Below are 70,204 nucleotides of genomic sequence, written 5' to 3'. Positions count from 1 at the left end.
CGGGCTAGTCCTAGCTCAAGCTAGTCAATAAGAATCCCCTTGCATTTGCATTGGAGTTGGCTCCTTGTTGGTCTTTTGGGAAACTGAGTCACGGGCTTACAAAGATAAGCCTTAACCTTACCTTAACCCTGTACTATTTTTCTGGCCCTTAGCTACCTATGAACAATACTGTTATGTGTATTTTTTCTTTTTTTTTTTTTTAGCCCAATGATTATCTTTTATTTTTTTTTCTTTTTTGGGTCAGATCTGGCAATGCTCAGGGGCTACTTCTGGCTCTGCACTCAGGAATTACTCCTAGCGGTGCTTAGGGGACCATATGGAATGCTGGGGATCGAACCCAGGTCGGCCACATGCAAGGCAAATGCCCTAACCACTCTACTATCACTCCAGCCCCCAATTATCTTTTTTTAAGAAAGATTTTATTATTGAATCACTGTGAGATAGATAAAGCTGTTCATATCTTGGTTTCAGTCATACAGTGTTCCAACACCCATGTTGTGTCTATTTTTGAGTTCAGCATTTCCTGACTATACTGCAAGTGTAAATGATGGGCAAATGGCAAATCTATATTTAATCTTTTGAGGAACTATTGAACTGTTTCCCAAATCAGCACCATTTTACATTTCCAGTGGTAGTGTTTGAGGACTCTGAGTTCTCTGTATTCTAATCCGCACTTGTTATTATCTGTCTTATTGATCTCAGTCATTTGGTTGGTATGAAATAGCATCGCTTCATGGTTTTGATGTTTTATTTCCCAATGGTTACTGAGGTTGGACATCTCATGTGCTCACTAGTCTTTTGTGGTGTGTGTGTGTGTGTGTGTGTGTGTGTGTGTGTGTGTGTGTGTGTGTTGTAGTAGCCAATCAGATCATTTGACTGTCTTTCAGTTGGGTTATTTGTCTTCTAATTGTTGCATTTTTAGAATTCTTTATAAACTCCAGATGCCAGACTTTATATTAGGTATACGATTCCAGGCATTTTCCCCATCCTGTGTAACACTTACTTGACGGTGCCCTTTGCAAACCAAGCTGTAAGTCTTTACGGGGCCCAATTTATTAGTCCTTTTGGTTTGTCTCTGGTGCTTTGGTCTTGTCTTTTACCACTTGTGCTTTGCTGCTCTCACTCATGTCTCATTTCTTTGCCCGGGCAAATGAGTGAATTCCGTTTATGGAAACTCACTAGATTGGCGTGATTTGTGCACTTTACGACACACACATATAAACTTAAATAAAGAGTCTGTGGTGGCAGGGCAGTTAGAGTAGAAAAGGGACAAGTGTGACAATAATGGTTAGAAATGATCACTCTGGACAAGAACTGAGTACTGAGAGTAGGTGAAGGGATATACATGATATCCTCTCAGTACCCGTATTGCGAACCGTAATGCCCAAAAGGAGAGACAAAGACAGAGACACAGAGAGGGGAGAAAAAGTGAGAGACAAAAAAAGTAGGAGAGAGGAGAGAGGGAGGAGAGAGAGAGAGAGAGAGAGAGAGAGAGAGAGAGAGAGAGAGAGAGAGAGAGAGAGAGAGAGAGAGAGAAAAGTGTCTGCCATAGAGGCAGGCTGGGGTGGGGGTGGCTGGAAGGAAACTAGGGACATTGGTGGTGGGAAATGTACACTGGTGAAGGGATGGGTATTGGAACATTGTATGACTGAGCCCCAATCATGAATGAGTTTGTAACTGTGTGTCTTATGGTGATTCACGGTCACGGTCACAGTCACCCCGTTGTTCATCAATTTGCTCGAGCGGGCCCAGTAATGTCTCCATCGTGAGACTTCTTGTTACTGTGTTTGGCATATCGAATACGTCACGGGGGAGCTTGCCAGGCTTTTCCGTGCGGGCAAGATACTCTCGGTAGCTTGCCGGGCTCTCTGAGAGGGGCGGAGGAATCGAACTTGGGTCGGCCATGTTGGCTGCGTGCAAGGCAAATGCCCTACCGCTGTGCTATCGCTCCAGCCCCATGGTGATTCAATTAAAAAAATAATTTTTTTAAGAGTCTGTGTTGAGGGCTGGAGCGATAGCACAGCGGGTAGGGCGTTCGCCTTACACGCGGCCAACATGGCCGACCCGAGTTCGATTCCTCCGCCCCTCTCGGAGAGCCCGGCAAGCTACCGAGAGTATTCGATATGCCAGACACAGTAACAACAAAGTCTCCAATGGAGACGTTACTGGGCCCGCTCGAGCAAATCGACGATCAACGGGAGGGCCTTTACCTTTTACCTGTGTTGGGGGGAGTTTGGGCCACATCTGGTGGTGCTCAGGGGCTATTCCTGGCTCTGTGCTCATGGAGCGACCCCTGGCAAGATGTGGTATAGGGGAGTTAGAGCCCGTATTGGTGTCAGTCCATGCAGCTGTCCGCAAGCGAAGTCTTTGAGCTCCTGGACTGTCACTTTGGTCCAATAAAGAGTATTATAAAGGGGTGACGGTCACAAGAGCTCCTTCTGCTGCGGTGTTTTTTTAGGTGAACATATGCAAAAACCTTGAACCCTCATCTGTGGTGGCCGTGTTTGTTATAGTTGCAATGAGCTCTCCTAGTGCCGGAAAGGCAGCTCCGTGGAGAACACTTGTCTTGCCTGTTTGAGGCCCTGGGTCTTATCTTTGGCACTGTGAAAACAAATAAAAGAAAAAAATTAGCTCTGTTTCTCATTGGGTGGGAGAACTTGACGCCAAGTCCCCTGACCTGGCCAGGCCTCTCTTTCCTCATCTGTGCAATGGGTTAGTGCTGCTCACTTTTGCAGGGCCATGAGGCCCTTCCCAGAAGTCAAGACATCGCATCGGCATGCTTGAAGTCTGCCCTGAGTGGCCCTCTGAAGGGGGTGGGTGGAATAAACATGGGAGAGGAAGAGAGAAGCTGGAGTCGGGATTGCAGAGACAGCAGCCAGCCCCGAGGGGTTGGAGTGGCTGCCAGGCACTGCTTGGGGGGGGGGGGGGGGCCCTTGGAGTTGCCGCGAGCAGGACTGCTCGGCTTGGGAGGAATGAAGGGGGAGCTGGCTTCCGGGCAGAGCAGGGCTTGGCGGTGCCAGGCACCTGAGCTGAGCAGAGCTGGGACTCAGTCCAGCATTTGCCTGGCCAGGAGGGAGCCTGCCTTGTTGCACAGGGCCCTGGTCACTCCGCTCAGGGCTCTGCTCGTCCTGGTACCCACCGCCCACCCCCCGATTCTGCTCTTGTTCCTGAGATCTCCACCACCCCCAGGAAGACTTCTCTGCCCTTCCTGCCTCTGTAGCTGTCCCTCGTCCTCCCGAGTCCCCCCACTTCCTCTCTGCCCCCGTCCCTGTGGTGCCCACTATCTGGGAGCCTCATCACCAGAGGGAGATGCTGCCTCCATAGTCTCTGGTCCAAGGGCAGACCAGCATTCTGAGGGGCCCGTGTGGGGGTGGGGGTCATTAAAGTATCACTTGCAGGACCAGGATGTGGCTCGGTGGGAGAGTCACGTCTTGCATCTGGGAGGCCATCTTGGGTTTGATCCCCGCTCAGTACATTAATTGCTAGAAGTGCCCCTTTAGACCCAGTGCCAACCTGGTGATTCAGACCTTGACCAGCACCCCAGATACCTCCCTGGCACCCCCTTGCCCTGACGCCAAGCTCTCTCGACTCTTCAGGGCATCAGGGAGTTAGCCTGGCTGCCCCTTCGGTCCTCACCAGGCCCCCCGTGAACGTGTTTGCTGGAGTCCCCCACCCCCACCCCCACCCCAGTGCTCTGGGTGCAGCCAGGCTTGTTCCTCTCACTCCATCCCCTCCGAGTGTCTGAGCTGCGGTACTGCCCACTCTGCTCCCCTGGTGTTGGACTTCTCCATTGTTTTTGGCTTTGGCACACTATGGGGCAAGGCAGCTGTGAGCATTCTTGAGCGAGTCTCCTGGAGGGCTATGGGCTCACTTCCGTTGGGCGAATGTTCACGAAGAAAGCACCGCCACAGTCCTCCAGAGGGAGGGTCCTGACAGCGTTACTCTGTCTGAAACTCTCCACCTGGGGACAGCCTGAGATCCCACACGCCAAGGACTTCCCCACCACTGAGTTCAGATGCTAGCTGGGATCACCAGTGGTTCCCACCAATTAACTACGTAAGACATGCCAGGGGCACTCCCTTGGGTCTGGACAAATTATTTAGATCAGCTCACAGAACTCAGGGGAGCACTTTACTTGTCAAAGAATCTCCTGGGAGGCATGGGGGTAAAGATGCTGCGGTATGTCTACACAAGGGAATACTACGCAGCCATTAGGATGAAAATAAAGTTTGCTGATCTATGGGTGGACCTGGAGAGCATCACGCGGAATGAAATGAGTCAGTGGGAGAGGGATCGACATAGTGTCATCGCACTCAATTGAGGGATATACAGAGACATAGTAGGAAACTGATACCCAAAGACAGCAGAAACACAGGTCAGGAGGATAGCCACAATGTGGGGAGGGCGTTCGGTCAGAGAAGGGACCACCAGGACAATGATAGTGGGAAGTGACTGCTCTGGACAAGAAACGGGTGCTGAGAGGAGGTAAGGTGATGTGCACGATACCCTTTCAGAAACAGTGCTACAAACCACAAGTGCCTCAAAGGGAAAAAGCAAAAGAAACGTGTCTGCTGCAGAGGCAGTCTGTGTCAGGAGGGAAACCGGGAACACTGGTGGAGGTTAGTGGACACTGGTGAAGGGACGGGTGCTCGAACCCTGTACCACTGCAACTCAATCACGAACAACTTTCTGACTTTGTATCTCACGGTGATTCATTATAATTTGAATCTAGAAAACTGGTGAACAGTCAAATGGAAGATGAGGTTGAGGTTGGAGTTTCCAGGCCCTGCCTAGGTGTTCTTATAGTACCCCATTTCTGCACACCTGGACGCTTCCTGAACCCCTTTTGTCTGGATTTCTGTGGCGGCTGCATCACGCAGGCAGGAATGACCACAGCTTTGCTTCCAGCTGGGCCTCCTCTCAAGAGGCTGGAAGGCGCAGGCTTCTAATCACAGCTTGGTCTCCCAAGGGACAACTCCCCACTGGGAAGCCATCCAGGAACTGACCCAGAGCCCTTTTGGTAGGACAAAAGACATTCTTTTCACCTGGCACTCAGGAGAGTTTCAGGAGCTCTGAGCAAAAAACTAGGCTCAAGCCCATAGAGCAGAACAGAAACCTGTGAGCCCTTATCACCAGGTCTGATAAGGGGATCGTAAGTCCCAATTGGCAACCTCAGTGATTTATTTTCTTACTCTAATGCCACAATATCATGGGTTATAGCTAGAAGTGAATTGATAACTGTGCATACATGCGAGTGTGTTTGTGTGTGTGTGTGTGTGTGTGTGTGTTTGTGCACACGTGCGTGTATTTGGGCCACACTTGGAAATGTTGGGGTTACTTGCGCCGGGGGATCCGTGCAGTGCTGGGGATCCAACCCGGGCCTCCTGCATGCAAAACATGCTCAGCCCTTTAGCTCTCTTTTCGGCCTGAACTGTGGAGCCTTTTTGCTCTCTCCGGCTTTCATGGAATGCCAATGGGGACAGGATGGGGGTGGTTAGCTTTTCCCTGGGTGCAGAGGAACAAGTTCTCCTTCCGTGTGTGTGTGTGTGTGTGTGTGTGTGTGTGTGTTTGTAGGGGTTGGGGCCACACCTGGCGGTGCTCAGGGCTTACTCCAGGCTCTGTGCTCAGGAAACCATCTGGGGTGCCAGGGATGAAGCCTAGGCCAGCCGCATGCAAGGTACGCAACTTTCCTGCTGTACTATCACCCTGGCCCCCTCCTCCTTCTTTTCATTGTCAATGCCATAGGAGAAGAACCAGCTACTGACTCATTTCACCTTCCACTGGCTGGCAATTTTTTTTTTTTGGTTTTTGGGTCACATCTGGCGATGCACAGGGGTTACTCCTGGCTCATACACTCAGGAATTACTCCTGGAGGTGCTTGGGGGACCATATGGGATGCAGGGAATTGAACCCGGGTCGGCAGTACGCAAGGCAAATGCCCTGCCCACTGTGCTATCGCTCCAGCCCCACTGGCTGGCAACTTTGAAGGAGCTGTTTTCCACATCTGAGCCTTTGTATTCCTTCCTGGGAAACAGGGTGATGGTCTCTCTGGCTTGTTCTGTGGATTTGCTGAGATCATGGGTTCACGGTTCACTGATGGCCGATGTGCCCAGTATCATTCTCTGCATATAGAAACACCCAGCACCCAGAGGAGGCTCGACACAGCTGTTCTTTGCCTGGTGGGGCCCTGAGTGTGAGCCCTGCCCTGTACACACCATGCAAGCACCAGGCCAGGCCCTGGGGGAATCCCAGCACCCTGGGGAATAGACCTGTTTTATTTATTTATTCATCCATTTATTTATTTATTTATTTATTGGGGGCTCACACCCAGTGATGTGTTCTGTTCTCGGCGATCACTCCTGGTGGTGCTCAGGGGACCATACAGGGTACTGGGGAATCCTATGGAGGTCAGCCACATGTAAGGCAAGCACCTTCCCTGCTGCACTATCCCGCCCGCCTCGGGAGTGGACACCAACCCTGTGTCTGCCCTGGACAGTTGGTTTCACACTTTGCGAACACAAGAGACTGTCAGGCTCCAGGAATCCCCTCATGTGGCAGAAGACACAGTAAACATTTGGAGGTGAATCCCCTTCCCTCCAACTTTGGGCTTAATTTTAGAATCTGTGAATACTCCAGTTTTTGAAATTTTTAAAATCGAATGTGTAGGCAGGAGAGATGGTGCAAGAAGGGACCGGGCACATGCCTGGTATGCAGCTCAGATCCCCACGTACATTGTGGTCCCTTGAAAGCACCCCGGGAGATACTCCTGAGCACAGAGCCAGGAATGGCCCCTGAGCACCACCAGGAGTGACCCGAACTCCTTCCCCCAAATTTTGTCCTAAAATTAATTATGTTTTGCTCTGTTTGGGGGCTTGAACCCAGGATCTCATACCTGTGGGGGTCCCTGCTTGGCCCCTGAGCCACATGCCTGGTTTGGCTTTAGGTGACAGTAAAAGATACGTATAAAAAGATGGAACCAGAGAGATGGTCCAGTGGGCTGGGGACTTGCCTTGCACAATCTGACCTGGGTTCAATCCTTGGCACCCCCATGTGGTCCCTGAGCCCCCCAGGAGTGATCCTTGAGCACAGAGCCAGGGGTACGTCCTGAGAACTGCCAGGAATAAATCCTGAGCACGGCTGGGTGTGGCCTCAAACACAGAAAGGAGCTTTGTTGTACGTCTCGAGCTGACATATTTTTGTGACTGCAACCAAAGAAGTGTTTACACAGCACCAGGTGGAGACAATCAGAACGATCCCAGCCCCCAAGCCCCCCCCCCCAACGCTGCCGGCCACGCTCCCTGCCTGCGGGGAACACCCCACCCGCTGTCTAACACGGCAGGCCGCTTCCGCCTGCTCAGACTTCTGAAATCTGGGGTGTTCTGTGTCTGCTCCTCTGGCCGATTGGTGGCATGTCCCTGGCGTGTCCCTGTGGTATTGTTTCTGCCTTTCAGGGGCACCCATGGGCTCCACCGCTTGGAAGGGAAGACGGACTTCATGGGCCCCAGGTGTTTGTCTGGGTACCTGCCCAGGCCTGTCGGGAGGGCAGTGGGGAATCAGACGAACCCAGTCCTAGCCCCAAGCAGCACATGCTTCTAGAATGTTCCTGGCCTCCACCCTCAGACCCTCCTTCTTGGACACTAACACTAGTCTATTCTCTGGCCTTGGCTGGAGGCCACCTGCCGGGCGACTGCTGGGTAAATAAGAGCTGCGGGTGGAGGACAAGGCCCTTCGGGGGGACACCCCGCCCCTGGGGGCCGCTGGGGCTGGCAAGGGGACTGAGCAAGAGTGCACAGCTGGGGGGCTCCACAGCTGGGGGGCTGTGTGGGGTCCCCCCTCTCCCGCTGGAGGGGACAGTGCAGGGCTGACCGAGCTCTCACTGCAGGCCAGGCGGTTCCTGGGCGCAGGGGTAGCGGTGGGAGGCCTGTTTTGTGGAGCCCTCACCCCTTTGTGAGTAGACACCGTCTCGCCCCGTTGGGCAGGTCAGGGAACCAGGCCCACACTGGGCCAGGAGCTCCCATGCCAGGTCCAGCTGACCCTCGGCTGTGTGGGTGAGGCTGGTACGGAGCCGTCAGCTGCCCAATGTGAGGGCATCGCCCAGCATGGACTCTCAGGCCAAGTCTCTGTAAACTGGGTCCGAGAACATCAGGCCCCTTTCCTGCCTGGGGTCCTGGCTGGTGGGCTCCCAGGGCTTGGCCTGGGGGCTGGTCAGGGGAAGCCTCAGAGACTGGCTTGAAGCCTTTTAGGAGGCAGCCAGGCAGCCCAAGTTAGCAACCTTGAGTCCACAGGTGGCCCCCTTGAAGTGGGTTGCCCCAACCTCCTTTGCACCCGAGTGCCCCAACCCCAGGGACAAACTCAGGAACGGCTGCTCCAGGCCAGGCTGCTGCAGGAAAACCCCAGAGCTTGCTAGAACACCAATGGAACCAGAGGTTGAAGCAGTTGGTTCCAGTCCAGGAGGGCTTCCTAGAGGAGGCCTCCATGGAGCAGGGTTTTAAGGTCTGAGTAAGAGTTCCTTAGGCAGAGGGACCAGAGAGATAGGGTAGGGGTTAAGGACTGTGCCTTGCATGTGACTGACCCCAATTTGCTCCTGGCACTGTATGGTCCCCCGAGTCCTGCCAGAGTGACCTGAGTAATCCTTGGCATCACTGGGTTTGAGCAGCACCAATCCCCTTTGCCCACACATAGAACCCCTGAGCTGGTAGGCTCAGTGCTACAGGGAGGGCCGTGGGCCTCCTGAGCACTATTTGGGAGGCTCCAAAAGACAGAGATAAGAAATCCTTTAGGGAGGGCCGGAATGATAGCACAGCGGGGAGGGCATTTGCCTTGCACGTGGCCGACCCGGGTTCGATTCCCAGCATCCCATATAGTCCCCTGAGCACCGCCGAGAGTAATTCCTGAGAGCAGAGCCAGGAGTAATCCCTGAGCACTGCCAGATGTGTTCCCCCTCCCCAAAATCTTTAAAAAAAATCCCAGAAGCAGAGAGGATGATGAGGGTCTTAGTCAAGGCAGCAGGGGACCCCACAGGATGCCTCTCCCTTCCTCTGCAGCCTGAAAGTGCTCCTTGCAGGACCCCGGCCAGCTGGCTTCAGGTCGGCATAAGCCTAGGGTGGGGGAAGAGGAGGGAGCAAGGGAGAGGTCAGCCTGCTCCTGCCACCGCTGCCCTGGACAGCTTTGTCGGTGGCAGCAGCTCCACTGGCCGGTGTCCAGGCAGCGCCATGGGGCCCCTCTGCTCCTGGTGGGCCCCTGAGAGCGAGCGGGGCAGGCTGGTGCTGCTTCCGAGGGCTGGGCAGCGCCCTGCCTTTCCTCTGTGCTCCCTGCACTGAGAGACTTTTGGAGCCACCCTCCCCCCGGGACCCCCTCTCTCTGCGGAAGGTGGAACGTTGTCAGCTGGCTACGAATCGGTAGAACACGAGGCCATCTGCACCCGAGCGCGGCGTTCCCGGAACACACGGTCCAGTCCTCAGAAAATGTGATGTGCTTTTTATTAATTGTTTGGGTACATGTTATGTCTTCCCAAAAATTCCCTGAGTCCTGGGTCATCCACTGCACTAATAAACATGCACTAATAAACATGTGAGGGATGAGAAGAGCCTGCCAGTTTCCATGTTCCTGCACTCAGTCTAGAGCTGTACGCCTCTACACGGTAGCCTGCCACTCCCGTCTATGCGGTAGCTGGACATGGTCTCTCGGGGCCTGCAGGAATAGCTCTGTGGCTTTGTGCTCCGGGCTGGCAAGCGTCTGGTTATGAGTTCAATCCCCGGTAGTGCCACATGCAATGGTCCTGGAAACTCTGCTGTCTGTGACCTCTGGCTCTGACAATTTCTAGACACACTCTAGTTGGGTGTGTGAGCACCACAAAAGAGCAGGCTCCTGGCCAGCACCGGGACCGGAGGACGTGTGGGCACCACAGCCAGGCCTGTGAGCCCCGGTACATTGTGTATGGACGCAGCACATGGCAAGCAACACGCCCAGACCTGGTGGCTCCGCTAGGGTGAGCCCTGGGCAGGACGTGGGCGGGGACTGCAGCTATCCGGGTGAGCGCCATGGCCCAGAGGGGGAGGTGTGGCCCCAGCCGCAGCTCACTGTGTGAGCACCAGAGTCAGGCGTGGAGCGAGCCCTGGTCACCACAACACCTGCAGTAACAATGGAGGGAAAGGGGCGGAGTAGGGGATCGGAATCAAGCGGAAAAAGAAGCGGCTGTCTGCGCGAAACAGATACCCCGGTTCAGAGATTGGAAAATGAGATCATAACAACGGGGGCCAGAGAGACAGGGCGGGGGGGGGGACTTGCTTGCACACGGCCAACCCCAGTTTCAGCCCCTGCCCATCACCAGGAGGGATCCCTGAGCACAGAGTCAGGAGGAAGCCCAGAGCGCTGATGGGGTTGGACGGAAACTAAAAAAAAAAAAATTGTAAAAATATCCTAATAATTTTTATCTTGATTTTATATTGAAATAATTTTGGGGGGGGGGGGTGGAGCGATAGCACAGCAGGCAGGGCGTTTGCCTGGCATGTGGCCGACCCAGGTTCGGTTCCCAGCATCCCATATGCCCCCCCTCCCCGAGCACCACCAGGAATTCCTGAGTGCATGAGCCAGGGGTAACCCCTGAGCATCGCTGGATGTGACCCAAAAAGCAAAAAAAAAAAAAAATAATGATAATAATATTTGGGACATGGCAGGTTCAATGAAGCACATGATTAAAACATATTTCACTTTTTTCCCTCTTTCTGATGTGGCTCGTAGAGGTGTCACACATATGACCCATGTCTGCGGCTCCCATTGCTGAGAGTACCAGCCTTATCAGAACTAAGTTGAAGGGCTGGAGCAATAGCACAGCGGGTAGGGCGTTTGCCTTGCACACGGCCGACCCGGGTTGGATTCCCAGCATCCCATATGGTCCCCTGAGCACCGCCAGGAATAATTCCTGAGTGCAGAGCCAGGAGGAACCCCTGTGCATCGCAGGGTGTGACCCAAAAAGAACAATCCAGAGAGACTTTAGAGAGAACGGAGAGCAGAAGGAATATACGGGCATGGAACTAATTAATATTCCCTGGGAATATTAATTCCATGGGAAGGCTTCACGGAAGAGGTGACTTTTATGTGAAGTATTATAGGATGCATAGGAGTGCTCGAGACAGGTGAGGAAGAGAAAGGTGTACACAAGCTAAGCCACTGATACACCCGCTGGGTGTTTGGAGGGGCAGAATCCAAACGCTGTTTGAGGAAGGATCTGGAGATGCACCTGGACCGGGGGGGCTCAAACACCTGTCAAGTTTGGGCTGGTGGGAGGGGCTGAGGCTTAGGCAGAGGCCGAAACAGGCGGACCCAAAAGTGAGTGAGGTACCCCCGCCCCGCACAGACAACCCTCCTCAGAAGCCGAAAGAGAACCGGACCAGGCCTTGTTTGAATGTGAAAAATAGACTCTTTTATTTCAGTGTTTGCTCTGTGTGGCTCAAAAGCGCGTCTACTTCTGCCTGGAACCCCAAAGCGTTCTGAGGCTGGAGAGCCCCGGAGCAGCCCCCGCCGGCTCAGCCTGAGTGCATTAGCATGACTTTCCCTACATCCCTCCCTGGAACTGGCGAGGACCCGCGGGACTGGGATCCCCCCACGAGAGAGAGAGAGAGAGAGAGAGAGAGAGAGAGAGAGAGAGAGAGAGAGAGAGAGAGAGAGAAGTCTCCCTCCCTTCCCTCTTCCTTCCTGAAGGAGAACCGGTTCCGTGGAGAGAGTGAGGGATAGAATCAGGCATGAACACTCAGAGGCTCCCTAAACAATCTCAGCGTCACCCCGGGAGAGAGGGCAGCTCATTGGTTAGCGTCTGGCCGAGGCTAGGCATGGCACCAGGGCAGGTTCCTGGGGGGTGAGGGCATTGGGGACTCTGGCTGCTGCCTGGAGGAAGGCGGGACCTGAAGGAAGGTGCAAGGGTTGGGGCCGGGGCCTGGGCTGGGCTGGGCTGGGGACAGGAAGTTGGTTCGGTCAGGAACATCCCACACCTGTGGCTTGGGCTCAGAGGTGGGGGCAGGACTGCTGGGTCGGGCAGGGCCTGAGAGATAAGCTGACCCTGCCCCTCCCCTGACCACGAGGAAACCGAGGCCCAGAGCGGAGACCATGGCTGGTCAGAACCACTTGAACTTTCAATCCCTCCCCAGCCTCCTGGGCCCCCACTGTGTCCTCTGACAGTCTCCGGGCAGTGTGCTGGCGTCGTGGACAGGGGCTGGACTCGGAGTCAGAAGGCCCTGCCCCCTGCCCGCCCTTCATACGACCGGGCCTCGCCAACAGCTGTCGGTGGCCGCCTTTCTTCTCCAGAGCCCTGGTTTCCCCAATAAGTGGGCTGGTGGCTTTGTCAGCACGTGTGGGAGGGGCTTCGAGCCAGGACCACTGGGATGTGGGGGGACCCTGTTCCAGGGGCCTCTGGGCGCAGTCTGGGGGACGGGAGGGGGGGTGCAGGGCGCTCCCAGGCTCGGAGGCCCAGGTCTGCCCGTGGAGGAGATGGAGCAATGCGGCACAACTCTGCGTCTCTTCCGAGGCCCCTGTGCCCTCGTCCCCCACGTCAAGCCCAGGCTCCCGAGGTCAGAGTCCCGCTGTGGAGGTTCCAAGCTTTCCAGACACGTGAGGGGACCGGGCACAGGGTGGGGGGAAAGAGAGAGAGAGACAGAGAGACAGAGACAGACAGACAGAGAGAGCAGAAGCACATTCTATTCCAAAGAGCGCCCCCCGCAGGCCGCCCAGCCCTCCCAGGGAAGCCACAGCCAGAGAAGAGGCGGATTTTTGCTCTTTAGCTTGGGACACAGAGTGGGGTCAGTTAGAGATTCTCAGCCGGCTGCGGAGGTGCTGGCACGGGCGCCCCTTAGGGGGGGCCGATGATGACGTTCCGGAAGCCCTTCACGGACTTGAGCCTGTCACTGTCGAAGTTGACCACTAGCTTGTGGCGGCCCACGAACTGCGGGAGCAGGTCCACCCGTACCTTGACCTCCTCGCCCGCCTCCACGGGGTCCGCGCTGTGAGGACAGAGAGACGGTATGAGGAGAGGGGCCCCTCACCGGGGACCCACACAGTGCCAGAGGGGCTGCACCCCTGATGGATGCCAGGGCCGCCTGCTCTCCACGCCCCGGACACCGGGTGTGAGGGTGTGTGTGTGTGTGTGTGTGTGTGTGTGTGCAGACGTGTGTGAGAGTATACAGTGTGAGTGTTGTGAGTGTGTGACTGTGTGTGGGAGCGTGAGGGTAAGTGTGTTGAGGTATGTGTGTGTATGTGAGTATATGATGTATGAGTGTGTGCATGTGAACTAGGGGTAAGGGCAGCTCAGATAGAGAAGGGAGCACCAAATAAAGGGTTTTGGGAAGATCCACCCAGGATGGGAGAAGCATGCTGAAAGTAGACTATAGACCGAACATGATTGCCACTCAATGCCTCTTTTTCAAACCACAACACCCAAAAGAGGAGAGAGAACAAAAGGGAATGCCCTGCCACAGAGGCAGGGTGGGATGGGGGGTATGGGGGGATGGGAGGGATACTGGGATTAGTGGTGGTGGAGCATGGGCACTGGTGGAGGGATGGGTACTCGATCATTGTATAACTGAAACCCAAGCACAAAAATTTGTAAGTCACAACTGTACCTCATGGTGTTTCACTAATAAAAATTGTTTTGAAAAAAGAGTGTGCATGTGAGTGTGCGAATATATGTAAGAGTATGTGTGAGAGTGTGTGTGAGCGTGAATGTGAGTCCTGTGTAAGAGTGTTTATGTATATGTGAGTGTATGGGTATGTGAGAGTGTGTGTGACTATAAAGTATGTGTGAGTGTGTATTTGGTGTGTGTGAGAGTGTGTATGTATTTGAGAGTGTATGAATATGTGTAAGTATGTGTGAGCGAGAATGTAAGAATGTGTGTGTGAACGTATGTGAGTCATGTGTAAGAGCGTGTATGTGTGTATGTACGTGAATATATGTAAGAGACTATTGTGAATTGAAGAGTGTGTGTGAATGTGTGTGAATATTTGCCTGGGTGTGAGTGCGTGTGAGAGAGTGTGTATGTGAGTGTGAATGCATGTGAGAGAGAATGGGTGAGCACGTGTGTGTGAATGTGTGTGGGTGTGAGCGCGTGAGTGAATTGTAAGAATGTGCATGTGAATGTATGTGAGTATGTGTGTGTGTATGTGAGAGTGTGTGTATGCAGGAGTGTGTACATGAGAGTGTGTGTGTGCATGAGTGTGCACACGCGTGTCTGTGAGTGTGTATGAGACCACAGTGTGTGTGCAGGGCTGGCGGTCAGTCATGCTTGCAGTGGGAGCCTGTGAGTGTGTGAATATATGTAAGAGGGCATGTGAGTGTGTGCACATGTGTGAATGTGAGTCACGTGTGAGTGTGTATGTGTGCATGACATGCATGGGGCTGCGTGCGAAGGTCTGGGGCTCCACCGCGTCTGAACTGCACTGGGACAGAGCAGCAGAGGCGGCGTGTGTAGACACAGCCCGCAGCTCTGAGGACACTCCCACCCGGGGGGTTCGGGCAGTGGGAAACGTTTTGCGTGGATGTGGGGCGAGTGTGGAGGGTCCCTGAGTGCAGGGGCGTCTTGGCGCCTGGGTGGGCATCGGGCGGGCTATTGGGCAGCTGTGTGGGTGCGTGGGGCGTGGGAGGGGGGGCCGGGGCCTCGCGGGTGGGGGGCCTCCTCCCCGGGCCCCCCCACAGCGGCCCCACTTACACTTCCACGGACTTGTGCTCCTGAGTCAGGCCGGCGCCCTCCACGGTGAAGACGCAGCCCAAGAGGCGCACCGTGAGGGGGTTGCGCAGGGACACCTCAGCCACCAGCTTGCGGTTCTGCTTGGGCTCGCCCAGGATCTGGAAGAGGGCAGAGGGCAGAGGGCAAAGGGCAGCTGTCAGGGGCCTTGAGGAGGAACGGGGCTCAGAGCCCCTCCGGTGTCTGAGGGAAGCCAGGCCCAGCCCTGCCACCGTCACTCCCCACCCCTGCACCTCCACGTCCTCATCTTGAAAACATGGAGGTGACATCTGCCCCGGGCCCCTTCCTGGAGTGGCCTCAGGGGGGGTCCCTTCACCTCTTGGACGATGGGGGTCCTCCTAGCTCCCCCCGGGGTACCCGCACAGGAAGCCCAGGGCCCCGGGGTCACGCGGTCAGGGCTCACTTGGAGCTGATGTTCCCATCACCACCCCAGCCTTCCCGGGGGAGCCGGGCCCTAGGACTGCAAAAGTGGCCGTTATTGACAATGGGTAAAGACAGCGGTAGGGGTCTCCCCACGTGCAGACACTCTGCTCCGTGAGTGTGGGGACCCCCGTTCCCAGGCGACGCAGAGAGGAACCTGGCTCAGCCACCTGTGAGCTGTGTGCTCTGAGCAAAGGTGGCTCTTGGTTGGACATCATGAGTCTTGTGGGGCCGTCCTGTGCCTGGGCGTCTCCCGGGTCTGTCCTGTGACACTTCCACCCGTCCCTGCAGGGCCCCCGGGGCCTGGCATGCAGCCCAGAGGTGGTGTCGTGGTGCTTATTGCATGCTCTGAGGCCAGGCGGTGTCAGGGACGGAGCCCGGGGCTCTCACATGCCTGACGTTGTGGACTGCCTGGGGACTTCCACCCTGGGCTGGGCATGTTAGTAGGGACCAGCCTGGGGTCCCACCGTTGGGGTTCTGAGGGTCTTTCCCAGGCCCCTTCTTCCAGCTGCCCCCGATTTGGCTTTGATTTAAGACCCCCAAAGGCGTGAATCATGGTGGAGCCTTCGGGCCCTGCGCCTCTCCCCGCCTCACCCCTACCTCGACCTTGGGGCTCCCCGCCTCACCCGTATCTTGATCTCGGGGTTCTCCAGGTAGAGGTCCCTCTCAGCCAGCACGTAGTTGTTGCTGGCAGGTTCGATGAGGAGGGCGCGCACCTTGATGAGGTTGGACTCGGTCAGGCAGTCACAGTACTTCTCATACAGTATGCGTAGGGGCACGTTCTTCTCTGTTGAGACAGGGGCCATGCGGGCAGTGCTGGGGGGCCGGGGGGAGGCGGACACCGCCCGCCCGGGGATGCTGGGCCTCCCCCTACCCTCTGCCCTCTGCTAACGGGCTGGACGTGGGCTGCTCGCTCTGTGCCCGGAGCTTGTGCTTAATGTCTCTGGAGCCACCGAGTGCTCACTCCGTGGATGGGGAGGGGTCTTTGAGTGCCGACAGGATGGGCTGGGAGGCTGGGGAGGACGGGCTGAGTGACTGGGGAGGACGGGTGAATGGTTGGGAGGATGGATCCTGTGGCTGAGCCGGGTGGGGTAAGGGATGGACGGGCTGTGTGAACAGGGGGCAGTGGAGCATACCCAGTGAGTGGGCAGGAGGCAGGGCCTGGCATCAAAGCGTGAAGGGGGACATGGGCAGTGGACGGGGTGAGGGGTTGGGGGACAGGGCTTGCCGGCTGCTGCTTCTCCCCGGGAAGGGCCCGAGCTGCCGTGGGCTGCACCTGAAACGCCCCGCTTCCCCTTCACCGCAGCCCTAGAAGAGCTGGACTTCTGCTCCTGCCCACTTTATAGACAAGGATACGGAGGCCCATGGCCCCGGGTCACGGGGCTGTCCCTCCTGTGGGCAGCATCTCGTTACCCTACATGGTGGGGCTGGACCCATTTCACAGGTGGAGGAACCTTCTCCCACTCAGTGCTGGCATGACCTTGACCATGACCATGACCTTGACCATTGCCTGGAGCATGACTCCACCCCCACCCCATTCCCCTCAGCTTCCTCCCTGTCCGGGGCCTCAGACCCACATGGCAGAGCTCATGGCATTGGGGGGAAGGGCTGAGAGAGGAGCTGGCAGGGCCCCCCACAAGAGGAATCTGATGAAATTCTATATCATTTTTCTTCCTCTCTCTCTCTCTCTCTCTCTCTCTCTCTCTCTCTTACTTTTGGGCCACACCAGGCAATGCACAGGGGTTATTCCTGGCTCTGCACTCAGGAATCACTCCTGGCGGTGCTCAGGGGACCATATGGGATGCTGGGAATCGAACCTGGGCTGGCTGCATACAAGGCAAATGCCCTCCCTGCTGTGCTGTCTCTCCGGCCCGCTAACCAATTTTCCTGACCAGAACTCTGTGACCAGGGCACTGGCGCTGCCTGGGGAGGAGGAAGGGGCTGGGCACTGAGAACCCGGTCCCTCTCCTGCTGAGGGTCACAGAACCAGGCACACCCCACTGCTCCTCTTTCTGGCCCCCTCCCCGCACCCTTCTCCCAGAAAACGTTTCCAGAATGCAGCCATGCGTCTCCGTGGCTTTGGAGTCACACTCATTGCCACCCAGGGACAATGCGATGCTGGGGAGCGAGCCTGGGGTTCCTGCATGGAGAGCCTGCGCCCAACTCCTCTGGCCATCCACCCCCCCCCCACCCCAAGCTTGTACGTGACATTGCATAACCTGAAGCTGAGCTTCAAAAGGACAAATGGAAGTTTCCCATGAAAATAAAGTGCGTCGCAAGCCTGAGAAAGAGAAATAACGGGCAAGGTCTGGGGCCTGGATCATGGTTAGCCCGGCAGGGGTCAGGGATGCGCAGATGGACAAACGGACGGATGGACAGACAGACCCCAGTGCCGGCCAGGTGTCACCCTGGACCCAGGCCTGGCCAGCACCCAGGGCTTTGCGTCCCTGGCCATGGAAAACGCTGCCGGGCCTCTGGTCTTTCGTTCCCAGCCTGACCCCGCCCCGTCTCTGATCATATGACACGGCAGAAGCAAAAGCGAGGCTGGTGCCAGAAGGGAGGACGAGGAGGGAGCCTCGGGCCGGCCCTGGTGGAGCAGCGGAAACTGTGAGCAGCTCCCCGGACGGGAGGCGAGGACTGTCCCCCCGGAGGGGAGGACGTGGCCCCCACTGTTGACTTTTCCGGGCCGGGCCCAGGGTGGGGCTCTAGGAACCCGCGGTCTGTGGTGCATGGACCGTGGCCTTGGCCCGGGGCCCAGGAGCTGGTGGAGAGCAGGGAAAAGTGGGTCGTGGGTCCTTAGGCAATTTTTCCTGTTCTGGAAGATTCCTCAGAGATGAGGGTCACGGAGGCTACATAGTATATATTCTAGTGCCTCCCACCCCGCCCGCGCCCCGTGGGGTTGAGGGAGGAGGGCAAGCAGCGGAGGGAAGAGGAGAGCAAGCAAGGAGGCAGGGCTGCGGCCACAGGGTCCCTCTCGCCTCTGGCTTCCTGTCCACTCGCGCGTGGAAGCCCCTCAGGTTTTATCACCAAGAACAATAAGCAGCTCGAAGGGGCAGGACCTGAGCTCAACGTCTACCTGGGCCTTCCTGGGCCAGCTCTGCTTCCACCAGGGGGCGCATGCGGCACCTCCTCCCCTCCCCGCTGCCCTACAGTGCCCACGACGTGCCCAGGAGGATGAGAGACACAGCCCAGACGGACAGATGGACGGAGTCTGGGACCGAGCGGCAGAAAAGCCGAGAGATGACACTGTCCCTCTTTCAGCACCTGGTCCCCATGCTCCAACCCCTCGAAGGGCCGCAGAGATGGCTCAGTGGGCAGGGCCCCTGCTCCTGGGCTGCTGACCCCCATGCCCGGTGCTGCATACGGTCCCCCACTAAGGGTGGCCCCTCAGTATCTTCAGGACTGGCCCAGAGACAAACAAGAAACAGCCCATCAGGGCCAAGGGCGGAGGCAGAGGCTAGAAAGGAGGAGGAAGACGCCAGGGCAGAGGGGAGGCCTGCAGGTGGGCAAGAGGCCGGAACCGCCCCTTCTTCTAGAAAGTTCTCTGGGCAGCGCTGATCAAGCACCTCTTCTCTGGAAAGCTCTGAATGTCCAGAGGAATAGCGGGGCAGGGGGTTCCTGCCGTAGAAGAGGAGCAGAGGTGAGGCCACGGGGGCCCAGGAGGGGGCCGGGGCAGCCATCAGGCGGCGGAGGAGCTGAATAGTCTCGCGGCTAAGGGCACCGCTTCATCTCTGCGCTGTGTGAGCCTGGGAACATTACTTAACCTTTCTGTGCGGTCTTCCCACCTGGATGACGATGGGACCCTACAAGACTCTGCCCCCTACTTTTGTCACAAGAGTTAATGGGTTGGGGCTGGAGAGACAGCACAGCGCGTAGGGCGTTTGCCTTGCACGCGGTCGACCCGGGTTCGATTCCCAGCATCCCATATGGTCCCCTGAGCACCGCCAGGAGTAACTACTGAGTGCAGAGCCAGGAGGAACCCCTGTGCATCGCAGGGTGTGACCCAAAAAGCAAAAAAAAAAAAAAATTAATGGGGTTGGGCTGGAGAGACAGTAGCGGGGTCAAGGCGGTTCCCTCACAGGGGGCTTTGAGTCCCGCTAGATCCCCAGTGGTGCATATGTTTCCCGAGCACTGCCGGGGCTCACTCTTGAGCACAGAGCCAGAACAGCCCCTGAGCACCCTACTACCTGGGATAACCCAAACCCCATGTCCCCGTCCACCCCCACAAAATGAACTGAGTCAGGTCAGAGGGAGAGAGCACAGGAGTTAAGGCACCGGCCTGCTATGCAGGTGGCGGTTCTGTGTCCGACAAGCACCGCCAGGAGTGGCCCCTGAGCACTTCTGGGTGAGCCCCCAGCTGAAAGAACTACCTGGGTTGCTACTTATCGAGTGCTGGGGACAGGGCCTGTCCCAGAGGAGGCGGAGGTCGCCCACACCCGCTCAGCGTCGCGCCCGGCCGGGCTCACGGCCTTACCGGAGAAGGGCTCCAGGAAGAGGTCGGGCAGGTGCTCGGTGCCGCACTCGGGCCCCAGGACCCCGTTGTAGCTGACGGTGCGGGCGCAGAGTAGCAGGCTGCAGGTGCGCTCCTCGGCCGTGTTGTTGGAGATGTGGGTGAAGACGTCGAAGTCGCTGCCCATGCTCATGCCCTCGGCCACGCGGATCCGCATGGCCAGCTCCAGCTCCTCCTTCTCCACCAGCTTGTTCAGGTGGTTGGCCCTCGTGAAGGCCTCCCTCTCCTCCGCGGACCCTGTGGGGACAGCAGATGGGTAGGGGGGAGCGGGGGCGGGGAGGCTGGGTTGCCGGCTCCCTGGTGACTCAGCCCAGCAGCCCCCTCTGCCCCTTCTCTGCATTCCTGTACCAACAGGAGGAAACTGCTTCCACGAGTGAACTCCTATACTGCCCTCAAGACCCAGCCCCCAATGACCCCTCCACCAGGAAGCCTCTGCCTGCTCCTGCTCCTTCCTCAAGATGGATGAGTCAGAGGCCTGTTGGAGTTCCTTAGCTGCCTACTACTGTCAGGGTTTGTCAGCCCATTTTCTGTTCACATTCTTGGCCTTTTAAACCGAGAGAGAGAGAGAAAGAGAGAGAGAGAGAGAGAGAGAGAGAGAGAGAGAGAGAGAGAGAGAGAGAGAGAGAGAACAGAAGCTTAGGTGCTTGCCTTACATATGGCTGGGGTGCCACTTAAGATCCCTTGAGCACTGTCAAGGGTGGTCCCTGAGCACCACTGGGGGTGCCCCTCAAAAAAGGAAATAAGGGGCTAGAGAGGTGAGAAGACACCTGCCTTGCACACAGCCAACCCGGCTTCAGTTCCCAGCACCCCATATGGTCCCCCAAGCCCGCCAGGAGAGATCCCTGAGTGCAGAGCCAGGAGTAAGCCCTAAGCACCCCCACCTCAATAAAAGAAAAGTACTAAGCCAGCGTTTCATTCATCTTCTGTCAAGTCCAGGGCCTAGCACAGTGCTCAGTGCCAGCTCAGCACAGGCATGACATCTCCAAGCACAGGCTTGCTTCTGCCTGGCCCCTCCCCCAGCCCTTCCTGACCATCATCAGTTCTACTCAGGAATGCCCAGCCCACCTTCCTAGCCCGGTTGCCCCTTCCTGTGACCTTGTCACGAGCTCCTCCAGTATCACCGGCTCCCTACATGTTCTAGCAAACCACCCACTCTAGACCTTTCCTTCGGTTTGACTCTGTCCATCCAGACCATGGCCACTCCGTGCCCCGTCCAGTCCCGGAGCATAGTGGAGTGTGGGATGGGCCACCGAGTGGGCACACTCTCCAAGTTCAGGAAGACTCACTTTAGCTTCGAGGACTGGGCCCTAGCTTACGTGCAGGTGCCCCTTGGGTGTGATCCTTGGCTCTGTTTGGTCTGCGGGGTGTGGCCCCCAAAACTACAAAAAAATTCAGTTAGGTGTACATGAATCCAAATTTTAAAATAATCAGGGTTCTTTTCTCCAACTACTGACTTAGCTTGAGCATTAAGAAAAAGTATATATATATCTCAGCTCCTCTCTGAACCTTCCCCACCCATCTGCCTTCACACTCTCCAGTCTGATGAGAAACTGCGAAAGCAAAACTCCACAGTTCCCAGAAGCTTCCGCAGTGGCCTCTGGACTTTGGAGCCGCTCTACAAATGTGTTGTGATTAGCAAAGCGAGCACGGCTGTCCGCACGGCCGTTCATTTTCTGCGAACAAGCACATCTTTCCTCAATCACAGCCACCCCCTCCCCTTGGTGAAGAGCCCAAACACCCCAAAAGACGACGCTAAAAACCAAACGGAGGGCCCAGGGAGAGCTCAGTGGCAGGGGCCCTGGCCTGGCAAGCATGAAGCCGTGAGACTGAGCCCAGCATGACCCCACAGGCTCAGGCTGAGCTGGCTGGCACGGCCATTTGGGATCCCTGGTGCCCCCAGCTGAGTGTGTGGCCCCAGCCAGCCCTGCCCCCAGAGCACAGCCGAGCCCAGCACCCAGGATGGCAACACAGCGGAGGGAGGTAGAACAGCCTCGAGAGGTAAATAGAAGAGAGTGGAATATAAAATTCTTCCCCTAACAAATAACCCTCTCGGAATAACCGCAGTGTGTGGTAAGCTGCTCTCGTTCCTCAGGAATTTGAGATGGAATGTGACCTTCCTAAGTCATTTCTTAAGATGACCCACAGGTCATGGTGTCGGCAGTCTGCCCAGTCTCACACATGCATACACACATGCACGCACTCACACCTGAGTGTACACGTGCCAGCATGCGCACGCACACACTTGCATGCATGCACACACCTGCACACACATGTGCACACACACACACCTGCACACATCTGTATTGTCCACAGCATGTACACATCTATGTGCACACGCATGCCTGCACACACCTGTAATGTACACAGCATGTACACACCTAAGTACACACACATGCACACAAACCTGCACATATCTGCAATGTACACAGCATGTACACTCCTACACGCACACACACTTGCACACACCTGCACGCATGCACATACCTGCACATACACATCTGTGCGTGCGCACACACACACACACACACACCACACTTCGAGGAGGCAGCGGCATGCCCAGACGCCTACCTTCCGGGTACTTGTAGGTGTGGGTGATGTCCTCCCTCTCGTCGCGGCCCACACGCTTCGTGCTAATCTTCTGTCCCACGATCAGGGAATGGTTGACGGACTTGTGCATGGACCCGTCTTCCTGCTGGATCCAGTCCACCACGTCGGCGTTGACCTCAGCAAAGACAAAGGGGGCGTCGTACTTGGGGGTCAGGTCGCCCTCTTTGATGGCACGGACAGGCACCGGGCCACAGCAGTAGGTGCCTGGTTGGGGGGAGCAGAGAGGAGGGCTGGGTCTGGCTGCAGGGGAGAGGCCTCCCACCCCGGACCCCCACCCATGAAGCAAACGTCTTATGGCCACACAGCCCTTTTAGCCAGCGCTCTGCCCTGGAGCGACACTAGGTGAGCACCCGGGAGGTGGGCTCGGAGGCCCAGCTCTGGGCTCATGTCTGCCGAGGCTCGGCCTCTGAGTAGCTGAGTCAGGGCTCTGCTCTGCTCCTCACTTTCAGATGTGAAGTTGAGGTGGAGTCCCACCTAGTAAATGATGAATAAAATAGAAGCGAGTCCCACCGCAGCCTGAGGAAGTGGAGGGGCAAGCCGTGGACAGTACTGCCGAGGAGGCACGGTGGTCTCCCGGCCTGCCCCTGCCAAGCCTTGAGCTCAGCCCTGCACACACACACACGAATGCCTGGAGCTCCTGTGTGCAAAAAGCCCCAGTTTTCTCTCCGCGTGTTTTACAGCCTCCTCACACTGGTCAAGATTGAAAGGCTGCAGACTTTTGACTTTGCCCCGGTAGATCCATCGGATGGAACGGGGAGTTGAAATTCAAGTCACAGCAAAGTATGTGATGGAGAAACACCAATGGTACAGAGAGATGCCGCCGAAGTGGGTGAAAAGCACATGGCCCGGAGTTCGCAGCCCGGGGGCAGAGACCCCAGAGCCTCTTCGAGTCGAATTCAGGGGCCGTGAACTCGGAGGAGAAAAATCACATCTCGGTTTCCGCTAAACTTTGAAGGCCTTGCCTTTGATGGTGACAGACCTTTGATGTGAGCGCTCTCGAGAGGCGTCACCGCACGGAACACAGCGCCGTGGGGACACTTTGTTGTTCTGTCACCGAATCACGGGACTCTGCCACTCACCACTAGATCATGTCCCAGAGCATAGAGCACATTCAGCTGGAAGTGCTGTCACTGTGCTTTGATGTAATTTGCTTTTTATTTTAAATAACCCTAGGTGCTATCGTCTATAATTTCTAAAATATTATTTTGCAAAAGGATCAATTTGGCTTTTCCAAATTTCGCTTTCATGTTCACTCGTGAGCATTCTCTACACCACCACACCCCACCCCCCAGCCCTGGGCAAGGGGGTTTGGAGGTCTGGAAATCCCCACAGTGCTCACGCACTGCTTCCAGTGTGGTGCTCTGGGGTCACTCCTGGTGCTCTGGGGGTCGCGCAGGGCTGGAAATCGACGCTGGTGCTCCTGCATGCACTGTATGTGTTCCAGCCCTTTGAGCACCCTCCACGCCCCCAACACCCACAAAACAATTGGAAGTGACCAGAAGCTTTGAACCAAGGCCTGATAACGTCTTGCCGAGACACTCTCAGCCCTTGGATCATCAATGAGCGTTGATGATGGAGGAAGCCTCGGAAGCCGAGGTCTGCGGTTGCTCCGGCACCTGTGTGTGTTTCCTTCTCCCCAAGGCCATGAAAGATGCGTTATAAACACCCAGTGTGTCACCCACAGTGCGTGGCCCCATGGTCCTGGGGTCACCCTGCTCCTCCCCGGCTGAGGGATTCTGGGGCCACCATACCCACCCACCTTCGCTTATCTCCTGGGGCGTGGGGTCCAAGGCCTGCCAGCCCTCGTACCCCGGCTGCAGGTCCGGTCTGGTCATCCACGACTCCACCCAGCAGTGGAAGTTCCTGTGGGAGTGAAGCAGCTGTGTTGTCAGGATGTGGCTCAGCGTCCCCGTGGCCTCCGTGGGCCCGTGGCCTTTGCGGGGGCCTTGGTCTCCTGAGTCCCCCAGGCCGCACCTTTTCTCCTCTCTCACTCCCAGGGTCTCGCCTCCGTGCCCACCTTCTTTTCTACCCATGGGTTCTCATCTCCACCCCTGCCCAGACCCCAGACCCCCTTTCTTGCTCCCCCAACCCCCCAGTCCCCTCACACCATTCCGGCCTCCCTTCCTGCTGGCCTCCCTGACTCCCTCTGTCTTGGGGCCTTTGATCATGCTGTTTCCCAACCCTCAGCGTCCATCCCATACCTCGATCCCTTTGTCCATGTGCCCTACAGCTCTTTTCTTTTTCTTTCTTTTTTTTTTTTCTGGGACACACCCAGCAATGCTCAGGGGTTCCTCCTGGTTCTGCACTCAGGAATTACTCCTGGTGGTGCTTGGGGGACCATATGGGATCCCGGGGATTGAACCTGGGTCGGCTGCATGCAAGGCAAACGCCCTACCCACTGTGCTATTGCTCCGGTCCTCTTTTTTTTTTCCCTTTAATTAACATCTCTTCCTTTTCTTCCCTTTGTTGTTGCTACTATTACCATGTCTGGGGCTTGCACACTTGTTTTGTGACTAAGGACCCTGCGGACAGAGCAAGTGCTCCACGCCTTTGAGCCTACTGACCCTTGTGGCCTGTTTCGGTGCTGGGGGATGCCAGGGCAGTGTCAGGAATCACTCAGTGGCCTGGGCAGGGCAGGGATGGACCCCGGATCAGTGGATGCAAGACCAGTGCCTGACACCCCCCGCCCACCCTCTCCTGACCCCGGTAACTGGCTCTCTGGGCCTGCTCATCTACTAACCCCCATGAAACGGCCCCCTTGGAGGGGTCTTCCAGGGCCCTGCCCACCCCCAATCCCCACTGGACCCCAGCTCACCAAATCATCTCGCTCTTGCCCTGAATCTCCCCGAACTCGTTGCGGAAGTACTCGATGAGCAGGTTGCTGTTCTTGTCGTGGGCCGAGTTGTAGTTGGTCACCACACGGCTGGGGATGCCCAGACACCGCAGCACTGGAGTGGGGGATGCCACAGAGAGGGGTGTTAGCAGACAGTCAGGGCCCCCAGCCCTGTGCCAGCTGCAGCCTCCACATGCCCATCTGTGTCCCAGGAGCACCCACTAGCTGGGGGCTGGGGTGAGTCTACCTCCTGGCATGGACGATGGCCCCGTGCCGCTGGTGGCCCCTCAGTCCCCCCGACATAAGTGTGAGAGACCCTAAAATGCCTCTCTGACATTACGCCCCCCCCCCCCCCCCCGCCAACCCTACCTGGGTGCCCTGAGGTCCTCAGGATTCAGGCCAGGGTTCCTTGGCCCTGCTGGGTCTAGTACGGCCCAGCTCCTGCCCCTTCGTCCCACCTCTCGGCTGTCCACCGGCCTGTCTCGGCCAGGCAGTCCCTGCCAGCTTCAGATGGTCCCACCCGTTTTTTCTGCTCACAACAGCTCAGGACTCGGCCTCGTTCCCACCTGCCGGGCTGGCCTGCGGGGACCCCCTCGGGGTCTGGGCACTGGGAGGGCATTTTCTGATTTTCTTTGCACAGAGCATAGGGCACAGGCCAGACTGACGCCCGCCCACCTGCCAGAGGGGAGTGAGGGTGAGTGAGAGTCCCCGGAGCCCAGCAGGACGAAGCAGCTGTGTGTCCCAGGGCCAGTGCCTACACCTCTCTGGGCCTGGCCCTGCCCCTCCAGCTCCTGTAAGACCTTTCTGACACAGCACAGAGACCGAGGAGGTGACAGTCAGGGGACAGATGCCTTGTGGTGTAAGGCGCTGGGATGGGGCGAGGGACCCACCTGGATCCCTGGGGGTGAGGGGGTCTGTGGCAGGGCTGGCAGGAGTGGGAGGGGGCGCGGCTCTGGCACCCAGATGGTGATGCACAGGGGTTACTCCTGGCTCTGCTCTTAGGAATTACTCCTGGTGGTGCTCGGGGGACCATAAGGGATGCTGGGAATTGAACCCTGGTCAGCTGGTCCACTGTGCACAAGGCAAACGCCCTACCTGCTGTGCTATTGCTCCATCTCCCCTTGGTCTTGGTTTTATTCGGTTTTGTTTTCTTTGTTTCTGGGCCACACCCCTCGGTACTTAGAAGCTCCTGGCTCTAAGCTCAGGGCCTGCTCCAGGGGGCCCTCAAGACGCTGTGGAGAACCAAACAGGGCCCTCGGCTGTGCAAGCGATCCCCAACCCCAGTCCCGCCCTTATCTTTCAACATAGGCCTTTGATGCCCATTGTCAAGGCCTTTTCAGGGTCAGGAACCCAGGGCCTGGGCAGGACTAGGAGACAGACGGGCACGTGAGAATCCTGAGTGCTCCCCAGAGCACCACAGGGTATGAACTCTGTGAAGGAAAAGTCAAGGTCCAGATGAAGAAATGAAACAAAAAGTCCCTCTTCGAGAGCCCACAGGGCACAGGGCTGTTTCACTTTCCTTCTGCTCAGATTGGGTCTCCCAAGAGCAGGGGACAGCCGAGGATGTGACTCAGCCCCATGCCCGTCACAGGCTGGGACAAGAGCTTCCTCAATGGGCCTGGCCTCGGGCCAGGAGCTGTTTGGGCCCCCAGGAGGCTGGACAGACAGACCACGGGGACCGTCCACCTCTGGCCTGGATCCTGGACCCTGTGCCCTGGGGCCTGGGTGGGGCCTGATCTGTGGGTGTCCCCAAGCCAGGCCTGTCCCCTCTGTGGCATGGGGTTAGGGAGCAGAGGCATGGGGGTCGGGGTCCCTAAGAGTGCCCTGGGGAAGCACCCCCACCCCCACCCCCCCAACCAGCCCCAAGGCCACCCGGAGCCAGGCACGCCTAGTTCCCAACCCAGCTGTGCCGCCCATCCCTGGGGTAGCCCTGGGCACCCCTCTTCCTCCGTGTGCTCCTCCCCCGGGAGCTAATAATAGCGGCTCTCAGGGCGGCTGTGATGAATCAGAAGCCCCAGTGCTGGAGGCCCACGTGCTCCCTGCAAACGTCTGTCTGTGCATTCCCAGCAGCCGACACTCGGGCACCGAGACAATGCGCAGGACGCTTCCCGGGAAACCCTCAGCTGCAGCCACACCTCAGCAGAGCCAGAGACGGGCCAGGGTGACGTCCAACCTCCCTCCTAGGGGCCCTCTACGGGGGTGGAGACTGGGGTTAGACCCGGGCCAGGGGGTCTCACTCTGTGGTCCTCGTGTCCACGCCCACCCACAGGCCAGGGCAGAGCTGGGCTTCAGACCTAGCAGGCCGCCCCATCCCCTCACACACACAGATCCCGCCAACAGTCGCCCCCCGGGCTGAGTGGCTCCCAGCTGAACCTAGAGTCCCCTGACAGCTGTGTGCCTGCGAGGAGGCCGCAGGACCCCCCACCCAGCCTGGGCCGGGGGGGCCGGGGCCCATGAGCGGTCGCTGGGCCCTTCTGGCGGCCCCCCGGCAGGGAGCGCTGGGACTCCGGCTTCAGAGAGAAGGCTCAGGGAAGGTTCAGGAAAGGGGATTTCCACCAGAGAGGGGAAATTCGAAGTCACAGGAAGCAGACAGGCAGGCGGGCAGGGGGCAGAGTCAGTTTAGCCGTGACCCTGGGCCAAACTTCCCGCACAGCCCACTGGCTCTGGGCCTGAGCACTCATCTGAGAGTCCAAAGCAGCCAGTTAGAATCCCTGTGCCTGATCCTAAGAGCATCGGCAGGGATGAGCTGAGCCCGTGTGAGTGCTGGCTCCATCCTCACGACCGTCCCAAGATACAGACGCTACCATTTGGCAATCTGTGCCCATTCAACAGAGCAGTTGAAGGATCAGATGAGTGAAGGGTTCTACCCAAGGATGCACAGCTAGTCACACAAACCTCTAACATGAAGCGGGGGTTTGAACTCAGGCCTCCACGCCAGGTTCTATGTCCTCTTTTTTTCATTGCTGTTTTGTGTGTAGGCCACCCCTGCCAGCAACGAGGGCTGGTCCCGGGTTGGTGCTTGGGAGGCCCAGATGGAGTTGGGGTAGAACCTGAGTGACATCCCAGACCCAGATTCTACGTTCCAGTCCTTAGATGATACGTCCCTGCTCTCATGAAGCAGAACCAGCAACGCTGGAACCATCGAGCATTTTCTGGGCTCCAGTATCTAAGATAGTCCATGGGGTTTTCTTTTTTTTCACCTCTTGTTCCTTTTTTGTTTCTTTTGATTTTGGGTCATACCCAGTGATGCTCACGGGTTACTCCTGGCTCTGCACTCAGGAAGTACTCCTGGGAGTGCTCGGGAGACCAGAGGGGAGGCTGGAGGTTGAACCTGAGCCAGGCATGTGTAAGGCAAATGCTCTACTCGCGGTACTATGGCTCCAGCCCCAGATAATCCATGTTTTAATGGGTCATATTTACTAGGAGCTGCACGGAGCCCAGTTCTGGTTTGGTTCTGACCCGGTTCTGGGCAGACCCTCCCGTCACTCCTTCTTCAGGAAGCAGGCCCTTCCTGTTGTCCTCACTTTGCAGAAGAGGAAACTGAGGTTCAGAAAGAAGTGATGCTCAAGGTCACGGAGACACCCGGGAGGCGTTGGGGCTTGTGAGTTGGGGGTACCTGGCCCCAAAGCCCCAAACCTCAGCCCCGAGCCCATGTTGCCTCCCACTGGGCTTCCCTGGACCTCCACAACAATCCAAGTCAGAGCTATTACTAGGAAAAGGACCAGAGGTGGAGTCCCCCTACTTCCTTTCCGGTGCTTGCCAGCCACTCACCAGTGCAGCCCACAGCGGCAAACACCCAGCACTGGCCATACTTGACCCGCTGGCAGCCGAAGTCCTTCCAGCGCCGCAGGATGTCGACGCTGCCACTCCAGAACATGGGGCTGATGCCGTCCATGTAGTTGTTATCCCAGCGGCCCTCCAGCACGCCCTTGTCATCGTTGCAGTTGACCTGTGGTCCAGGGCACACGAGGGGGTCAGAGCGGAGCTTGGAGGGAAGGCAGCAGGGTGGAAGAAGGGGACAGCACAGTCCTCAGGGTGCAGGAGACAGAGGGAAGGGACGGGAGGGATGAGGGGGGCGGGGGGGGGGGGCGATTCCAGGCAGGGGTGCTGGAGCAGCTGAGTGTACAGAGATGGACCCAGATGGTCACTCCCCAAACTCCCAAGGGCCAGGAAGAAGAATGAAAGGCCCCCGCACGCCCACTGCCCAGCCCCCTGCTCTCTGCTCCCCTACCCCACCACAGCGCTTTCTCCCCCTCCCACATGGCCAGGCACAGGCGGCCCCTTCCTGGAGGGCTTCTCTCCTCTGTGTGTCTGCGGCAAACTGGGGCTCATCCATGAGGGTGCCACCACTTGGTGGGGAGCTCAGGGCTGCCTCAGCTCCTCCAGTACCACATGGCCATGCCCCCCCGCCACCCCTGGCCTCTGCCCAACCACCCTCCTGCTAGGAGGCAAGATGGCAGGCTCTGTCCTGTTCAGACCCTTCGAGCCCCCTGCAGGGCTACTTCTCATGCGCTTTTATTGTTTTTTTTTTTTTTGCTTTTTTTGGGGGGGTCACACCCAGCGATGCTCAGGGGTGACTCCTGGCTCTGAACTTAGGAATTACTCCTGCGGTGCTTGGGGGACCATATGGGATTCTGGGGATGGAACCCAGGTTGGATGTGTGCAAGGCAAATGCCCTACCTGCTGTGCTCTTGCTCCAGCCCCTACTTCTCATGTGCTTAGTCCAGGCCATCCTGGTGCCAGGGACAGTCACGTCACCCTGAGGCCTGGAGGCCATTCCTGGTAGTGGTGCTTGGGAGGGAGTCTGGAGCATCGGGGGATGCAACCCACGCAGGGCGCTGGCTCCTGGCTCCAGTTCAATTTTTAGCTTCTTTTCTGTCTTTGCAGTGCTTGGTCCCAGGGCCTCTCTTGTGCTCTACAGTTGAGCTAGACCACTGGTCCCAAATCTTTTGTATGTTTTATTTTGGAGGGGCAGGTCACACCTGGCGATGCTCAGGGATCACTCCTGGCGGTGCTTGGGGAACCATATGGGATGTCAGGGATCAAACTCGGGTCTGCCACGTGCAAGACAAATGCCCTCACTGCTGTGTGATGGCTCCAACCCCACTTGTCCCAAATCTTGTATTATTTTTTCTTTTGGGGTCACACCCGGCAATGCACAGGGGTTACTCCTGGCTCATGCACTCAGGAATTACTCCTGGCAGTGTTCGGGGGACTATATGGGATGCTGGGAATCGAACTGGGGTCGGCCGCGTGCGAGGCAAACGCCCTACCCGCTGTGCTATCGCTCCAGCCCCTCCAAATCTTGTCTTTCTGAATCGAGTTCTTTTCGCTGAGATGTGCCCGTCTCTGCCCCAAGGCCACTCACCATGGCGCTCACCACCCGGCCCACGTAGACGGGCCTGCTGCGGCGGGAGCAGTCCTTGCTGGCATTCTTCAGGAACTTGGGGTTGACATCCAGGAGTGTCAGACAAGCGTCTAGGACTCCGTCTTCAAACTGTGTCAGAGGAAACCAGAGTAGATGAGAAGCCACTTCCTCTGGGAAGCCGGCCCTGCACCTAGTAGTGGTGGTTTCCTTTTGTTCCCAAGACGCACGAGGGAAGCTTAGGCTGAGTGGAACCCCGAGCCATGCCGCCAGCTCTGCCCGGTCCAGAGTGGGAATGGGGGTGGGCGAGACGCTGGCTGAGGAGCAGAGACACGGGTAGGGGTGGGGGGACCTGGGCTGTGGAAGGGGAGACCCGCAGAATGGAACCCCAGCAAGCCCTTTCCACCATGGCCACCGAGGGCCTGTCCCTGTCCCGTGACCGTCATTTCCTTCGCTGGACACCCGAATGCCCCCACACACCTGCTGCAGCTCCTTCTCTCCACCCCAGCCTCTGCTCCCATTGGCACTCAGGAAGATTCTAGATACCAGTCAGACCTCTTCACTCTTGCCCCCACTGCACCTGGAGTCAAATCCAGTCTTCTCCCTGAGATGTGCAGGAGATGAACCTCCTCTCTGCCTCATCTCTCCCTACTTCCGCCCCCCCCCCACCCCAAACACACTGGCTGCCCCGGGGCCTCTGCATATGCTAGCTCCTTTTCTTGCAAAGAGCTTCCCACCTACTCGCCATGGCTCATGCCCTCTGTTACTCGCAGTGCCTTTCAGATGGTATCTCTGCAGCCTGTCTTCCTTGCCTTCCCCTGAATACCCCCTTGACCTCCGGAGAGACTCTTCCTTCCGCCCGCTGGGCCCCAGCTGTGTCTCCCCACCAGACCTCATTTCTGCTCTCCGTCTGCGGTCAGAACCCGTATGTTTGAGAGTCCTGTGGTCTCAGGCTGATTGCCAGCAGACTGACATTCAGGGTGGCCTTCCCAGCTGGCCACAGATGCTTCTCCCCATCCACCTGTGGGACTTCCTGCTGGAGAAAGTGCTCCCAGCTGCAGCCGCCTCTGAGCACTACTGGGACTGCCACCTCCTGGCCCTTCTTCCTGGGCTCCCCTGCACCCCTCCCTGCATGTCCAGCACCCATGATGTTCTGTCTGGAACCTCTGGCCTCCACGCACAGGGACCCCCTTGCTTCCTTTCAGCTTTGTTGCCCTGGATTGTCACACCCTGGGAACTGGGGGAGCATCATCAAGATAGGACCCAGCAGAAGCCACAGCCCAGAGACTTGGGGGATGAAAGGAAGGACTTGGCTTGGGGACAATCCAGGGCCCTAGAAAAGGAGAACCCATTGTTATTCAAGGAGCACTTTCCTGTGGAGCTTGGGGGCCCTGGACCACTATGCTTGGGGACCATGTGATGCTGGGGATCAGCTCTGGGGTCCCCACATGTGCTCCCACCCTTGAATCATCTTCCCGGCCCCATTCATTTTGGGATCTATGGATTTTTTCTTTTTTTTGGTTTTGGTTTTAGTTTTGATTTTTGGGTCACACCCATTGATACTTAGGAGTTACTCCTGGTTCTGAGCTCAGGAATCATTCCTGGTGGTGCTCAGAAGATCCTATAGAATGCCGGGGATGGAACCCAGGTTGGCTGCCTGCAAGGCAAATAAATGCCTTATCTCTCTGGGTCCCAAGGATATATTTTCTATATAGCAGTCAAACTATCATTTGAATTACATTCCAAGGCAGACTACTGCATTTGCATTTCTGTATGGTATTTTTGTGATCAGCCCACTATTCAGATGAGAAAACTGAGGGTCCCACGACAGGATCCCCTACATCTGAACACAGACCCTGTTCTCCGAGTTTCCAGGTGGACCCCGCCCTAGGAGGCTCCGTTTACTAACAAAACAAACAAACAAACAAGCAAACACTGTCCTCCCATTGTTCATCGATTTGCTTGAGTGGGCCCAGTAATGTCTCCATTATGAGACTCCTTGTTACTGTGTTTGGCATATCGAATACTCTTGGTAGCTTGCCAGGCTGTCTGAGAGGGGCGGAGGAATCGAACCTGGCTCGGCTGGGCTGGCTGCGCGCAAGGCAAACACCCTACCGCTGTGCTATCACTCCAGCCCACTAACAAACTGGGAGGTTGAGATGGGTGTGGTGGTTCAGACGCCGTTATTTTTCTAATCCTGTTCTGAGGACTATTGATGGGGAAGGCAGGATGGGAGAGAGAATAAGCCTGGGTTTGTAGGAACAACCCAGGCAGGCCTGCTGGAGGATAAGTGTCCCCAGGGGACAGGACGATGAACCAGGTGTGGAGACGAGCCCAGCCCAGCCCTGATGTCCAGTCTTGGCTGATCCACATGTTTGTGAGAATCAGACAGAGGCTGGGCAAGTCCCTCGGCTTTGGGCTTGTCCCTGAGGGAGCACGAGCCAGCCAAGATCAGATCAAGGTCTGTGGGCTGAAGAAGCCAAAGACAGATGCTCCGGGCCCACCTAGACCCACTGCATCCGAAATTAGGGGGTCTGGGCCCCCAAGCTGGGCTTGAGCATGGTGCTTCCACAGATATTCTGTAGTCTATATGCAGAGTCTCCTGCTAGCCAGGGCCCCTTGGAGTGGGGGCAGGTTGAGTTTCCCTCCCTGCCCCGAGTAGAGCTCCGGTAGCCAAAGACCTCCAGAACCAGCCACAACCATGCTGAGACTACTCTCCACACGAATGAAGGTACCAGCAGAGAAACAAAGGCATGCGGGTCCCAGAGCAGAGATCTCCAACCCTGCTGGGATCGGGGCTGAGCATCCTCCACCCAGATCCTCCATCTTCCAGTAGGCGGGGGTCACACCTACCAACTGACCCCCAGCGCCGTGTAATCCCATCAATGGCCAAGATCCAGAGACTATAAAATCCAGCTCCCAGAAGTGACATCTTATTATCTCATTTTTACTTTGGACAACCTGGCAGGTTACCGAATGTAACCTGCCCAAACGGCAGAGTCTGGCAAACTCCCCATGGCATACCCTATCTGCCAAATACCAGTAACGATCATGGGTCTCATTCTTCTAACCCTGAAAAAGCCTGGGCTGGAGCGATAGCACAGCGGGTAGGGCGTTTGCCTTACAAGCGGCCAACATGGCCGACCCGAGTTCGATTCCTCCGCCCCTCTCGGAGAGCCCGGCAAGCTACCGAGAGTATCTCGCCCGCACGGCAGAGCCTGGCAAGCTCCCCGTGACGTATTCGATATGCCAGACACAGTAACAACAAAGTCTCCAATGGAGACGTTACTGGGCCCGCTCGAGCAAATCGACGATCAACGGGAGGGCCTTTACCTTACCTTTTATGGCATTTTTTAAAATCTCAGGGCTAGGACGAAGGAGATGTTACTGGTGCCTGCTCGAGGCAATCGACCAACAACAGGATGATCGTGATCGTGATTGCGATCGATATGCAGTCCAGTAGGACCGCTAGTCTGGATAACCGCCTAGGCTCATGACAAGGGTCTGCCAACTAATTGGCCAGTCCTGATTTATTTTCCAATCATTCTGTTTGCCAATTCTTCAAGTCTTGTAGGAATAAGCAATAGAAAGTAAATTTGCTATGTGCCAAAGGGGGGCAGGCTGGGATCGGGAGGGAAACTGGGTATATTGGTGGAGGGAAGGTCCCACCGGTGGTGTTGGAACACTCAACGCTTGAATCAACTGTATAATGAACAACTTTGTAAAGCACGGTGTTATTTTTTTTTAAATAAAAATCAGTTAAAAATCAAAAACTGGGGCTGGAGCAATAGCACAGTGGGTAGGGCGTTTGCCTTGCACGCGGCCGACCCAGGTTCGATTCCCAGCATCCCATATGTTCCCCCAAGCACTGCCAGGAGTGATTCCTGAATGCATGAACCAGGAATAACTCCCGTGCATCGCTGGGTGTGACCCAGAAAAGCCAAAAATAAATAAATAAATAAATAAATAAATAAATAAACCAAATAAAACAAGTATTTCTGCCAAGCAATCACTGCATACTGGTTTGAAATATGGCCTTGAACACTCCCTTTTCTGCCTGGGAGTAAATTCCCACCAGCTCCACCACTCCCCAGAGGACCCCTCATTCTTCCCCTGCCGTGGGCCCAGGCTGCTTGCTGTTCCCTGGGGGAGAGGGGGGAGGGAACCCTCTGCTGTGTGACTCAGGGCCGGGCCTGGCACCTCTGAATATCCAGCAGGAATGCCCGCTATCTCTGGCTGGGGCGGGGCCAGGGCCCAGCTCTGCCCGCCCCGCGGGGTGTCCTACCTGCCCGAAGTTCCAGGGGACGCTATTGATGAACTTGGCCGAGCCCTGGTAGATGAAGCCCTGCTGCATGAGCACGTACTCCCGCCGCTCCTCCTCCGACTCCAGGTACACAGCGTCCGCTGCGGGTGCAAGGACGGGGCTCAGCACTGTGTCTCGTGGCGCCCCAGGTTCCCGCTCACCGGGCCCTGGGGCTGCCCACTTCCTGGGCCCGGGAGCCCTTCTATCTAGTCATCAGGAAAGGCTAATCTGAGTGAGTAAGCCCAGGTCAGTGAGATAAGGGCTGTGGCACCGGCACTGGCCGCGGGCCAGGATCTGTGACAAATTATGGCATCTGAGGACCTGTTTCCTTCCCACCACACCCTATGTGGACCTGGCCTCTCAAACTCCCATTTTACAGAAGGGAAAACTAAGGCTCCTATTTTCAAGGGCCAGGCAGCAGAGGCATTAGGTGTTTGCCTTGCATGAGACCGACCTGGGTTTAATTTCTGGTACCCAAGTTCCCCTGAGCGCCACTGGGAGCAACTCCTGAGCACAGAGCTGGGAGTAGCGCCAGAGTACCACTGGGTGTGGTTCAAGTCTCTCCCAACAATAAATAAATAAAACTGCTTGCCCTGTTCTATTTCCGGTGCCCCGCATTGTGAGAGTACAGGGGTAGGGCTCTCACCCTGCACGCAGATGACCTGGACTTGATCCCTGGGGGACCCGATATGGTTTCCTGATCCTGCCAGAAGTGATCCCTGAGCACAGAGCCAGGAGTAAGCTCTGAGCACTGCTGAGTGTAGCTCCAATTTTTTTTTTTACATAAAAAGAGAATGAAAATATTTCAGATGGGGAAATAGATAAGAAACAGAGGAGTACTGGGCCTGGAGTCACTCGCAGTTCTGCTGGGCTGGCCACTTCCCCCGTGGTGCTCTATTCCCACACTGCTGAAGTCTGCGCAGGATACGTTTAGGCTCAGAGACCGGCTGGCCAGTGGAAGGAGCACGAGGGGCTGGGGCCCTGCTGAGCTGCCCCTGAGCACTGTCTGGACCATGTCCCAGCTGCAGGGCTGCTCGGGACAGTGGAGGACAGAGAAGGGGGTGGACCCCGGCAGCAGGAGCCTGCGGTCAGTCTGCTCTCACCCGCCCCACTTCACAGACGAAGAAACTGAGGCTGGGGAGTGAACCCAGAGCTGACTTTAGTGGACCCCAGACTATAAAAAAAAATCTATTAAAAAATAATAATGAAGGAAGAAAGAAGGTCGACTTGATAGCCCCACTGAGATAACGATGACACATTAATGTATTTTTAAGAAGCTGCCCAACAGCCAGGAGGCACAGAGAGGGCGCTTGACCTCGGTCCCATTCTGGCACCATATGGTCCCCCACATTACCAGGTGCAGCCCTGAAGGCTCCCGAGTATTGCTGAGGGGGCCTGGGTACCCCCGCCACCGCAGGACCTGAGTGCCTTTGCACTGGACACCAGACTGCAGAGAATCACAGGGAGGGAGGGAGAAAGGAAGGAAGGAAGGAAGGGAGGGAGGGAGGGAGGGAGGGAGGGAGGGAGGGAAGGAGGGAGGGAGGGAGACAGGGGGAGAGAAAAGAAGAAAAGGAAAGGAGAGAAGGAAGGAAGGAAGGGAAGGAAGAAAGGGAGGGAGGAGAAGGAAGGGAGGAAGGAATGGAGGAAGGGAGGAAAGAAGGAAGGAAGGAAGGAAGGAAGGAAGGAAGGAAGGAAGGAAGGAAATAGTCTGATCCAAATGTTCCCTTTTCCTCCTGCTCCTGGTTTGGGGTTCCCCAGCTGCCGTGCAGACCCAGGAAACTGCCCCATGCTAGCAGGCTCCAGCTCCCGTCCTTTGAGTATCTCCCCGGCCCTTTCCTTCCAAGTTTAAGAGAAATAAAACCATTTCCTGGGTGGGCACCGGGTGCTGTGCCCAGTAATCAGGCCACCCACCGGCAGCGCCCAGATGCCTCCGCTTGTTCTGTAGAGGGGAAGCCAGTGTGCAGAGGACGGGGACGGGCTCTGAGGCAGTGCAAGGCAATAATTAGCCGTCAGATAAACAAACAAGGCAGCAGTGAATCAGCGTCGGGTGGAGAGGAGGAGAGAGAAAGCCCACGGAAGGCCCAGGGCGTTGGGCGGTAGGAAGGAGCGTGGCGCTCGTCACTGGGTCCCAGGAAGGCCCTGCGCAGGGCTCAGCCTGGTTGGGGGGGGGGGGGGGTGGAGTCAGGGCCTCCCCTAGAACCAGCTCTGTGTGTGGTTCCCAAATCCTGTCCTTGTCTGAGCTCGGGGACATGGGCTTGTGCCACAGGCTGACCCATGCCCAGTGTTCCCCTGGGGGGCAGCACTATTCTCACCCAGTGTCCCCCTACCCACAACCCCCAGGAAGTCCAGCTTCCTGCTCCCCATGACCCCCGCCTGCTCGGGCTGCAGGGCACCCGTCACCCTGCTGTTGGCTGACCCTCCAGGGACTTGCCCCAGAAGTGCGCTCCAGTGCTCTGAACTCTGAAACCCTGGGAGGCAGTCAGGTGGAGGCATTGAGGCAGGGCTGCCCAGCGGGACTGGGCTCGCTGCGGGTGTGGGAGACGAGAGGTTGTGTGGTGCCAGCCGTGAGCGCCTCTGTTCCCAGAAGCCACTGAATGGGGCACAGAGCCCCTGAGTCAGGGAGGGCGTGCGTTTCAACACAGCGTGCTGACTTCAGGCCAGGGTGGGGGCTGAGTGAAGGAAACTTCCAGAAAGATAGGACGCAGGGACTCCCTCCCGGCCCTTGCTCTGAAGCTCAAAGCCTGGAGGCTGACGGGGCTCCTGGTCATGCGGTGCTCGGGGGACGGGAGGGAGCCTGGGGCTCCTTCATGCAACATCCATGCTCAGCCCTTCAGCATCTCCCCCTTTCAAGTTTAAGAGCAGCCCCTAAGATGACCAGGCCACCTACACGTGCCCCAGTTCTGAGGCCAGTCAGCCCCGAGCCTCCTAAGGGGGATGCAAGAAGGGTGCTCTTTCTCTGGGGCACTGCAACCTTTTCTGGAGAGGAGATTCTCTCGGCTTACTCTTGCAGTTAGAGATTAAATGCTGGGCTGGAGCGATAGCACAGCAGGTAGGGTGTTTGACTTGCATGCAGCCAACCCGGGTTCGATTCCCAGCATCCCATAGGGTCCCCTGGGCACTGCCGGGAGTAATTCCTAAGTGCATGAGCCAGGAGTAACCTTTGTGCGCTGCCAGATATGACCCAAAAAGCAAATACAAATAAATAATAATAATAATGGGGGCCAGAGAGACAGAACAGCAGGGAGGGTTTTAGCCATGCGTGTAGCCGACCCAGGTTCAGCCCCCAACACCCCAGATGGTCTCCTGAGTCCTGCCAGGAGTGATTCCCAAGTGCAGAGCTGGGAGGAACCTCTGAGCACCGCTGGGTGTGCCTCCAAATAATAAATGAGCAAATAAATAAAAGCCAAACTTAGGAAAAGAGAAAATAAACAACTCTTTTTGCTCAAACATGCTGTGGGACTCTCCCAAGCGGAGAAAAGCCTCAAGCAGTGAGTGGCCCCGGGCAGTTGAGTGACTCCGGAGGAGTAGGTGCTGGTCAGCTGAAATTTCTGCTCCTGAGGGAACACCCAGAGTGTCTAAGGAGGCACTTAAGTGACCCACTTTCCAGGCTGGCCCACCCCTTGGCACCCCCTCGGGTCCATCCGGCGAGATTTGTTTCTTTGATCTGATTTTTGGCTTTGGGCTGTACCCTGCTCCTAGCTCTGTGCTCAGGTGTCAGTCCTGGAGACTCGTCCAGCGCTAGGGGCTGCCCCCCGGCCTCTGCAGGTCAAGCCTGCACACAGCCTCTGAGTCACCTCTGAGTCGCCTGGGGAGATCTATTTATTTATTTTGGCCACAGCCAGTGATGCTCAGGGGTCACTCCTGGCTCTGCACTCAGGAATTACTCCTGGTGGTGCTTGGGGGACCCTATGGGATGCTGGGAATCGAACCCGAGTCAGCTGCATGCCAGGCAAATGCCCTCCCCACTGGACTATCACTCCGGCCCCAATCTGGGGAGATTTTTAAACGGAACCAGGGCTGGAAGTACAGCTAAAGAGGTGGAACACACACCTGGCATGTGGGGCCTGGTCAGTGGAACCCAGCAGCGCATGGTCAGTCTAGCACTGCCCAGCGGGAAAGGCCCTGGGGACACCCAGCACCGTTGCACCAGGTCTGAGCACTGAACCGGGAGAGCCAAATCATCAACAAACACCACACTACATCACCCCCAGCACCACCACGTGTGACCCCTTCTACACACAATGCAAAGCAGGGACCTGACCCTGGTGTCAGTTGGACACTGGGTGCCGGAGTGGGCACCTCCTGAGCCCAGCGCCTCTGTGCCCAGTTCCTGGGGCCATGGGGGCGGGAACGGGCTGACCTCTGGCAGTGGGTGCCAGTTCTTGGAGCTGTGTGATGTTGGCCGGGCCGGGCCAGGCCAGGCTGGCCTCTGAGGTGCTGAGTCTACGGAAGGGCACAAACAAGACCCTCAGAGTTTCGAGCAGTTTCGAGGCAGCATCCTGGGGCCCTCCCTGCCCCCCTCCCCCTCTCCCACCACCCCCCTGCTCCTCACACTCACCTGGACACCAGGCGTTGAAGAGCAGGACGAAGTGACCCAGCATGAAGCTTGAGCCCTGGTAGCCGGTGGAGGTGTCCAGGGTCATGTTGTACAGGCCCACGGGGGCATTGGCCGGGCTGCTGACTCGTAACCACAGGACTCCCTCCTGCTGGTCCACCACCGTGGCCGCCCAGGTCCCCTGCTCCTCGACTTCGGACAAGGGGAAGCGGGCCTGGGTGCAGGCCTCCTGGCTGGGCACCGGGCCTGCGGAGGAGAGAGCGGGGCTGGAGTCAGGACGGGGCTGGGCACGTGCCAGGGGCGTGGGTGGGGGTGCCCCGGGCTGGGTACTTCACCCCTCACTACACGGGGACTCGGATAATGAGCTTCAGCTTCCTCCGCCGGGCAGCGGGGAGCAGAGCAGGGCTGCCCCAGAGCCCCCTTGCTGCTATCCTGGTGGTCCCTAGGAGCCGATGTGCCCTCTCCCCCCCCACACACACTCTTTCTGCAGTACACCTCTACTTTCCTCAGGTCATGGGATTTCCTCGCAGACTCAGGTAAGCAACAGAAAATAAATTCATTGGGGCCAGAGCAATAGCACAGCGGGTAGGGTGTTTGCCTTTCACATGGCTGACCCGGGTTCGATTCCCAGCATCCCATAGGGTCCCCCGAGCACCACCAGGAGTAATTCCTGAGTGCAGAGCCATGAGTATCGCTGGGTGTGACCCCCCCCCCAAAAAAGAAAAGAAATTTATTAAATGCCGACTAAGGGGACAGAACAGGGTAGGAGGGACCCGGGGACACCGGGGCCCTGACTGATGTTGGAACACTATGCCTGAAACAACTCTGTGAAGATGTCTTAAGGACAAGGACAAAAGGAAGCAGCTCAGAGACGGGGTCTCCCGAGGTGGTCCCAGGACTCTGAGGCAGTGCGCGCCTCATTTCTGACGGCCCCTGTGTGGCGTGGGGCTGTGGGATGCAGGGGGGAGGGGTGCGGCAGTCTCAGGTGAGGGGAGGGTGTGCACCGCCCCGGCAGTGGCTCTGAGTCACTGCTGTGGACTGGCTGGTTGCCCTCTCTGGACACGGCGTGCAAAGGAGAAACAGAACCTTCTCACTGGGTTGGACGTCTGCCCAGGACGGTTTATTTTTATTCTTCCCTCTTCTCCCCACAGTCCTGCCCACCCACTGCTGACACAGGGGGGGCTTGATTCCGAGGGGCCCGCCCAACGCCCACCCCCTCCTCCCCACCACCAGCCCCACCCACGTCCAGCCCAAATATAACCATGAACTAACAGGCATGACACAGGCCTCCCATGTGGGTGCCAGGAACCAGCTGTCAGCCTTCGATGTACCTGATTTATAGAGCTGGCCTTTTCGGAGACACTCAGGCAGCACTGGGACCTGAGGACCAGCCTGGTCTCCCACTTCCCACACCCTTCGGCCCATCCTGGCCCTGAAAGCTGTGTGACCTGAGCTATAAAGCCTCAGGCCTCTCTGATCTGCAGTTTTCTCATCAAAGAAGAGAATTGTCTTTGATTCTGCGCCCGAGAGGGTCTGATTCCCACCGGGAAATAAACTCTGGGGTTTTAGGAGAGGTGGTTGGCATCTCCGTGCCTCGGTTTCTCCATCTGTAAAAATGAAGCCAATTGCAATAGAACCTTCTAGGCCGTGATGACGAAAGGCATACGTCCCCAGGCCAGCACACGTCTGACTCATGGTTTGCTTCAATAAACAAACGTCTTGTTTATCTGCCACAGAGCCCACCTAGCACGTCTGAGAGAGTTCCTGAGAGGCAAAGAGCTTCCAGCTGTGACCAGTGAGTGTGCAGTGAAGTGAATTATCCTCGTCAGAAAGAATCTTCAAAAAGTATCTTCAAAGGGAATCATTAAAAATCAGGGGCTGGAGCGATGGTTAAGCAGATAGGGCATTTGCCTTGCACACGGCTGACTTGGGTTCGATTCCCAGCATTCCAAGGGTTCCCTGAGCACCACCAGGAATAATTCCTAAGTGCAGGGCCAGCAGTAAGTCCTGAGGTCCACCAGATTTGGAGCCCCCAAACAAAAACAAGATAAAGAATCACGAAAGGGCTGGAGCACAGCGGGTTGGGCATTTGCCTTGCACATGGCCAACCCGGGTTCAATTCCCAGCATACCATATGGTCCCCAGAGCACCACCAGGAGTAAATCCTGAGTGCATGAGCCAGGAGTAACCCCTGTGCATCACCGGGAGTGATCCCCCCTCAAAAAATGAATCACTAAAAATCAAAGTTTCAGGGCCCAGAGATAGCTGAGGGTCGGGGGGTGGGGTGGGCGGGGTCGGGGAAGCACATGCCTCTTGTGCCTGAGTTCTAGCCTGGGCACTGCATGGTCCCCCAAACACCACCTGGTGGTCTACACACACATCAGTGCTTCACCACAGAGTGCCCGAGGGTCCCCAGAGACCCCTGGGGAGACCCTTATTTTAAAATTTTAAAAACACATACACACACACACACACACACAGGAATAATACAAGTAACAAAAGCTCAGTCCCAAAACTAGATTTTGAGAATGGGAGTAGAAATCATTTTCCAGAGTGGAAAGTGAGGCTGAGGGGGTGGGATGCTTTGGGGTCGCAGATGTCCCCATGAGCCAGGACTGTCTTGCCCCGAGGGATGACACCCCCTTCCATTCCCAGAAATGTGCCTGCCGGGACACCCCCTTCCATTCCCAGAAATGTGCCTGCCAGGATGACCCGTTATCAGTCTCCCTGGTCAAGCCTTCCAGCCAGTCACCCGGCCACACCCCAGGGCAGGTCAGGAATGTTTCCCAACATACACACGTCCACCTTGACACCTGCTGTCCTCCTCAGCCCGTGGGTGTGGCTAGTTGAGGCCGGGCTGTGCTGTGGGCCCTGGGACTGCTCACGTAAACTCCCTTTGAAAACTCCTGCACGTGGTGCCACTTGGGACTTTTGGGGGGGGGGCGGGCAATACCACGGCCACTCTGGGCAGGGCTGACGCTGGACACCGGGGCAGGCTTGGCCGCTGTCCAAGACCATGCAACAGGGGCGGGGTGGGTGAGACAGGAAGCTTCCAGAGAAAAGCCATCTATCCGCTGGGGAAGTGTCTTTCCCTCCTGAGCCTGACCCCCTTCCCATCCCGGAACCCCCAGAGCCTTCTCCTGGAACTGGGGTGCTGTTTGTCTCCTGTGCTGCTAACACAGTGGCCACCCTAACATAGCTGGGGGCAGTTTGGGATGGTGGGGGCATAGATGAGGCCAGGCCACGCCCCCTATTCTCTGACCGACCTGATCTGTCCCTGTTTTCTCTCTCTCTGGACCTCAGTTTCCCCGAAAAGGTGGGTGAGGTGGAGCAAGACTGTCCGTAGAAAGGAGCAGGGCGGCCGGGCCAACCCAAGGCTGACCCTGCCCTGAGCCCAGCTGGGGACGGAGAAGCTGGACTTCCTCCCATTGTCTCTCGGGCCTCCCCACCGGTCCTGCCCTGCCCGGGAGTGACTCAGTGTCCCCAGAGTGCTGGGGCCCTGGAGGCGGCCTGACCCAGGGGCTGGGGAGTGAGCAGGGCAGAGGCCAGAGAGACCCTGGCTTCAGGGCGGAGCAGGCAGGCTGGTCTGAGGGGGACGGAAGAAGCTGAGAGCCAAAGAGCCGGGGCTTGGGGCCGGCCCAGGAGGTCAGGGCTTGAATCCCCTCTCGTCCTGGACTTACAGGGGCCACACAAGCACCTGGACCTTTCTGAGCCTCTGTGTTCCCACCCGTACAATGGGCCACAATGTGCTTCCTGGCTGGGAGGTCTCGGGGCGCCCCGAGTGGGAAGTGTCCCTGAGCTGGTGCGTCCCAGCTGTGCCCTGTGCGGGGGCGGGGGGGAAACTGAGACCTGAGGACCGGGACTTTTTTTGGGAGGTGGGAAGGTTTCCACAATCTGGGGTTGCGGGGGTGGGAGGGAGGGAGGGTGCCCTGGTGAGCATGTCCCGGCCAGGAGGGGCGGGCGGGAGGAAAGGGTTGGGGGGATATCCTGCCTGCGGGCCCTGATAAGCCTTATCAGAGTGCGTCCAGGTAACTGGGCCCCAGCCAGGCACACCACGTCCAGCTCTCGCACCCTTTCTGCCCCAAAACCTCAACTAGGCCTTGCCCACCTCTAGGTGGCCCCTTGCTGGCTTGAGGGAGGGACTCCCAGCACAAATCAAACCAACCCGTTGTCACTTGCCTAGGAACTCGGAGCAAAGGGGTTCAGCACTGGGCATCTGGGGCGAGGAGTCTCGTGTCCCCTGGAGCAGGGCCAGCCACAGTCCTGAGGTCTCCAGGACACTCCCTGCAGGCCCTTGATTAATGCTCCACTGGATGAAACTTGGGCTCAGAGAGGCCAAGCCACTTGCTGGGATCACACAGCAGGGAGGTGACCCAGTTCCAACCAGAACGCAAGTCTGTCTGTGCAGCTCCCAAGCCCCAGGGTTGGAGAAGGAACTGTGGACAGGGTGGGCTCTGGCCAGCAGCAGACCAGGTTCGGGCTGAGCCCAGAGGCCGGGTGGGTGTGCGTGGGGGTGAACTGGACAGAGTTCTGTTGACCGCACGGCAGGGAGGACGCTCACCCGCACCTAGTGTCCATGTCCTAGACCAGACTGGGGGTCCTAGGGCGGCACCTCCACTCTCTGGGCATGCAGGGCGGACAGTGGGGGGGGGCATGGGGCATCCTCACCTGTGGTCACAGTGAAGGTGAGTGTGTCCACGCTGGCCTCGTAGCCCCGGCCCTCGAAGTACAGCGTCAGCCAGAAGGACTGCCCGCGCCGCACCACCAGCCTGTCCCGGCACAGGTCAGCCGTGTGGTGGTCTCGGCCGTTGGCCTCCAGCTCCAGCTCACACCGCTCCAGCACCAGCTCTGTGGAGACAGGGGGGCCACGTGAGCCCAGCACGCGGCATGGGCGCAGCCCCGGAGCCAGCCTGGCCCTGCCCTCAGCTAGGGCAAGCCTCCTCCTCCTCCATGTCCTCCTTTCCTCCTCCTTCTCCTCCTCCTCCTCCTCCTCCTCTTTCTCCTTCATGTCCTCCTCCTCCTCCTCCTCTTTCTCCTCCTCCTCCTCTTCTACCTCCTCCTCCTCCTTCTCCTCTTCTCCTCCTCTTCCTCCTCCTCCACCTCCTCCTTCTTCACCTCCTCCTCCTCCACATCTTCCTCCTCCTCCTTCTCCTCCTTTCCTCCACATCTTCCTCTCCTCCTCTTCCTCCTCCTCCTCCTCTTCTATCTCCTTCTCTTCCTTCTCCTCCTCCTCCTCCTCCTCCTCCTCCTCCTCTTCTACCTCCTCCTCCCTCTTCTCCTCTTCTCCTCCTCTTCCTCCTCCTCCACCACCTCCTCCTCTTCCTCCTTCACGTTCTTTTTCTCAATGTCCTCCTCCTTCACATCCTCTTCCACGTCCTCCTCCTCCTTCTCCTCCTCCTCCTCCTCTTCTATCTCCTTCTCTTCCTTCTCTTCCTTCTCCTCCTCCTCCACTTCCTCCTTCTTCACCTCCTCCTCCTTCACATCTTCCTCCTCCTCCTTCTCCTCCTTTCCTCCACATCTTCCTCTCCTTCTCCTCCTCCTCCTCCTCCTTCTTCTTTGTTTTTGGGGTTACACCCAGCAGCGCTTAGGGACTTGGGGGTCACTCCCAGTGGTGCAGGGACATGTGGGGCCGGGACTCAAACCCGGGGTTCCCAAATGCAAGTCTTGGCTCCTGCCCTGTGAGCCCTCTCTCAGGATCTACGTCTCCCTAAAGGTTAATGCCCGGGTTGTTTCCTGGCGGTCGCTCGGCCGTGTGGCATCAGGCAGCTCGGCTTCAGTGAACCTCCGTTTCCCCTCCGAGCAGAGGGAAACAGCGGGACTCACCTCCCGGGAATAGTGGTGGGAATCTCAGGACAGTGACCGGCTCAGTATAAAAACTTGGATAAGGGCTCCCCAAACAGGGAGCTAGTAAGTCATCCTGGAAGGTTAGTGTGTCATCCTGGAAGGTTCTTTGGGTTTTGGAAACAGAGGCAGAGTCTGGAAGAGAGTTCAAGTCCCCCCGCATGCATGAGTTCAATCCCTGGCCCCTCTGGCCCTGCCCAGCACTGCGGGTGGGGTCCCAGGGACCTCACTGGGCATCCCTAGGCCCACACTGCTGCCTTGGAGCACCATGGGCCCGAGCACCACTTCCCAGCTCGGCGGGCTGCGGCCTCTGAACACCGAACACGGGGTATTTGGCACACGCTAATCACACCTGCTCGCCTTTTAGCTTTGATTTTCAATTTACAGGGCCAGGACTGCCAGAGGCTTCTCGGTGAATGAGCTCAACCCCCGCTGCCCGGCAGTGCCGCGCCCACAGGTGGCACAGAGAATGGAGGAAAACGATAAACGCAGAACCAGGATGTGATCGATGAGATCCACACCCGGGAAAGAGACAGCCAAGGATCCACTTTCTTTCAACATGGAAAGTATTATTTGTATTATCTTTCTGTGCTAACATAGTTTGGAGTCTACGCGGGATAGATAAGGCCTACTTATGCAACTTTCCCCCTTTTATACATAAACGTTATGCAAACACTGTGGTTTACAAAGTGGTTCACGATGGTTTGTTTAGATATTCAATATTCCAACACCAATTCCTCCATGGTCACCTTCCCTCCACCATTGTCTCCCATTTTCCCACCCACCTCTCAAGACTGCCCCCATAATTTATTTTATTTTGCCCACAAAAATTTATTTTATATTGCTTGTTATCAATAATTTGATAACAGAATGATTAAAAAAATTTTCTAAAAAAAAAGTAAATTATTGTATCTCACCAAGGAGACATTAAGTCCTTGTGTGGGGGATTACTAAGATGTCGTTTAAGGCTCAGCCTTCTGTATTCATGTTTTGTTAGTGAGAATGGTCGCTTTCTACATTACATCCCATCCTATCTGGTGTGCTAAGCCAGTAGTAACTGGTCTATCAGTGTTGTAGAGTGTGGAGATGTCCCAGGAAATCCAGAATATTTAGCTGGGTGATACAATTGGAGTTAAGTTTTTAACTGGGCAGCGGTTTAGAGTGTTTAACATGAAAAGAGAGAAAAATGGAAGGAAAGAGTGAAGGGAGAACCTATTGATTAAAAACGAAATAAAAGCCATTCTAAGTTATCTGAATTTTAATCTGTCACTGTCCTCCTATTGTTCATCGATTTTCTCGAGCAGGCCCAGTAACGTCTCCATCAAGAGACTTTGTTGTTACTGTGTTTGGCATATCGAATACATCACGGGTAGCTTGCCAGGCTCTGCCATGCGGGTGAGATACTCTCGGTAGCTTGCCAGGCTCTCCGAGAGGGGCGGAGGAATCGAACTCGGGTCGGTCATGTTGGCTGCGTGCAAGGCAAATGCCCTACCCGCTGTGCTATTGCTCCAGCCCCTGAATTTTAATATTTTATATAAAAAAGTAAAATAGTTTTATTGGGGCCAGAGAGATAGTTCAGTGGATAAGATGCTCGTCCCTTGCAGGGGACCAGTCCTGGTTCAATTCTGGAACCATGTATGATCTCAAGCAATGCCAGGAGGAAGCCTCAAGCACTGGCATGTGTGGTAAAAAAAAAAAAAAGAAAAAACACTTATTAAAGGAATATGAAGGGAGAGAGGGAGGAGAGAGACAAAGAGAGACACACAGAGAAAGACAGGGAGACAGTGAGAAACAAAGACCAAGGTGTTCAAAAGAGAACACGGGCTTCTCCAGAGGGGAAGTTGCCAAGTACACACATCAGCTGGAGATGCAGGGGAATCCCTGTGTGAGAACACACAGCAAGAAGCTATTTTGAAACATCTATTAATGACTGGAGCAATAGGACAGAGGGCCGGGAGCTTGCTTTGCACGCGGCTGAGTTGGATTCGATCCCCGGTACCACATATGGTCCCTCAAGCCCACCAGGAGTGACCCCTGAGCACAGAGCTAGCAGAGAAGCATCAGGACCAAACTGAAGGGAAACAAACCACTTATCACACGCACAAGACGACAGGAAAACAACTCTGAGAGCATCACGATGAATTAAAGAATTTTGGTTAATCTGTGTCTAAAAAGGAGAGTTTGGGGTGGTTGAGCTCTAAAACCATGGTTGGATGATCGTGCGGTGCTGAGGGGGTCAAACTTGGGGACTCTGCCAGGCAGGTCTACATTCCAGCGCTTTGAGTTATTTCTCTGGCCCTCAGGAGACAGTTCTTTTCCTTTGAAATATTTGCCAATGATGTAATGAAATATCTGGGATTTGCTCCCAACCTTTAGGGGGCAGCTGAAGGAAGCAGGAGGCTGTGGGCTGGTGGTGATTAGAATTGCATGATAGGGGGCTGGAGCGATAGCACAGCGGGAAGGGCGTCTGCCTTGCACGCGGCCGACCTGAGTTTGATTCCCAGCATCCCATATGGGCCCCTGAGCACTGCCAGGAGTAATTCCTGAGTGCATGAGCCAGGAGTAACCCCCGAGCATTGCCGGGTGTGACCCAAAAAAGCGAAAAAGAAGAACTGCGTGATGGGAACACAGATAAACTATTCACTCCACTCAGGCACCTTCACTATTCTCCATAATAAGAGGGTCTGAGTTTTTACATATTGGGGGAGGGGGTGGTACTTGGGTCACACGGGTACTTCTCAGGGCTTCTCCCTGGATCTGTGCTCAGGAATCACTCCTGGCAGTGCTCAGGGATCACATGTGGGGCTGGAGATGGAGCTGGGGTCACCACGTGTGAGGCAAGTACCTCAACCCCTGAACTCTCTCCAAGGACCTGTCATAAGAGGTTGGAACGACGGGGCTTAAGGGTTGGTGCATCTGCGTTTGCTGCTGTGTGATGCTGGACAGTTATGTCTCACTCTGTGCACTTCCCTTCCCGAAGCCTCCAAGGGCAACTGTGAGGTTCAGACCTCACTGGAGAGGAGGCTGGAGACACTCTTCCCTCCGGACTGCCCCAGGCAGAGCTTGGTTTGTGCAAATCCTCCCTGCTGCTGTCAAAGGAGCTGAAGACCTCGGCGGGGAGAGGGGCTGGTCACCCAGCCTGGTGCCAGAGGGAAGCACAGCTCTTGGCAAACTCGGCAGATTCATGCAGCTAAGGTCAGGACAGGTGAGAGGGTAGGGTGCGAGAGTCAGTGGGCAGAGCAGGGGGACGGAACCTGCAGTGTCTACGGTCCAACTGACGCCTGGGCTGGGGACTTGACCCTCTGCAGAAGGGTCCTTTGATCCTGTGCTCCAGCTGAACACAAACAAGGGCCAGGACTGCCAGAGGCTTCTCGGTGAATGAGCTCAACCCCCGCTGCCCGGCAGTGCCGCGCCCACAGGTGGCACCTCTTTGGCTTGGCAGTGGGGCCTGGCCAAGGGGGCTTTGGGATTTGAATCCAGGCTTGTAGTTTCCTGGGGGAGGCTGGGGTGGGGGGAATACCCGGAGGGGTTTCTCCTCCCACCCCTGTGTCTGGGAGGGTTAATTCTGGTGGTGCTTGGGGGGGCGTATGGGGGCGACATTCCACCACAAGGCGTGGGTCAGGCCCTTGGGGTGCTTTCCCGGGCCCTGGGCTGTGCTCCTGGGGCCTCTGCTATAAGCACCCCCTCACAGCACAGCCCTGCGTTCTCACCCCACTTTCTACCCACACTCCACCCACCCTGCACCGTGCTCCCTGAGATGTCCTCCCGAGGAGGTGACTTTGGGGAAGACTGGTGCCCCTGTGACCACAAGAGAGACCCCTCTATCAGCCCGCTAGGGTCTGAGGGAGAGCCGGACCCCAGGGACTTTCTACAGCAAGGGAACGGCCCCTGTGACCTGGGCACCCTGAAGGGTTGGTCGGTGCCTGTCCCTCCGCCAGGGGGGCGTTTCTCGTGTTATGCTACTGTCTGCAGACGCATTTCTGGAAAGCGCGCCTAGCTCCACAGGGCCGAGACTCTGGGTCTAGAATCACCAGCGTCCTGTCTTAGATGAGACTGAGGTCGGCCAGGCCCATGGAATGTCTGTAGGAACTGATCTGGCCATGGCAGCGAGGGGACAATTATAACTGGCCTCTACGAGGGCCACCACAGCCCTGATCCCAGTCCAGGTGTCGGGGACAGGAAGCGGCCTTAAGGTCAAGAGTGCCACCTGTGGATGCATCATAAGCAGGCTGAGTGGCCCGAAGTCGGCCAGCGGGTCAGGCCAGCCCCCACACCCCCGCCCCTGCCCTCTCCACCTTCCCCATCCCTGTAGCTCCCTGGGGGGACTTGGCACACAGGGCAGGCTCTCCCTCAGGGTGCTGGCAGGGTGGCTGTCCAGCAGCCCGTGTGCGGGGACGTCCTGCCCTGCAGACACCGCTCCCGGGAACCAGGGACAGCCGTGCACCTGTGTGTGTGTGTGCACAGAGTGGGCGGGCGGGAATGAATGGAGGCGGCCCCAGGACTGAGGACCACAGCCTGGCCCCTTACAGGAGGAGAAACTGAGGCTCAACCAGAGGCCAGGACAAAGGACGCAGAGCTTGGGGGTGGGAAGAGGGCCTGAGAGAAGGAGCCGGAGCCTGCAATCAGCCCACCCTGCTGGGGAGGCCAGGACCCCCCCCCCACCCAGCCTGTCCACGCCTCCCCCTAGCTGTCAGTGACTCTCCGAAGCCAAGTGCTGGAGGCCAGGCCACAGTCCCGATGGCCTCATGCCACCTGACACTCAGCAGGCGCACATCCCCTCGTGGTCAAGAGCAAGTGACAGTGGCCCTGGAGGACAGTCCTGACGGCTGCTCCACCTGATCCAGCCAGGCCAGGGTTAATGCTTGGGGAGTGAAGAAACTGGACGTAAGTGCAGCTAGGACGGGGAGCCAACCTGGGCACCTCTCACCCAGCCCAGCAGGCCTGCCGCTCTCCAAGCCGGGGAGGAGGAACGGGGAGCCTGCCAAGTCTGCCGGGCCCCAGGGAGGCTGCCCCATACTCACCCTCAGCCATGGTGTCCGCAGGGGGCTCCTCCAACGGCAGGTCCAGTGACCGCTGTGGGTGGGTACCTCCGGGCCTGGGGAACTTATAGTCGCTCTGGGGCGGGCCAGGGGCGGGCCGGACAGGGAAGGCGGGGACGGACGGGGAGGCCACCATTGCCCAGCCTGAGCCCACAGGGGCAGGACCCAGAGGGAGGGAGCAAGGGTGCCCCCTGGGGGACACCAGTGGCGCTCACAGCTGGGACACCACTAAACCAGCACACATAGAAGTGGACCTGGCTTAAGCGTGCACACACACACACACACACACACACACACACACACGTAAGAAAGATACCACGGTATGGACACACGGATAGAACGTGCGAACCTGCACACACACAAGATCAGATTCGAATCAGAGATGCAACAACACACAGACCCAGACGGACCCAGATGAGGGTCCACACAGAGACCACACACAATCTCAGGTACACAGTAAGCACACACCTCCCAGACAAGCTGTGGACACAAAATTAGACTGAGACATGCAGAGACACATAGATGCAGAATTCTGGAGGCGTAAGACAGATCCACGGACAGAAATGCCGTCTGATCCGGTGTCTTCCTAGAGCAAAACCCAGATAATGCTGCGTCCCACCCCCCTCCCGATCCAGCTAACCACCTGCTGTCTATCCTTCCATCCTTACTTCCATCCATCCATCCATCCATCCATCCATCCATCCAACCATCCATCCAACCATTCACCCACCCACCCATCCATTCACCCATCTTTCCATCCTTCCATCCATTTATCCTTTCTTTTCTCTTTCTATCCATTCGTGTATTCTTTCCTCTTCCTCCCCCTTCCTTCCTTCCTTCCTTCCTTCCTTCCTTTCTTCCTTCCTTCCTTCTTTCCTTCCTTCCTTCCCTCCTTCCTTTCTCCTCCTTCCTCTATCTCTATTTCTATCTCTTTCTCCCTTCCTTCCTTCCTTCCTTCCTTCCTTCCTTCCTTCCTTCTTTCTTTCTTTCTTTCTTCCCTCCCTTCTTTCTCTTTTTTCTTTCTCCTTCCTTCCTTTTCCACCTTATTCCTTCCTTCCTCCCTTCCTTTCGCCCTGCCTTACCCCTCTCTCCCTCTCTGCATCCATCCACCTACCCACCTTTCTATTCACTTATCCTCCCGTTGCTTTCCCCACTGACTGTGGGGCCCCAACTGTGGGCCAAATGGAAGAAAAGTCCACCTTCCAAGAACTCAGCTCCGGACCCTTCATCCCTAACGCTCTGGGAGAGGGGCGGGACGGGTACTGCAGACCCTGGTCCCTCTGATCCCCTGTCCTATTTTTCTTGGGAGGGAGGAAGTGGTTTGGGCCACACCCAGGCTCTGCTCCTGGTGATGCTCTGGGGGAGAAACCCAGACCTCCTGCACACAGAACACACAGGTAAGGCATCTGCTGCTTCCGCAGGTGCTTGACTCTGGGGTCTTGGTGAACGATCTCATGACCCAGCGTTGGCTCTGCTGCTCCAGCTCCTGCCCACAACAATATTATACAAACATTGTCACCAAAACTGTTCACTGCATGTGGCTAGCACTCAGAGGAAGGATGGGGTGAGCCACTGCTGATCAGGAAGACATGTCTCAAGTTCCCCCCATGGCCACTGCCCGACTTTGAGGCTCTCAAGGGGGTTTTTGGCCTCCAGGCCTCAGTGTTTCCCTCTGTGAAATGGGGTGCGGGCAGAAATGTCTGCTTGACAGGCCTGGAGTCGGATTCAGCAAGATGACCTCCTGCAAACTCCTTGTACACAGGGAGCACTCCACAGCGGGACTCTCTGAGCACCCTGAAACCTGGCCCTGAAGGACAAGGGCCCCAAGGAGTCTCAGGAGGCATGAGACAGTTAGGCTTTGCCCCAGGAAGGTCTCAATCTGACATTTGCTTTTAAAAGGGTCCGTCCGCCTCAAATGGCTGGGCGCTTTTCCTGCGCTCCTCTTTCCATCAGAAAATGGCAAGTTTTTTGATGGAAAACTTGGGAATTTTCTCCTCCCCTCGGTACTCATCTGCCTCTATCAGACTGTAGGACAGACTGCGCCCCCCCACCCCTAAGTGTCTCCCTGCTTCCTTCCACTCTGGCTGTGGTGGTGGGGGGGTCACACACTAGCTTTGGGGCACTGGACTTTGCCTTCGGCTTGTGGCTCTCAAACCACAGTCACTGGGATCTCATTCAGCATGTGGGTCAGTGTCAGGGGTTGAACTCGGGGCCTCCCACTGGAAGCCCGGCATTCTCCCCGAGTCCACCAGCGTCAGGCTGTCCCTGGTGCCTGGCAGGGGCTTGGCCCAGCAGCCCCTGTGACCTCCTGTGCAATGCAGGCCTGGGCCAGGCAGGGTGAGAATTGGCTTCCGACAGGTGTCGGGTAGAGGCCTGAGCTCGGGCTGGGTCCCAGGACTTCGTCCTTTCCCCTGCTTTAGCGGGGCTGCGTCCTCTGCTTTGTCTTACCTCGCTGGACAAGGAAGGACTCAAGACATTTGTTTTTCTGGGATGGGGTTTTGGGAAATCGAGGCCCAGAGACGGAGGTGTGAGCCTATGGTTCCCCAAAAGAGCAGGCAAGAGCTCCTCCCTGATTGTCTCTTACAGGGGTGCAGGCTGAGGTTAGAATAGGAACATCTGTGCTTCTCTGCAACTGGGGATGTTATCAGATTTCTCACAAACCGTCTCCTCCTTTATAAAACACTGCTGGCGGCGAACGTCCCACTACCAGGCACATAGTAAGTGTTCAACTAACATCACCTAGAACTGTGTATGTTGGTGGGGAGTGGGGACCAACCCCAGGACCTCACATGTGCAGGGTAAGTGTACTACCACTGAGCCACATCCCTGCTCCCTAAAACACTGTTTGGTAGGGATAAGGGGTTTGAGCCATAGGCAGCAGTGCTCAGGCCCATTCCTAGTCTGTGCTCAGAAGTGGCCCCTGTGGTACTCAGGGAACTGTTTGTATAGGGGTAAGGCGGGGCCCCCGGAAGCATGTCTGCAAGGCAGGTGCCTCACCCCCTGTATTATCTCTGTGGCTCCAGGCCCCTGAAACTCTGGGTGTGTTTGCATTGGGGGCCCCACTTGGTGTGCTCAGGGCTTTCTCTGTGCTCAGGGATCATTCCAGCAGCACTGGCAGGACCGTTGTCATTGTCATTGGTACCAGAATTGAATCAGGGCCAGCTACGCTTGAGGCAAACTACTTCACCCACAATCTCTCTGGCCCTCAGCCCTGAGACTTTTAAATGATGCTTAAATCACTTAAATCAGTAGGCAACAAATCATAGAGGGCCCAGCAAGCTACCAAGAGTATCCTGCCCACATGGCAGAGCCTGGCAAGCTCCCCGTAGCGTATTCTATATGCCAAAAACAGTAACAATAACGGGTCTCATTCTCCTGACCCTGAAAGAGCGTCCAATACAGCACCGTTGGGAAAGATGAGTAAGGAGAGGCTGCTAAAATCTCAGGGCTGGGGGGCTGGAGCAGTAGCACAGCAGATAGGGTGTTTGCCTTGCATGCAGCCAACGTGGCCAACACAGGTTCGATTCCCAGCATCCCATATGGTCCCCCGAGCACCACCAGGAGCAATTCCTGAGTGCATGAGCCAGGAGTAATCCCTGAGTATCGCCGGGTGTGACCCCCAAAAAAAAAGCAAAAAAAAAAATCTCAGGGCTGGGACGAAGGGAGACTTTACTGGTGCCCGCTCGAGTAAGTTGATGAACAATGGGATGACAGTGATACAGTGCTTAACAGTCTGGCCTCCACCTGTCCTCCCCAAATAGAGGATCCTATAAGTAGGCGAAGGTGGTTGTAGATGATGGAAAATATTTAGGAGCCCACAGAGAGCTCCCAGTGTGCCCAGGGCAGAAGCATTTGGAGGATCAGCTTCCCCCTCTTCCAAGAGTGGGTCATCAGGGGACTGGGTCGACCCAGTCTCTCCAACACCGAGCAAATGAAGCCGAGGGCAGGATCCCTGCTTCTGAGTTAGGATGTCTCGCGTAGCGTGGACCTGCCCAGGAGACAGAGAGGAGTTAGAATGGAAGGAAGGATGCACCAAAAGAAAAAGGATTAAAGTTCAGAGAGGGTGAGGAAACGGTCTCAGGTCACACAGCGCATCTCGGCTCCGGGCTCAGCTCAGCCTCAAGGACACTGACCCTGGGCCAGAGCTGACCCTGGAAGGCTGAGCCAGTGCAGAGGAGGAGCCACCATGGGTGGGACGCGATACAGCAGCTTTTTAACTCACTGGTGACTAATGGCAGATGAGCAGTGTCTGGCATGGGGGCCCCGGGGAGGGCCCCGACTCCCCAGGGTAGGATGAGGCGAGGTGGGAGCTTAGCACCGGGCACTCGGGGGGAAATGTCAATGGGCAGGCGTGACCTCGCAGGCCCTCTGGAGCGGACTCAGGGTGGCTGTGGGGGCCGAGAGCAGGGCCCCAGCCTGCAAGGTCCATTCGGCAGCTGTGACCGCACTGGCACCCTCGAGTGTGCCGGCTGCCCCCTGCCCCAGCACCCCAACACCCATCTCAGCTCTGAGCTACAGGCAGAGATGACCCCGTCCCTCCTGGAAGCAGAAATCAAGTCCCAGCCCTCCCAGGGTCAGGGTGACGTAAGCATGTCACAGGGCCCGAGGGACCTTCTGAGAAGCAGCCAATGTTCTCAAGCTCGTTTTCTCCCCTACTGGAGGGGCCCAGGGTGCCAGGATGAGTCTGCCTGGCATCCCAGCCTTGGGGGTCTAGCCACCAACCCCGGCTCCGGCTTCCTCCCTCTGTGCTGCCCCCAGGACTCCCTACTCCAATGCCCTTCTGGGGCTGGCTCCCCTCATGCATTCCCGCTCCCCCCACTCATACCCCCCCTCGCCCCCCCCCCCCCCCCCCACCGCCAGGCTCGTTCAGGCTGGAAAGGGCTCTGGGGTGAGTCTAGAACCATCACTGACAGGATCTGCAGGGCCACTGGGGGGACCAGGACATGGTGTGGGGCCTCTCGGCTCTCAGCCTCCAGGAGAAACAAGGCACGTCCTCAGGAATCACTAGAGGAGGAAGACCCCCGGCTGAGACCAGAGAGGCCAATGACATACCAGCTGCCTTCAGACACCAGGAAAGGGCATGTACCACCAGCCTCTACCCGGTGTGGGCCGGTGGCAGCGGCTTCCATGGTGTCAGTGCCTCATCTCAGCGGGAGGGTGAGCGTGAATGCTGGGGCCAGCGGGGAGTTTGCCAGCACGGGGCCTGCTGACCTGCACATGGTCTCACCTCTCCTTCTACTCTAGGGGGGGTACTCACTGGGCTCTCAGGAGGAGATGAGGCAATGGGGAGGTGAGAATGGGGAGAAGGAAGCACCTGCATGACCACTGCTCCACCAGTTACAATTCCTAACTCGCCACGCTCACGGGCAGAAAGAATTTGAGGTATATATATATATATATATATATATATTTTAGCTTTTTGGGTCACACCCGGCAGTGCACAGGGGTTACTCCTGGCTCTGCACTCAGGAATTACTCTTGGCGGTGCTCAGGGGACCATATGGGATGCTGGGAACCAAACCCAGGTTGGCCGGGTGCAAGGCAAACAAAATACCCTACCCGCTGTGCTATCGCTCTGGCCCCTGAGTTTTGTTTCTGTCTGTGCTCAGAGCTTATTTCTGGCCCTGTGCTCAGGGAATGGCTTCTAGTGGGACTCAGGGTAGGTGTTGGGGATTGAACCCAGGGCAGCTGTGTGCAAGGCACTAAACTTCCTAACACCCTGTCCTATCACTCTGGCCCGAGCAGAGCCTGGACCGTTTTACAGCACGCTGACTCTTCTCCCAGGAAAACAAACTTCAGAACCCCTCCTCACCGTCAGCTCTCTCTCACCTTCATAAAATCCTCACCGAGAGGAAGACCCCCATGAAGGAACCTCCAAAGATGAGAAGTGAAGATGGGAAAGGAGGGAGAGGTCAAGGAGAGGGTCTCATTGGCACAGCCTCTGCCTGGAAACATCCGGGCCTTTGGTGCTGGTCCTCCTTGTGCCGCCCGGCTGGACAGGCCCACAGCCCCAGGGAGGGCGTTTCCAGAGTGAAGAGCCGGCGAATCTGCAGAGGCAGCCCCGGAAGCGTTTCCCTGACCCTGCCAGACTGTGGTGTGGCTCAGCCCTGAGGCACAGGTTTGGGGGCTCCACGGGTCTGAGCTCTGCTTTGCTCCCAGCGTTGGTGTGGCCCCAGGCAAGTCACAGCTCCCTCATGGGATGATGACAGGATTCCTGACAGGCGTTGCTAGTGCAACTTCACCAAGTTTGAGAAAGCGTGGTGACAACGAGGAGAGGTGAGGAGTGGGCCGGGCTGCAGCCCTCAGACCCGGTAAGCTTTCTCGTGCATTGCCAAATTCCCCTGATGAGGAATTCCACCACCCCACTCCCCGAAAGGGGCAAATCCTTGGAGAGTAAAGCAGCTGGGTGGTCGGCCGGAGTTGAAGGAAGGGTGTGGAGAGGGGACTACTAACGGGTAAGATTTTCTTCCGAGGGGAAGAAGATGTGCTAAAAATTCAAGGGTGGTGGTCACAGCACAAATTTGTTCATACACAAGAAACCACAGAACAGTCTGAGCGCTGATTATATATGGTCAGGAACCATATATCAGCAGTGTGATTTTTCAGAAAGGGGGGCCGACAAACAAGAAAACACTAACACACAGCCAAGCATAAAGCTCTTGGCAAATAGGGCCCCATTCTCAGAGAAACTGGCCCGTGCGCCCAAGGGCTGGGCAGGGATAGAACTTTCCAGAGACACCCGGGCAGGGCTGGCGCTGCTGAGTGCCCGGCAAGGGGCGTGGGTGAATAAACCCTGCCTGGGAACTTTCCACGGTGCTGGGAAACAGAAAAGGTGGTCTCCTGCCCATCGGCGCAGGAAACAGCTCCAAGTGGCAACGCTGAACGCAGGATGCCAACTGCAGGGCCTTAGGTGGGGCTGAGCAGACACGCTGTTCCTTTCCCATGAGAAAAGGCAACTAAACATTTGTCAACTGTGTAAGTGCAAAAACACGAAAGAAAGTTTGGGGGAAGCATCCCAAACTGCTAACAATACTCTGTGTGTGTGTGTGTGTGTGTGTGTGTGTGTGTGTGTGTGTGTAGTGGGGGACGGCAGAGGGTGGAGGGGATTGATAAGAGGGGCAAGAGTAGCAATTGAAGGTGGTTTCAGCAGGGGCCAGGAGGACTGGTCCACAGACAGACAGACAGACAGACAGAAGCCTGCCTTAAGTGGAGGGACAGGGCAGGGTGGGGGTGGGGGCAGAGGGCAGTTAGAGTAGAGAAAGGACCAGTTTGATAATGATAGCTGGGAATGATCACTCTGGACAAGAGCTGAGTGCTGAAAGAAGTAGGTGAAGGGATATGCATGATAACCTGTCAGGACCTGTATTGCAAACCATAATGCGCAGGAGGAGAGGGAGAGAGAGAGAGAGAGAGAGAGAGAGAGAGAGAGAGAGAGAGAGAGAGAGAGAGAGAGAGAGAGAGAGCCTGCTATACTGCTATAGAGGAAGTTGGGGCAGGGTGGGGGATAGGGGTGGGTGAGAGGGAAACTGGGGACATGGGTGGTGGGAAATGTGCACTGAAACATTGTATGACTGAATCCCAATCATGGGCAACTTTGTAACTCTCTGTCTCATGGTGATTCAATAAAAATTATTTCCAATTGAAAATATAAGTAAAGGTGGTTTCAGGGACCTGAACAATAATACAGTGGGGAAGGTGCTTGCCTTGCACTCAGGGTTCAATCCCCGGCACCCCAAATAGTCCCCCGAGCACCACCAGGAGTGACCCCTGAGTGCAGAGCCAGGAGTAAGCCCTGAGCACTGCCAGATGTGAACCAACTTCCTCCCCTGTCCCCCCATCCCATGCCCCCAAAAAGGTGTTTTCAGGGACCAAATACAGAGGGGGGCATTTGACTTGCACGCTGCTGACCCTGCTTCATTCCCGGCACCTCAGAGCGTCCTCTGAGCATCACCAGGAGTGACCCCTGAGCACAGGACCAGAAAGAACCCATTGAGCACTGCTGGGTGGCACCCCAACCACCCACCCCAAATAAAATAAAGGTGGTTTCAGTGTTCTCTGGAAGGTCAGAACATTTAAAGTGGGAGAATGCTGTTATGCGTCACTCAGGTAATTAAAGACCACATTTTTTTAAAAAAGAAAGGAATAACCTGTATTACATTTTGAACTCTGCTTTTATAAAAATAGGGAAATTCCCAAATAGAGAAACACTGGCAAAGGAGGTCGAGGAAATACAAGCAGAGATTAAAAATAAAAAAAAGAAGAAGGACGTACAAATGCCCTCCCAGGCCTTCACCAACGTCAGATGCTTTTGTCAGTGTTGGCACAACACCAAAACCACAGCGCAGAACAGGAATAAAGAGGAAATTCACACTAAAGTTGCCACATCTGCAACTCATAATTTTGAGAACTGTCCACTACATTCATATTCACTCCACACCCCTAGATATGTCTTACTATGCTTCGAGAATGCGCATGCGTGCGCGCACACGCACACACACACACACACACACATACACACACATCACTAAAGAAAGTGATTTTCCAAAGGAAAAGGAGAGCAAGAAGGAAAGCACCTCCCATAGAGGGAGGTTGGGGGTGGGGTGGGGTGTTGGGGGATGGTGGGAGGGATACTGGGGACATTGGTGGTGGGAAATGTGCACTGGTGGAGGGATGGGTGTTGAGTCATTGTATGGCTGAAACCCAATCATGAACACTTTTGTAATGGTCTATCCCACGGATATTAATTTTTTTAAGTGTAATGTGGAATTCATGCTCAATTCAATTAATGGCTGAATAAATAACAGTACTCCTACGTTAAAAAAAAAAAAGAAAAGTGCTAAAAAAATAGGTGTGTGTGTGTCTCTGTGTGTGTCTCTGTGTGTGTGTATCCAGGGATCAAACCTATCACATACAAAGCGACATCCCCAACCTCCAAAAATCTGTTTTACTTTATGTACAAGAAGGTCCAGAGAGTTGCAGTGATTTGTCGAAGATCACACAGTTGGCAGGGTCGGGAAGCTGCTCTGCGAGGTGTGTGGGTAGGATTTCAGGAAGGGCAGGGAGGCCTGGGGGAGGCTGCTTGGCTGTGCCTCCCCGGCCACCGGGGTTCCCCACTGTGGGTGATGAACCGCCCGATTCTGCAGTGTCCCGGCATCTCTCCTCTCGGCCTGAGTCACTGGCCGTGTCTGCCTCACACACCCGATTCAGTCAATAAGAGTCAAACACACTTTCTTTCATGGAAATAAATAACCCTCTGGGGCCGTGGCTGAGGATCTGGTCTGACTAAACAGGGCTCTTGTTTGGCTGAACTGACCGCTTGTTTGAGGAGCACCACCCCTACCCACGCCCCCCAGTAACTGGCTCCTGGTAGGCCTGAAGCTACTCTCAGTGGGACCCATTTAGTCTGAAGCCAGACTTCCCCTTGTCCCATCATCAGAGGAGCTGGAGGGCGGGGCCTCTTCCCTCAGGTTGTGGAGTTTTGTGCCCAGGAAAGCAACCCCAGAGCTTATGGAGCTCAGCAGCTGGCCAACTCCTAGTTCACTGTTTTGTTTCTGGGCAACTGCCCTTTCCTCCAGGCTCGATGAGGCTGTCAGTCAAATGATCCTGAGGGCAGGCTGGGGCTCAGACTCAGCCAATCAGACCCTTTCCTGGGATTTTGACTCTTTTTTTGGGGGGGGGGGAGGGCTTTTTTGGTCACAGCCAAAGGAATTACTCCTGACGGTGCTCAGGGAACCATATGTAATGCTGGGAATCGAACCTGGGTCAGCCACGTGCAAGGCAAACGCCCTACCTGCTGTGCTATTGCTCTAGCCCCCTGATTCTTCTTCTGACTCCCACACAGTAATATGATTAAAACCCCTCAGTTTATTCCCAGAACTATCTTACTTTCAACAATTTGTTTTTGGTGGTGCTGGAGGTTAAACCCAGGGCCTCGCATAAGCCACACTAGACCACTGAGCCACATCCCACCTGTCTTTTCTGAAACAAGGTTTTTTGATTTTCTGCATGGTTTATGGAAATGGGACATAGGCACGACTATTTACACAGAATACAATTCACCCTTTTAGACATATGGTTCTGTGAGTTGACAAACATACAGTCATAGTACTATCACAATCATGGTCTAGGGCATTCCCTCATCCCTCAAATGTCAAGTGTCCCTTGTGCCCTTTTGTCGGCCTTTCTCCTCTCCTCCCTCTGGAGCTGGCCACTGTCCCCACTGTGCTGCCTTTCCCACGGTGTCATAGAAACAGACCCAGACAGAATACGACACTCGGGTCTGGCTTCCTGCATGTAACAGGCTGAATGTGAGCATCATCTAGGCTGTGAGTGTTGGCATTCATTCCTTTTTGTTGCTGAGTGGTACTTTTTCGAATGGACAGATCCCAGTTTATACATTAGACATGGGGTTCTTTCTGGGTGTCATGAATGGAGCTCCTAAAAACAATTCTCTGTGGCTGCATGGTTTTTCTTTTTGGTGGGGGGGGGGGGCGTTAAATATCTCTCACCACCCTCAGGATCATCCCATTGATGTTTTGGCAGTTGTTAAACTGCCTTATGTCTCTGCCTGTTCATGCAACCAAAGAAGGGCCCAAAGGATCCAACTCTGTTCCTCTTCTTCGCTTCTCTCAAGGAGGCTGGGAGTGATGATCCCAGAACCGGAAGTCCACAGCCAGCCCCAGATCGCAGAGGGGACTCGAATCCAGATGAAGTCATGAGGGGAGTTTCCAGCTGTCTCTCCAAATCCCTAGACACCTGGGGCGGGGGGAGGCAACTTTGAAAGAGAGTTCTGACCAACATGCATGATGGGTAGCAGACGCGCCCTCCCTTTCCGCCCCCGCCCCCCGCCTGTTCTCAGTTTACCCCCCTGAGAAAAGACAAAGTCGGGCCAATTCATGGCTCCCAGTGCTCCTGGAGTCTGTGATTTACTTCCTAAAAACAGGCCTTTTAGGTGTGGAGTCTGCCGCACAGCTGCCCCGCAGATGGTCCCCCGAGTCGCCCCCCGCCCCGCGGCTTGACCCCCCAGAAGAGCAATTTGCACTCTCTGCCTTTCTGGCCTAAGGAAAAAAATCCCCCTGTCACTTTGGATTAGCATCAGCCCCTCTCGCGAGAAGCTTCCGAGGGAGTCAGCCCCCCGCTCCTCATCAATATTTTCAGGATGTTCAGCTTTCTAAACAAGAACCGACAGGTTAGGTTTCTTTTTATTTATTTTTTTTTCAAGCTTTTTAAAATAAAATAAATCATTCTGGGCACAATCTGGAGGCTTAAATGAGATTAACCCTGTCCTGCCTGGCTTGTGGAAAATGGTTTGCTGGGAAGTGACGGGGGCTCTCCAAGGCGGGACTCAGGGGTCCCCCTTCTCCCCCTAGGTTCCCCCAGATCTACAGACCTGCCTGGGCTGACCCCAGAGCTGGGTGCTGGAAGGAGGGGTCACTCAGCCTCCAGCGGTCAGCGTGGACTTCAGGACTCACCTTCTCATCACAGCTCCCCCTCATCTATCACCCAAAGAATGGGGTGACCGGAGTCCCCCACGTCCCCGGTCTTAGGACAGATGAGTCATTGCATGGGGCAGCGTGGAGCTCAGGGGCAGGTTGTACTGATGTGGACGGGGCTAATGAAACTCATTTTTCCAGAGGCTTCCATCTGCCCCTCCAGCAGCCAGCTCTGGGTTGTGGGGAGTCCAAGCTGGGCCATGTATGACCTTGTGGGGTCGTGTGAAGACGGAAGCTCACCGCTGGGGAATGTCAGAGTCTGTCCCCAGCCTGGAGGTCCTGGTTCTGTGCTCTGACACATCCCGCCAGCTACACACATCCTTCCTTTGCATCCCTCCCCAATTGCTACCAGGCGGCCTGGAGAAAAGCAATTCCTGAGCAGCACCCAAGGGGCCCACAGGGAGAGCCTTGCTGCGCTCAGGTGGGCCCTGCCTGCCCTGGGGCTCAGATGAGGCAGGGCTGGAGGGGGGCGCTTTGTCCTTCAGCCACAGCACCCCAGGGGGCGGCAGGGTGCAGGGCACACTGTCTCAGCCACCACCGACGGCTTTTGCCACCTCCTCCTGGAACCCACCCTTCCACAGACGGGGACCCGAGCCCTTGCCCAGGAGAATGGCTCTGGCTCTCTCCGTGCTTTATTTTTCCTTCCCCAAATCCCTTTTCCCCCTGCAGAGGGGGGCTACTGTTCCCTGAGGAGAGAGCCCCGGGTGGGCCGGGCCCAGAGGTGGGTAGCCCTCCCTATCCACACATCCAGGCCCCGTGGGTGTTGCCTGCTCTGCACAGCCCAAGTCCCAGGTGGCACCTCTGTAGAGGCAGCTGGCTGACCTGTGTGCAGGGCTGAGGGCACCACCTGGACCCTTAGGACACCACATCTTCGAACTATCCTCATCCTAATTCCAGACCAGTTTTCCCATCCCAGCCCCATACCATTCGCCCCAGTCGTGAACCTTGGCGTCAGCCTTGACTGCCCTCCCACCCCAGACCCCACATTGGCCAGAAAACCCCGCTGTCTCTGCCTTGCCAATAACTCTAGAACTGACCTCCGGTCACCTTGAATGCCACCATTCTTTTTTCTTTCAGGTTTTTAGGCCACACCCAGTGATGCTCAGGGGTTGTTCTGGGGCTGGAGCGATAGTACAGCGGGTAGGGTGTTTGCCTTGCACACGGCTGACCTGGGTTCAATCCCCAGCATCCCATATGGTCCCCCGAGCACTGCTAGGAGTAATTCCTGAGTGCGGAGCCAGGAGTAACCCCTGAGCATCGCCGGGTGTGACCCCAAAAGCAAAAAAATAATAAATGCTCATTCTGGGGGGGGGGCTCAGGGGACCATGTGGTGCTAGGGATTGAGCCTGGGTCAGCTGCGTGCAAGGCAAGTCCCTACCGAACTATCACTCCATCCCCAACCGTTCTTGTTCTAGCCACTGACGCCCTTCACCTGGTTTAAGGGCTCCCTGTCTCCTCCCAGGCCTGTTGCCCTGTGGACCTCCCAGCGGTCAGGTGGGGAGTGATAGAAGTCAGACTATGCCTCCCCTCTGCTCAGGACCCTGCAGGGCTCCCCCATCTCATGCCAGCTGAAACCAAGGTGTGTACTGGCTCTGCTCTGCCCTTGCCCGTGGTCCTCCCTGCCATCCCGTCACCCCTCCCCCCACTCAGTGGCCTGGAGATGCTCTTCCCTGATACGGAGAAGCTGGTGCTGTGTGTACATGGCTGCGGGAGGCCCCGGGAAGCTCGATGAGGAAAGTGGGGGAGATTCTACCCACAGATTAGGTGCCAGGGGCTCTGGGCCATTGCTTCACTTGACGGTGTTTCAACTTCCTCTCTAACCAGAAGAGCTTCCAAGTACGTCAATAGCATCTGTGGAGCTTCTGGTGTATCACAGCTTGTGGTGGGGGGCAGGGGAGAGGGAGAAGAGATGATGGTGAAGACTTGTCCTATTGGAGCTAGGACCACAGAAGCACAGAGGAAATGGCAGGGAACCTCCAAAGAATTAGGGTTGTGAGTTTTGTTTTTAAGAGATGATGTTTTATTGAGCATCTACTATGAGTGAGTCAAAAGGTAGAGTTTCTCTTGTTAAGGTACTTGGGGATCAAGGGAGAAAACCTGGTAGCAAGGCCCTCATAAGGTACCCAGTAATTCTCAACAAACTCTGTTGTGGAGGAGGAAAGTGTGGGGCAAGAGGGAACTCAGATGGAAGAAGGACTATTTCTACGTGGCAGGGCAGGGCAGGCTTCATAGAGGAGGTGACCCAGTTTGGGTTTGGCAGTACCAGTAGCATTGTTTGGCTGAGACAAAGAGGAGTGTTTCATGCAGAGACCCTATGCATTGGGGAGCAAAGTCAGAGACTTGAGGGAGAGTGCTGGGGAGGAGCAGTCAAACCATGTGGCCAGAGTTTGGAGGTACTGGAAAGGAAGGTTAAGGATGGAAGGGTGAAGAGGCCCAGATCCCAAAGAGGCTCATAAATCAGCTCCAGCTGGGGTGACCGGGGCCCTGGGAGAGGCCTTCGAGGGCTGAGTTCAGAGAAGCAAGTGGCACAATCACTAACCATGGAGTTTCCGAGCTCGCATTCAGTGATGACCATTGTCCTTGACGGGGGTGGGGGGTCCTACAGAGAGGACTGAAGTGTGGGTCACAGCTGGTGGGTGGACGCACTTGTCCCCACTGGTTTCTCCGTGTGGGGCTGGGCCCGAGTCTGGGGCATGCTGCTGGCTCAGTGAGATAAGCCGTCCTCAAAGGGATGGTCCCATCCTCCAGACAGACCCCATGTCCCGCTCTCTCTGGTCCTGCCCTGGTGACTCTAAGGCCACGACGGATGCAGTGGACCTGAGTCCTTTTCTGGCTATGCGCCCCTGAGCAGCCGCTTCCCCATGGTGGCATCAGACACATGGTCTGATAAAGGACATGATGATTGGTGCTAGGGAGCATTCTGGGGTGGGGTGAGAGTGGGGCGCATGGAGGAAGAAGACCTGCCATTACCCGGTTACCTGGTTCCACGCATGGGTGGAGAGTAAGGGGTGAAGTTGGCTCTTGGTGGAAGGGGAGAAGCCCCCTCCTCTGAGGCCCACGTGTCCTTCGGCGTCCGCAGCGCCCTGGCCGGCAGAGCCAGCTGCAGATGCGAGATCTGGCCAGCGGCCTGTGTGACAGCAATGGCCCCAGGCCTGACGGGTGCACGGGAGGAGTGGGGCTGACTCACCGCACCCTCCCCGCTCTTAAAGACCCTGCAGCGTGACCTCACCCTGGCACCAATGCACAAGCGCTTCAGACTGGCACTTGGCTCTGGCCCATGGCTAATTTTATCCAGGATAAGCATAGTCCAGGTCAGGATTTGCTGAGATGGTCCGCTCAGTCCTCGGGCCCCTAGTGAAGAGCTGGCACCACTCTTGGTCTCCAAGCCTGGACGGGACCCACGCTGGCCCAGCCTCATGCCAGGCCCTGTGGGACACAGTGATGAGGCAGGCTTGTTTACTTTCTGCGGCGTTTAGCAGAACATCTGTGGGTTTTTCTCCCCTAATTGATATTAATGGGACTTCAGTTCTCAAATTCGTCAAGCCCGGAAGAGCCCAAAGAGGAAGGGAGAAATTCCTCTAAATATCAGCACCAGAGAGAGTGCAAGGGACATTCTGTTGCTCTAAGTCCTCGTTTAACCTCGTTTGGAGGTTCTCGGAAACTGTGACTTTAAGTCAAACTACATATAATGAAACCAATTTTCCCAAGAGCTAATTGATCTTAGAGTCAAATTTCTATGGTGTGTTTCAGGTCATTAAAAACATCACTGAACTTCTAAACAAAGACCCCAAATGCTCCCAAGAGTAAGCAATCATTTGGACTTACGCTCACTTGTTTTTCAACCCATTTGGTCTAGTTCGAGCCTCAGATGGTAGAGCTGGAGCTGGCAGCTCAGGGTTCAGGCAGCCCGATCCTGGTGAGGTCCCTCTGCCCCAGGGCGTGCACACGTGCACACACACAAGCACACACACATACACACATTCACACACACATTCACACACACATTCACACACACACGCACATATACACACACTCACACACACGCTCACACACATACACACACTTAAATATTCACACACACGTGCACATACACACACTCACACACATAACACACCACACACACGCTCACACACATACACACACTTAAATATTCACACACACACGTGCACATACACAAACTCACACACATAACACACCACACACACACTCACACACATACACACACTTAAAGATTCACACATACATACACACACTTAAACATTTACACACGCACACACATGTGCGCATACATACACTCACATACACACACCCTTAAACATTCACACACACTAACACAGACTCACAAACACACATGCACACACATACACACTTATACCACACACACATTCATATCCACACACACACATGCACACACATAAACACTCACACACATGCACACATACACGTGTACACACATACACACTCACATACACCACACACACTCACATACACCACACACACTCACAAACATGCACACATACATATGCACACACATGCACACATACTCACATACACACACGTGCACACACACATACACTCACACGCGTGCAAACACATTTACATACTCACATACTCACATACTCACACACACTCATACACACACACACTCCACTGGGACATGCAAGACACAGCAAGGAGCCCTACCGACCATCACGACTCTGGGCTGTAGGGAAACATCCGGAGCACTTGGAGAAAACCCTTCGAGAATGGGGCAAAGGTGCGAACTCAGCACAGACCACCGCCCAGGCTGGGAAGGAATTCTTCTTTTCTCATCAGCATTATGAAAAACACACAGCATGGCATGAAAAGCTGTTAATTGGGAAGCTGCTTCGTTTCTTTCAAACTGCAATATCACACTTAGGCATACGTGCATTTGTACATTTATATAACCGTAAGTACACGGATATTTAGTTCTAGAAGTGGAATCTCTTTCGATCATCTCTGAGTGGCTAGTGGGCACTGACTTTGTGCCACCTGGTTCACAGGAGGCAGGGGACAAGTGCTCTCATTGTCATTTTTTTTAAAGTCCTAATGTATATTTCTATAATAAATGTATTGGTTTCCAGAATTTGAGGGAGAATGGAGAGGAACCACACCCGGAGATACTCAGGGACTCAGGGGTTACTCCTGGCTTCTAGTGGTGCTTGGGGGGACCATATGGGATACTCGGGACTGAACCTGGGTTGGCCGCATGCAAGGCAAGCAGCCTACCTGCTCAGGTCCTGCTGAAGCCAGTTTTATCAACCAACCACACCTACTCCCCATTGCTGCACATTTGAATTATCTTTCACACGTCAGAGGCTGATCCTGCAGCCATGGGCTGGCGTCGGTTGGTTCATTCAGTGTCCACTTCAAGTTCTGTAGGGACTGGGAAGGTGAGGGCTGTACTTCCCAGACTCCTTTGCAGCTAGGGTTTGGACACCAATGAGATCATGCCCATTCCAGGTAGGCACGAGGGTCATAAAGCCGAAGGGAAGTTGGTGCTCATCTTCTTCCTGCTTTAGCCATCTCCGCTGCTGGTGAAGGTATTCTGAGTCCTACTCCCACGATCTCAGTGTCCAGTTATCAGCTCTGAAAGGGGCGGGATTGGGAGAGGAGAGGAGAGACGTGTGTATCGATAGCACCTGATCCCTACAAATGTGACCACTTCCCGGAGCCCGCAGCCCCATGCCTCTGAGTGAGCTGTGTTGGAGACCACTGCTCCGAGTAGGCAGGATGTGTTGAGTATCGTTGGCGGGAGCCTCTGCCCACTCTTCCAGCTCTTCTCCTCACTGTGCAAGAGCGCCACTTCCCATATGAAACCTTTCAGGGTTTAAAGTAGAAAATGTGGTTTCTGCTTCCTCTGAGTGAACTCTGAGCCATAGAAATTAATCCGCTGACCCACCACGGGAGAGATGCCCAACCATGGATGGAGGATTCGTCTGCTGCTGGCACCATTTTATGGAGACATCTTTAATGGACCTTCTTCCATTTAAACTCACATTGTTAACATGCCTCGGCATGAGCCCTAGGCTGCTTCTCAAGCACCATGTCCACTGGCAGAGGCAAGGACACAGAGACCCCACCGCAGAAGGATACTGTCCTGTGCTTTGCCAATATGACATTTGCAGTGGGCTGCCTTGGGTGACCCACCACCCACTTCCTACGGCATTTGCTAGGTTTGAGTTCCTCCCCTTTGATGTGCCAGTCATTCTGCCCCCCTCTCACTCTCAGCCACTTCATTCCAGTGGACAGCCTGGACCATTTAGAAGGGGTGACTGGGGCCGGAGCAATAGTACAGCGGGTAGGGCATTTTCCTTGCACACAACTGACCTGAGCTCAATTCCCAGCAACCCATATGGTCCCCCAACACCGCCAGGAGTAATTTCTGAGTGCAGAGCTAGGAGTAACCTCTGAGCATTGCCAGGTGTGACCCCAAAAGCAAAAATAAAAAAGGGAAGAAAGGAAGAAAGGAAGGAAGGAAGGAAGGAAGGAAGAAAGAAAGAAAGAAAGAAAGAAAGAAAGAAAGAAAGAAAGAAAGAAAGAAAGGGGTGGCTTCCTAAGGGGACCAGAACTCTCCAGGTGATGTCTGATCAGGAGGCAGAGAGTGACAGAGATGGAGAGTCAGAGAGAGAGAAACAGAGACAAGTAGAGAGAGAGAGAGAGAAAGAGAGAATCAGAGAGAGAGAAAGGCAGATATATAGGCAGAGTCAGAGACAGAGACAGAGGCAGAGACTGAGAGAGACCAAGATAGAAACAGACTCTCTCCTCCGACTCTCTCTGTCTCTGTCTCTCTCTTTCTCTGTCTCTGTCTCTCTCTCTCTGTCTCTCTCTTTCTCTCTCTCTCCTCTCCTTCTAGGCATTGTGGTTTGCAATACTGATACTGAAAGGTTATCAAGAAAATCCCTTCACTCCCTTTTAACCCTCAATTCTTACCCAGCATTATCCTTCGATGAGGGCATCTTTTAAAGAGATGGTCGTATCAATCACGTGACTTTGACTAAGGCAGGTGACCCTCCTGGGTAGCCAAGACCCCTTTTTTCCTTTGCCCTTTTTGTGTGTGTGTTGGGCTACACCTAGCAGCACTCAGAGGCTACACCTGACTCAGTGCTTGGGGGTCGCTCCTGGCGATGCTTGGGGAAGCTTGCAGTGCTGAGGACCAAACCCGGGCTTCCACACGCAAAGCCGTGCTCTTCTGAGCTGTCTCCCAGCCCAGGCCTGCTGGAGAGCCCCCACCCGGGACTCCCTCCCCAAGCTGCCAACAGCAGCCGCGTGAGCTCCCTCGCAGGTCGAGGACTTGCCGCCTCCACGGTGGTCTGCGCTCCTTCCTCTGGTTGCCCCCACCCGTCTGTAAATAAATAGCTGCACAGCTATCTCTGGCAGCACATCTGGATATCTGTTAGTCTGTGTCTCTGGAGAACTCGAACGAAAGCGTCTACCCACAGAGTGTACCTACGTACAGAGCTTGATGGATGTTTGCAAACTGGACATGACAGCCCAAGAAACGGGTGACTTGCCCATCTCCCTGTGCCTCTATGCCCACCTCCACACACACGTGCACACATGCATATGTGTGCTTGACTCCTGACCGCGTGGTTGCCATGTGCTATTTTAGGCATGATGTCCCTCCTCCCCTACCCATCTTCCCTCGCCTCACCACATGTAGAGATGAGATCCATCTGCTCTGTGTGTGTGTGTGTGTGTGTGTGTGTGTGTGTGTGTGTGGTCTTGAGGAGCCATGTATTTGTCAAGGTAGTGCACCGTGGGCTAGCTCAGGTGGCACCCCCACACAACTCTGAAGGAGAGCCGCAATTCCAAACACTTCTGCTTCCGGTGATCCGTAACTCTGAGCAAGCTAGTTTCGGCACTCTTGTGTGTGATTGTCAAAATCCTCTCGCGCAGCCGATAGACGTGTTTCCTTTCGTTTGAATTCTCCAAAGTGACAACAATAGACCACATCCTGCCTATACACAGAGGTGTCCACAGGGCACCCATTATGCAAGCAAGGGTGGAAAAGGGAAGTAGCTTTGAAGAAACTGTGCGTGTGTTGTGGGACGTTCTCAGGCACAGCTACCTGAGAACACGTTAGAACACTCATCTGCCCAGAACCATGAAGAGCCTTATCCTGGCAAGAGCAGGATGGCCGGCAGGAGACACGTTGGGAAGGAAAATAAAAGCTGCTGGTAGGGCTAGGCATAACCAGACTTAAATTTTTTTTAAATAATTAAAAAATATTTTAATAAATTATTTTTTAATTGAATCACCGCGAGATACACCATTACAAAGCTGTTCATAGTTGGGTTTCAGCCATGCAATGTTCCAACACCAACACCTGTCTCTCCACCAGTATATGTTTCCTACCACTTTCCCTCCCGACACCCCCAACCCCCAATCGAGTCTACCTCTATGGCAGACAGTTTTCTTCTCTCTCTCTCTCTCTCTCTCTCTCTCTCTCTCTTTCCTTTTGGGCATTATGGTTTGCAGTACAGGTA

At 55.9% G+C, this 70,204-nt stretch overlaps 1 protein-coding gene across 2 annotated transcripts; it reads right to left on the bottom strand.

Moving 5' to 3' along the window:
* Positions 1 to 12,666: 12,666 nt before the first annotated feature.
* On the bottom strand, positions 12,667 to 50,251 carry TGM2 (transglutaminase 2). Of its 2 annotated transcripts, XM_056121656.1 has the most exons (14): positions 50,185 to 50,224; positions 45,146 to 45,298; positions 43,991 to 44,170; positions 39,326 to 39,568; positions 34,750 to 34,868; positions 30,468 to 30,596; positions 28,871 to 29,048; positions 25,082 to 25,214; positions 24,026 to 24,129; positions 22,228 to 22,470; positions 19,624 to 19,896; positions 15,776 to 15,936; positions 14,694 to 14,830; positions 12,667 to 12,992 (listed from the first exon to the last, which is right to left on the bottom strand). In XM_056121656.1, exons 1-14 carry the CDS (start codon positions 50,192 to 50,194, stop codon positions 12,842 to 12,844), a joined length of 2,214 nt encoding a protein of 737 aa, XP_055977631.1. In that variant the 5' UTR covers positions 50,195 to 50,224; the 3' UTR covers positions 12,667 to 12,841. The 2 variants fall into 2 exon arrangements, with proteins under 2 accessions (XP_055977631.1, XP_055977632.1); XM_056121657.1 differs by lacking the exon at positions 45,146 to 45,298 and having other exon boundaries at positions 50,185 to 50,251.
* Between the last annotated feature and the right edge of the window lie 19,953 nt (positions 50,252 to 70,204).

Source organism: Sorex fumeus, unplaced genomic scaffold, assembly GCF_029834395.1.
Source record: "Sorex fumeus unplaced genomic scaffold, SorFum_2.1 ptg000044l, whole genome shotgun sequence".
Classification (NCBI taxonomy): Eukaryota; Metazoa; Chordata; class Mammalia; order Eulipotyphla; family Soricidae; genus Sorex; species Sorex fumeus.
This window is presented reverse-complemented; position numbering and strand designations above follow the sequence as displayed.

What these genes read in the sequence shown, in the direction of transcription:
- TGM2 (XM_056121656.1), bottom strand. An exon ending in CCCACCACTATTCCCGGGAG is followed by an intron (nt 44,171 to 45,145) that starts GTGAGTCCCGCT and finishes CTGTCTCCACAG; the next exon opens with AGCTGGTGCTGGAGCGGTGT. An exon ending in CTTCAACGCCTGGTGTCCAG is followed by an intron (nt 34,869 to 39,325) that starts GTGAGTGTGAGG and finishes TTGCACCCGCAG; the next exon opens with CGGACGCTGTGTACCTGGAG.